This window comes from Mustela nigripes, chromosome 17, assembly GCF_022355385.1.
Source record: "Mustela nigripes isolate SB6536 chromosome 17, MUSNIG.SB6536, whole genome shotgun sequence".
NCBI lineage: Eukaryota > Metazoa > Chordata > Mammalia > Carnivora > Mustelidae > Mustela > Mustela nigripes.
Genome location: NC_081573.1, coordinates 4,347,853 through 4,410,834, shown reverse-complemented (window position 1 = coordinate 4,410,834; position 62,982 = coordinate 4,347,853). Strand labels below are relative to the sequence as shown.

Sequence of the window (62,982 nt, the reverse complement as noted above, 5' to 3'; positions counted from 1 at the left end):
CCCCCCCCCCCCCACCCCCCACCCCCCCGGAAACGGGGGACCCTCAGGCCATGCCCCACCGCCCCGGAGGGCGAGCGGGCCGGGGAGGGGGCGGGCGGGGGCCGGGGGGGAGGGCGGGGGGGCCGAGGACCTCACCCCCCCCGCGGGCCGGGCCTGGCCATCCGCAGAGCGCCCCCCCTTCTGCCGCGGCCGCCGCGCCCCTCCGGGCTAGCCCGCCCCCGACTCGGTCCGGCCGGCTCCGGGCGCGGCGTCTCCGCCGGCTCTTCCTCCTCCTCTTCCTCAGGCCGCCGCCGCCGCCGCCGCCGCCGCCCGCTCCGCGCCTCCTCTGCCTCCCTTCTCGCTCTCTAGCTCTCACTGTCTCTCCCTCGCCCTGTCTCTCTCTCCCTCCCTCCCTCTCTCCCGCCCTCCCCTCCCTCCGCCCCCCCCCCCCCCGCCCGTCCCCCCCCGCCGGCTCCGCCCCCTCCCCCTGCCCTCCCCCACCACGCCCCATCGCCACCAGATTACCCAACCTGGCTCTACCCTTGCTTGCCCCTCTACCCGGACCATGGGGCCCCGCCCCCCTTAAGGGTACCGATCCACAGACACACAGACAGACAGACAGACACACACACCCCAGGACCACCCCTTCCCACAGCGCTTCCAAACCCGGCTGCACACAGTAGGGCGCAATAAATATTTGTCGCTAGACTCTAAACCTCCAAACTGGATCGTGAGAGCTATAGAATCCCGTCGCCCCAAACACACACACACACACACACACCACACACACACACACACACGCCCCTTCCCCCAAGGCACAGGTGCTTAGAGTCACTAGCTGGCCCTGCATGGTCGCACGTTCCCCCCACATACACTCTGCTGGGCATGCATGACCTAACATACCTGAGTGTACATCACCACAAACACACCCAGCTACAACATGCACATATCACACCAGCGTGCCAGAGCACACGCGCCACACAGCATTCTCCCCCCACCCCCTCAGGGGCATGCAGGATGCTCTGATCTCCCACTCACGTGCAATCCAGAAATGGACACTCGCAATTGTGAGGGGTAGTGTGCATTAGGTCCCATCTCACCCCCCCACCATCCATCACACAGGTGTGCACGTGCCCATTTAGATGCACAGCCCTGTGCCTTAGCTCCCCTCCCTAGCTGACATTTCCTGAGCACTTCACATGTGCCAGGTTCTGCTCCTGACTATCAACTGACTGTCACCAGTCCTATGGACTGTGGGGACTTTCACCATCCCCATTTTCCAGAGGGAGAAACTGGGGCACAGAGAAGCTAAGTAACTTGGTGTCCAAGGTCACCTAGCTCTGAAGAGGTGACACCAAGGAGCAGGGATGGGCAGCTGGCTCAGTCTTTATACTGCTGCCGTTCATGCTCCCGTTCACGGCTAGGCACAACATCAAGGCATGTCCTCCTTCATTGTACACAGACGCTCCCAAGGTCCCCTCACAGCTCAGGTCTCTGGTGCTGGGAACATCTCAGAGAGACAGGGCAGGTCCCATAGGGCAATGGTAAGAGTGTCCCCAGAGCCCAAGCTCCTATCCTTCTTCCAGCTCCACCAGCGCCTCCAGAGCAGCCAGCTGGAGCACAGGCACCTGCAGAGGGCAGTTCAGAGACACCTCTGGCCAAGTCTCCAGCTGTGGGCTCCAGGGTACCAGGGATGAGCCAGCCCTGCCCCAGGAGGCCCCGCTCTGCATGCATACACCAGCCCAGGTGGCGAGCATCTGGGCCCAGGGAGAGAACAGCTGCCTACACTGGCACCAGCAGTGAGAGAGGCTGTGTGTTCCTCTACAGTTTACGAGGCCTTTCCTAGCCTGTGAGTTCTCTCGAGGGCTCTAGCTGCTAGCGAGGGGTCCCCAGGCCCCTAAGAGGCACCCGAAAGGCTCAGGGGGTGAGTAACCTGCCCTCATGCCACACTGCCTTCTGCTTTCTTGGAAAAGGGAAGGTTGGAGGAGTGGGTTTCCAAGCCCCCTCCAGGGGCTCCCAGCAGCTGAGGGCCCATGCCCTGCCCTTGCTTAGAGCTAAAAGCCTTGGCTAGTTGTTGCCATGCTGGTGACCTCCAGCAGGCTGCATCGTCCCTTCTCTGAGCCTCAGTTTCATCCCTTGAAGAGTGGGCCCTGCAGTCCCAGGCTGCTGAGCTCCATGGCGGCTGGCACAACCAGCCAGGCCTCAGCCGGGAAAGCCCTGCATGACTCACGGGTCTGGCAGAGAGTGGGCCTGGCCTGGCCTCCTGCTTCCCTTATGTCTGCAGCTTCTCTCTTATTGCCCTCACCACCTCCACCCTGGTGACCACCAGCCCCTCCCCAGCGTGCCCCTGTGCCCATGCCCCATGGAACTTGGGATGCCACCTAAACACAGTGGTCCAGCCTTCAGCCTTTGGCTGAGCTGTTACCCTACCAGGAATGGCTATTTCTTTCCTCATGGAGCAGACTGATTGAGCACCTACTGTGTGCTAGGTTGGCCTTGTCCTTGCTCTGGGGATGCAGCAATGAACAGGAATGCCTGCCTTGGTTGGCAGGAGACGGACAACAAACGAGGAAATGAACAAACAAGACAATCCAGTCTTGATTAGACCAACAAGATAAAATGGGCTGTTAAGTTGTAGAAGTGCAGCTTCCTTGGATATGATCGAGAAGGCCTCACTGAGCTGAGACCTTCATAATGAGAAGGAGCTGTGGGAAGAGGATCTAGAAGGAGCAAAAGGCTAGTGCAAAAGCTTGAGGTAGGAAGGAGCTTGGCATTCAGGAAACAGTGGAGAGGCGGTGTGGCTGGAGCCTGGGGGACAAAGGGAAGGGTGGGTGATGAGCTTGCCTAGGTGCCAAGGACCCATCCTTCCCAGCTTCCCACTGGACAATCCAGGCCCCTGCTGAGGACAGGGTTTGGCTTCCCTCCTGCATATGATGGGAAGCTGGGGGAGCAGGGGAGTGGGGAGTGACGTGATCTGATTTATGGTTTGGAAGCTTTGCTCTGGCTGCGGCAAGCAGTGTGGATTGGAGGGGCTCAGGAGAAAGGAGGGAGAGAGCCAGGAGGTGGTGACTGCAGTGGTCCAGGCTGGAGGCGAGGCACCGAGGCAGGCACCGCGAGGCAGCCACGGCTGAATGCTCAGAACTCCACACAGTGAGCCCTGCGACTGTCTACTCCACCTCCTGGAGGAAGCGTCCTTGATCACCACCCACCCCCCCTTCCCTGCTCCCTTTTGCCCTACTGTCTGCTGGTAGGTGGGGGCTGGAGTCCCCAGCATTGCCCCACCCAGGGCCTGCGCCTGCCAGAGGCTTCCAGGAGAGTACAGCCAATGAATCCCAGAACCCCACCTTCTAGAGTTGCCTGCACAGTGACATGCATACTCTCCATATGTGTCCCCACAGACAGGCACATACATTCATTTTCATCTTGGGGCAAGGGCTTGAGGCCAGGATGGGAGATCTGGGGGCAGGAGGCGCCCTAGAGCCTGTGAATCCTGGGAAAGCCTCCTCCAGCAGCGTGAGTGGGCAATGGTGGTCACAGGGTAATAAAAACCTTATGGAGACCCTGCAGTCTCCCTGCTCCGGAAGAGTGGCCAGGAGGAGGAGTGGGGAGCAGGGCCAAGCCCCAAGAACCCCCTGAGGGTGCTCCTGGGCACAGGTCATGTCCCCAAGATCCCTTGGAGAACCAGCTCCTTCCTCTTCGGGCCATCTGAGCTTTTGGCCATGGTGGAAGGAAAGGGCAGGGCGGAAGTGAGCTCTGGAAATCGGGAAGAGGGGGGTATGTGGGGAGACCCAAGGCGGGATCCAGGCTTTGGAACGTTGGAGGTTTCCGGCCACAGAGGCAGGGCCTCAAGGGAGCCAAGAGAGGCGGAGAGAGACACACACACAGAGGAGCAGAGACCAACGGACGAACAGACCCGTGGACAGAGACAGGAGCTGGGAGGAAGCGGACCAGAGAGAAGCTGGGAAAGGCAGAAACCAGGGGCTAGTGATTTGCACGCACTTCCCAACGCCCAGAGACATCCATCTGCCGCCTTGGGAGCTGCAGAGCTCAGCCTGATGCAGGCAGCCTGGCTGCTTGGGGCCCTGGTGGTCCCTCAGCTCCTGGGCTTTAGCCACGGGGCTCGAGGAGCGGACAGGGAGTGGGAGGGGGTCTGGGGAGGCGCCCAAGAGGAGGAGCGGGAAAGGGAAGCCCTGATGCTGAAGGTGAGTTGCTTGGGACTTTGATGGGGAACTGTGGGTGTTGGAGGGAGGGTATTGCGGAGTTAGGGAAATAGGCAAGGGAGAGTGATGGGGCAGGCTCAAAGGATGGGGATGATGGATTCCGACAAGGGACTCAGAGGCAAGGCTCACTGCTGGAAAGGGGTGGTTGGAGCGTGTGGGGCGTCTGAACGCAGCAGGGCTAGCCCTAACCATCCCTCCCCCGCCTCAGCATTTGCAGGAGGCCCTGGGATTGCCCGCTGGGAGGGGGGACGAAAATCCCGAGGGAACCCCTGAAGACAAAGAGACCTGGGGGACCGAGGAGGACGGTCAGGGGGAGGAAGAGGAGGAAACAACGCCAACGCCCTCCTCTAGCCCTAGCCCCTCTCCCACCCCTGAGGACACCGTCACTTATATCCGTGAGTAATCATTAGCTCCGCCCTGCCCCCAGGCCTCTGTGGTCCTTTTCTCAAAAAACGAACCGTCCTTTCACTGCTGAGGACCTTTCAATGGCCCACCGCCCAGCGCCCCACCCCTCACGTCCCTGGGGGCTCCGGGTGCCTGGTCTTGCACTCCCAAGAGCCCCTACCTTCCAGAAATCCCGAATGCCGCCCACCGCACCTCTACCCCCAGAAGCCCTAACTGCCCCCCAGGCCCTTTGGTCCGCCAGCTCCGCTTCCCCGGTCCCGTCCAACGTGCTCCTTGTCTCCCCGCAGTGGGCCGCCTGGCCGGCCTGGACGCAGGCCTGCACCAGCTGCACGTCCGTCTGCACGCGTTGGACACCCGCGTGGTCGAGTTGACTCGGGGGCTGCGGCAGCTGCGGGAGGCGGCAAGCGACACCCGCGACGCCGTGGAAGCCCTGCAGGAGACGCAGAGGCGCGCCGAGCGCGAGCATGGCCGCTTAGAGGGTGAGTCCGCGCCGCGCGGGGCAGGGAAAGTGGGACGATCCGGGTCAAGTGGAGGACCGGTGGGGGGAGGGGGCCCAGAAACATCTGAAGAGACGTGAGGACTCAGGGTGTTATGGGCGAGCGGTTTTCTAGACTTGTGCAGGGTGTTGGCTTATGGAGAGTTTAGAGTAGCCGGGAGGGTGAATGCGGAGAGCCGCCGAGGGGGAGGCCCGCTCCGACCGCGCGGTGCAGCTTACCAGACTCGGCCCGCGCCACGCCCCCTACAGTCCGGTTCCAGCCGTCTGGCTCCACCCCCATTGGGCCCAACTCTCCGCCTCCTTACTCTCGGTGGCTCTGACCCCGCCTCCTCCCAGCCCCGCCCCGGAGGCTCCGACCCCGCCTTCCACCACCACCCCGGGCCCCCTGACCCCGCCCCTCCTCGCCCCCAGGTTGCTTGAAGGGGCTGCGCCTTGGCCACAAGTGCTTCCTGCTGTCGCGCGACTTCGAGGCGCAGGCGGCGGCGCAGGCGCGGTGCGTGGCACGGGGCGGGAGCCTGGCACAGCCCGCCGACCGCCAGCAGATGGAGGCGCTGACTCGCTACTTGCGCGGGGCCCTCGCTCCCTACAACTGGCCCGTGTGGCTGGGCGTGCACGACCGGCGCTCCGAGGGACTATATCTCTTCGAGAACGGCCAGCGCGTGTCCTTCTTCGCTTGGCACCGCGCGCCCCGTCCGGAGCCCGGAGCTGGTCCTAGCCCCGCGCCGCACCCTCTCAGCCCCAACCAGCCCAACGGCGGCACGCTCGAGAACTGCGTGGCGCAAGCCTCTGATGACGGCTCCTGGTGGGACCACGACTGCGAACGCCGCCTCTACTATGTCTGCGAGTACCCCTTCTAGCGGGGCCTGTCTTCGCGTCTCCAGCCCATCCCACCACTCGCCCTTTGGCTGGGCGTTTCATCCTGCGAGTACGCCCTTCCTTCCTTTTCTCCCTACCCACGGATGGAAGCGTGTTCCCTCTGGCTGGGCGATCCCAGGGGGTCTTCTGTGGAGCCGAGAGCCCTTCCTCGCCTGTGTCTTTCTTGGGAGCTGCGGGCACCAGGCTAAGTCACACGCCAATAAAGCCTTGTGGAACCTGACTTGAGCGGGCGGTGGAGGCACTTTTGGTCTTTTATTCCATCTCCGGGCAAGCCTGGAAGGGCAAGACCCTGGCCTTTGGATGCCTGTCCTGTTCCGCATTTACAGGTATCGTTTGAACCCCAGAATCAGAGTGATGGATAACACATGTACAAATATACACACATCATCTGCTCCTGCACATAGATGCCCGGAGTGCACGTGTGCACGCGCTGCTGACGCGTCTACTCCTGTTGTGTCCCACTCACGGCTTTTGGGACACAGGGTCTGTCAGTCATTGTCCAGGCCTTTGCCTTGGTACTAGTTAAAGAGATCTGGGAAATACAAAGGAGCTAAAGGTTCTGACAAGTCCTGCAGGAAATAGCCCCTTTAATTTTCTTTAGTTGGTGTATCTCAAACTCTTTCCACCAGATGGTCCCTACCCCCAGGGCATGTGTTGAGAAGCAAGCTTAACCTATACAGAGGGAATTTAGGCTCCCTCCCAGTGTTTCCTTCTCTACTTCCTGCCTCTGAGGCCATAAGCCAGTCCCTCCTCTGTGAGCCTCAGTTTCCTCACCTGAACATGGTAATAATCATCCCGCCTTGTATTAGCTCTTGGAAAGTTTTGGGGAGCCCAGGAAAGTGAGCATTTTGAAAATGGTTGATCGTGAATCACATGCTACCTTTCTTTACCTTTTTCATACCTTCGTTCCCTGAGTCAGAAAACTCAGGAGTGAGCCAACCTGGGCCTCAGCACTGAGGACAGCACTCTTTGGAGGAGGAGCTCTTCTTTTGGAATTACCCAGCCCCCCTCTCACTACCCCCCCCCCCCATAGTGGCAACATGGGCCTGACCCTGACATCATCATGGAGCCCAGAAAATGTATTGTGACCTTGTCTGTCCTTATATCCCTGCCTCTCCTTCACCATGGTACCACCAGCCTAAATGTCACCACTGGATCCACCAGTGGGAGGAATGAGCCATCCCTGTCATCTCCACCCCTGTCATTTCTCAGCCCCACAGCCCCTATAGAAGTAACAGAATGGGGAATGGTGAGGGGGTGAGGGGGCGGGGGCTCTATTCAGGAAGGCTTCAATTGGGGGACTGAAGACCTAGCTCAAAATTATTCTTCCTCTGAACTTGTTTCCTGGGGTCGAGGAAGGCAGCAGGTTGTCTTCTAGGCGACCAGAGGGCATATTAGGTAGACATGGGTAACTGCTACTGCCTGGAAGGGGCCCACCATTACACACCTGACATTCTGGAAAGTGGGTGGGTAAATACGGAGTAGGTCAGTGGTTACCTGCCTGGACTCTGGAGCCAGACGTCCCGGGTTCTAATCCTATCTTGGCCACTTACCTACGAGGCACATAAAGTTAGATATAACCCCTGTGCCTCAGTGCCCCCATCTGTACAATGGGGGTAAGAGTGTCTACCTCTTATAAGAGTGCTGGACACAGAGGGGTCTTTACAACACTAGATCTGACTCTCACATGGCAATTTTAACCTCCCCCTCTGCATGCTCTATCCAAATGCTGCCTTTGCATATGTACAGCTTCTTTCAAGAATTGGCCAGTGTGTCACCCTGAACTACCTGCTTCCCCTTCCCCCAGTAGGGTATGGTGCCCCTGTGATGTTCATAAATGCTGAGTTCTCTTCAGAGCTAAGTAAGCCCCGATGAGCCAGACCAGGGAGCCTCGCTGGACAGGGCTGGGTATGACCAACTCTGTGCCCCCACCATCCCCAGGCATAGGGGAGCTCCTTATGGAAAGGAAGACGCCTATATGGTGCCATGTTTGGGACCTTGAGATGAGTTCGATCTCTGCTTCTCTATCTCCCTGCCCTCCCCCAGGCTGAGTCCGGAGCCTTCCCTGGGCTCCCACATACTTGGGGGCTTTCCTTATCACACCGTCCATTACTCTAGGTGTCACTGTTTGGCCATTGTCATACTAAGCCTGGACACAAAATTACATCCACACAGAGGTGGGAGCGTGGGATGGTGGTGAAGGGCGTTTTGCAAGGATTGTTTAAGCATCAGATCAGCTCCCCTGTACGATGCATTTTGGACTGATTCCTGACTCAGTTCTGTTCATAGGGACCCTGCCCCCCTCACCTCCTAGAAGCCCTCCTAGGCCTGCTAAAGACCAGCGTTTGCCAATGCCCTCCCCCGGACTCTCTGCGGAGCACCTGCGGTTAGAGAGCTCGGAGACGCGGACCAGAGAAGGTCTCAGCAGCTGCCTGGGATCGATGCATGAAGAGATTCCAGGGCGGTGGTGGAGGAAGGGCCCAATCCCTGAGATGACCCAGCGGAGGAAAAACCCGGTCGTCACCAGTTTGCCAAGACTACAAGTCCCAGGAGTCCGAGCGGCAGGCCTTTACATTCTTCCCAGAACCACGTTTCCCAGCAGCCATCGGGAGCCTCATGGAAGTCCTCTCGAAAAATCCCGCCCCCTCCTCCCAAGTGACAGGTAGGAACTTGACCGTCTCCAATCACAGCTCACACCCTTCCCCCGCCAACCTCGCCGGGCCTCGCCCCAAAGGTATTTTGGGAAATGTAGTCCCGTTACGCGTCAACGGGGAGGAAAAACCCAAAGTCAAAGCCTTGACATTCATTTAGGCTTAGATTGTAACCAGTGCTCAGACCTTTCCAAGAGTTTTTAAAAATACAGGTGAATTTCCACGGATAATTGTAAATTGGTAATAAGCGTCTTTTAAAACAGAAGTGCATAGAAAATATGAAAATGCGTAGAAAATGGGAAGAAAATTTCTCAAAATGTGAGTATCTTGAATATGTACTAAATTACAACATAAAATACGACACAAAAATTCTTCCTTGGCCTCGAAAAAAATGGCTAAATACTGGTCCAAACTAAACTTAGTTTCTCTAAAAAAAAAAAAAAAAACCACACACACACACACACACACACTTTTTGTTTGGAAATAATCTCAAGCTTACAGATAACCTGCCCAAACACAAATAGTTTCTACCCAGATTTATCTATTGTTAACAGCTTACCCCATTGCTTTGGATTTATCATTACTTATTCATTCATCCATCCATCCATCCATCCAACACCCACCCATCCGTCCTAAACCAATTAGCAGGAACAAATTAAAATCAGGTTTACTGACCAGTTGCAGGGAAGGAGACCACATCCCAAAAGAGAAGCTGTGATCAACTTACGGCATTCGGGGGAAGAGAAGAATTTGGTGAAATTTGAGTGAAACTGTGGTTTGGTAGCTTCAGAGCAAAGCAGGGATGTGTATAAATGAGTCAACAGTTATGGACTGCAAAGTGGACTCAGGATCCTGTTTCCTTGGAAACTACAAAGTTAAGATAAACGTGGCATGCTATGCCCAGAAACTCTATATAAAGCTCTTCATCGGGGCTGGAAATTGAGGCTTCTTGTCTGTGTCAAAGTGACGTAGATCTTCCGGGAAAAGTGGGCTAAGTTCCATTCCTACAGATAGACTTTCAAACAACAAAGTTTTGAAAAGCCTGTGATTTTAGAGAACAAACTTCCTCAGTGAGTAAGAGAGCAGTCCTTGCTCACAAAGCAGGTGGTAGGACCCTTCACAGGTGCCGCGTATCCCTGGGAAAAATGTTGCCCATTAACTCTGCCCCGAACCTTATCTGTGTGTGTAGATAAATGGTAGGCAGAGGTTTACAGTCCGAGCTGGTTTTAGTTTCTCAGTATGTGCATCTATTTTCTGAAGCATGTTTTAGTTACATACACTGTCGCCCTTTACCCCCGAATACTTCTGTGTGTATTTCCTAAAAACGGAGATACTCTCTTATTTATCCACAGTCCTCAACCTCAATAAACATAACATTTACTGATTCTTTTTATCTAATGTCTTGAGCTATCAGTTTCATCAGTTGACTCAAATGCTCTCTCACAGCACTTTCCCCTTCCAGTTCAGGATCTAGTCTGGGCTCAGGGATTGCATTTTGTTGCCACATCTCCTTGAATCTGGAACATTTCCATATTTATGATATCGACATTTTGGAAGAACAACCCAACCTTTTTTTTTTTTTTTTTTCTTTTTTAAATAGGAGTTCCTCCCTTGAGTTTGCCTAACGTTTCCTCATGGTGATCCGACTCAGCGTACTCATTCTCTGCCACAATATATGAGGTGAAGTATGTCCTTCCTCCTTATGGTCAGTTGAGGGAAGTATGACGAGCATGGAATGATTGCTTTTGTTTTAGGTCCTGTTTCTGTCCTCAGTGGTTCACTTTGAACATGGCCCCCTCCTGGCTTCTACAGGCTTTTCCATGCCAGCCCCATGTTCTTTATTCATTCATTTGAACAACCTCTTCTCTGCTCCAGCCCCAAGCTACCACCGCCTCTTAAAATGCCAGCCTCTGTCATTCCAGCAGCAAGTCGCTTTTTTTCCAAAGCACAGGTGGTTGTGTGAGCCAGGCCAGATGGCAGCATGAGCCTGGTTTTGGAAATTCTTGCAGGAGGCAAGTAACCTTCCCTTCTCAGTCTATTTCCACCTACTCCAAACGCAACTGGACTTCGGGTTCTAACCCTGAGCCGTGACAGCTCCTGGCAGCCTTCCGGGCAGGAAGCCAGAGCTGGGGTGGATTTGGAGGACAGAGGTGGCGGGAAGTAGAACACCAGCTCTGCCTTCAAAACAATCTTTTGGGCAATGGTGGGTACATGCAAAATAATCTGTGTGTAAGGACTGAGGTACAGGGAGACCACCCATTAATTTATAATTCGATTTAATACTAGGACATTATTATTTACTCCTCTTTCCTTCATGCCCACCTGTAACCACGATCCTGAATCACGTCTAAACTTCACTCAATTTCCATGATTACTTTGGCGCGTATATACGCGTCCCCAAGCAGCATATGATTTCTTTTTGCCTGTTTTTGAGCTTTGTAGCAACAATATCTGCATTAGTGTTCTAGAGCTGCTGTAACGAAGTACCAAAGACAGGGTAGCTCAAACAACAGCAATGGTATTTCTCACCATCCTGGAAGCTGGAAGTTGAAGATGCAGGTGTCAGCAGGCAGGTGGCTGCCTTTTCTTTGTGTCCTCACTCGGTCTTCTGTCTGTGCATTCTGGTGTCTCTCTCTGTGTCCAGATGTCCTCTTATGAAGGGTACCAATCAGCTTGGATTAGGGCCAACTCTAAGGGCTTCGTTTTAAAGCCCTTAATTTGGGGGACCTACCTTAAGTGTCTGCCTTTGGCTCAGGTCATGATCCCAGGGTCCTGGGATGGAGCCTGGCATCAGGCTTCCTACTCAGCCGGAAGCCTGCTTCTCCCTCTCCCACTCCCCTTGCTTGTGCTCTCTCTTTCTAATGACCTTATTTCAAAATACAGTCACATTCTAAGGTGCTGGGCTTCAACATAGGAATCTGTGGTGAGGGGCAAAAATCTAGCCCATTACCATATTTTACTATATGCAGCTATAGATGCAGCTAGCTTTTTTTTTTCTTTAAGATTTTATTCTTTAAGTAATCTCTAGGCTCAGCATGGGGTTCATACTTACAGTCCCCTAGATCAGGAGTAGAATGTTCCATGACTGAGCCAGCCAGGCACCCCAAGGTTTTTGTTTTTGTTTTTAAATAAGAGTCTTTTCTTTTTTTTTAAGATTTTATTTATTTATTTGACAGAGATCACAGGTAGGCAGAGAGGCAGACAGAGAGAGGAAGGGAAGCAGGCTCCCTCCTGAGCAGAGAACCCAGATGCAATGCAGGGCTCGGGCTCGATGCTGGGCTCCATCCCAGGACTGCAGGGGTTTGATCCCAAGACCCTGAGATCATGACCTGAGCCAAAAGCAGAGGCTTTAACCCACTGAGCCACCCAGGCGCCCCTAACTAAGAGTCTTACTTTCCTTCTTTCTTTCAGAGCAGTTTTAGGTTGACAACAAAATTGAGAGGAAGGTGAGGGCGGGGTGGGGGTGTGCACCTGGCTGGCTCAAGCGGTTAAGCTTCTGCCTTGGGCTCAGGTCATGATCTCAGCGTCCTGGGATCGAGCCCTGCCCGGGTGAGGAGTCTACTCTCCTCCCTCTGTGATCTCTCTTGCTCTCTCTCAAATAAATAAATAAATAAATAAATAAATAAATAAATATTTTTTAAAAAGGTTGAGAGGAAGGTATAACCTCCTCCCATCAACATCCTCCACTAGAATGGGTACATTTGCCACAATGGTTGAACCTACACATCAGTACCCCTCGAGGTTTAACTGAAGGAGTCACTCTCAGTGGTGTGCCTCCAGTGAGTGTGGACAAACGTATAATGGCATGTGTCCGTCATTATAGTATCATGCAGTCCCTTAAGAAAGCCTTCCCTGCCCTGAGGGGCGAACCAGATTCTCTTGCATTCTTTTTTTTTTTTTTTAAGATTTTATTTATTATTTATTTGACAGACAGAGATCACAAGTAGGCAGAGAGACAGGCAGAGAGAGAGGAAGGGAAGCAGGCTCCCTGCTGAGCATAGAGCCCGATGCGGGGCTCCATCCCAGGACCCTGGGATCATGACTTGAGCTGAAGGCAGAGACTTTAACCCACCCAGGCGCCCTTTCTCTTGCATTCTTAAAGTTTTCCCTTCCACACGAAAGTCTTCAGTCCACCTGAAGCTGATTTTTGTGAGGTGTGATGTAGAAATCCAATTTCACTTTCCCCCTAAGGATAAACAATGATTTCAACAGCCTTTGTTAAATAGTTAACCTTTTCCGATTCTCTGTGGTTCCTGCCTCATTATATTTAAGTACTTGTGGGTCTTTTATGGGGCTCTCTGTTCTGCACAAAGATTCACCTGTTTAAGCCAGCATCAAGACCATCCTGTCTCAGTAACCATTGCTTCATATGATGTTTCATGGAACAAGTCATTACAACTTTGCATAAACCCACCCAGCAATTAGGAAAAGAAGTAACACTCCCCAACTCATTTTATGAGGTTACTACAATATTAACACACACACACACACACAGTCAAAGACGGGGCACCCAGCTGGCTCAGTCCGCGGAGTGGGCAACTCTTGATCTCAGGGTTTTGGATTCAAGTCCCATGCTGAGTGTAGAGATTATTTAAAAAAATAGAATCTGAAAAAATGGTCAAGCACAGCATAAACAAGGAAAACCACAGTCTATTTCTCTTGTGAATCAAAAAAGTCCTAAATAAAATACTACTATCTGCTTTAATCAATTGATTGATTCTCCACATTCATGGGTTAACAGAGGAAAACCAGATGACTATCACCACAGATGGAAAAAAAAGCATTTGATAAAAACTTGATCCAATAAATAGTTTTTTCTATAATGAACAAACACTCTAAAGCAAACAGTGGGAAAATCAGCAATAAAGCAAATCCACAGGAACAAGAGCAAAACAAGTGACCAAAAAAAGGGGCGCAGAAATCAATGGAATGAAAGAGGGGAGAAAAGTCTAACAAAACAAGATGTTGATTTTAGAAAAAGTTACTGACATCGATTGACTTTTGGCAAAACTGAATAAGAAAAAGAGAGAGGGGCTCCAAATAAAATACAAACCATAAAAGTGGATAATTATAGCTAGGACTGAGATATAAAAAGTAATTAGGGGCACCTGGCTGGCTCAGTCATGGAACATGCAACTCTTAGTATTGGGGTCATCAGTTTGAGCCCCTTGGTGGGTGTAGAGTTTACTTAAAAATAAATTAATAAACTTTAAAAATTGTAATTAGAGGGGTGCCTGGGTGGCTCAACTCTGCCTTCGGCTCAGGTCATGATCTCAGGGTTCTGGGATTGAGCCCTGCATCGGGCTCTCTGCTCAGTAGGGAACCTGCTTCCTCCTCTCTCTCTGCCTGCCTCCCTGCCTACTTGTGATCTCTGTCTGTCAAATAAATAAATAAAATCTTTAAAAAATAAAAAATAAAAATGTAATTAGATAGTACTATAACCAACTATGGGCCAGCATTTAAAAATGTAGATAAAATGGTTAAATCATTAGAAAAATATAAAATGCCCCAAATTATGCAAAAATCAAAAACTTGAGTAAACCAGTAACTACTAAAATATACAAAGTTAGAGTCAAAGATTTCCATTCTCTCTCTCTCTCTCTCTCAAAAAATCTCCAGGGGCACAGATGGTCTTCTAGGTGACTGATATCAAATATTCAAGAAATGGCTAATTTTTATGTTATACACATTATTCCAGAAAATAGAAATGTAGAATCTGTCTAGTTCATTTTTGGAAGCTAATGCAACGCTGATTCTAAAACCAGATAAGGAACATGTACAAGAAAAGAAAATTATAGGTCCATTTAATTTGTGAATGTTGGTGCAAAAATCCTACATATCTCATAATAGCCTACGAAATCCAACACTGTATCGTAATTCATCACGATGGGGTAGGCTTTATCGCTAGTTAGCAAGGGTCGTTCAAAATTTAAAAAAAAATTCTTTTAGTGTAATTCACTAATAGACCAAGGAGGAAAATGTAATGATTTCAGTCAACATGGAGAAATAATTTGGTAAGGTTTTATATCTATTTATGAGTGAAAATTAAAACAGTAACTAGGGGGGGAAAGGATATTTTCTTAACCTTTTAAAGCTTCCAGCAAACACCATAAAAATTTTGGATGGCTTCCTTCCAAGAGCAAGAATGATATTAGGATATTCTCATCATGGCTGTTGCTTAACACAGTACTGTATATAAATCCTGATTAATGGTTTATTTAAAAAGCTGTAGGAACAACTAAGAGATATCAGCAAGGTCCTGAATTACAAGATTAACCTAGAGAGGTGTCTGGCTGGCTTAGTCGTGGATTGTGAAACTCTTGATCTCTCAGAACTGTGAGTTTGAGCCTCACATTGGGTATAGAGATTACTTAAAAAAAATAAAAAACCTTTAAAAAGTCAAACAAAAAACCCCCCAAGATTAACCTACAAAAATCAGTTCCATTTCTTTACACCGACAATAGACAACCATGAAATGTAATTAAAAATACCATTCATCGGGGCGCCTGGGTGGCTTAGTGGGTTAAAGCATCTGCCTTTGGCTCAGGTCATGATCCCAGGGTCCTGGAATCAAGCCCCACATCGGGCTTTCTGCTCAGCAGGGAGCCTGCTTCCCCCTCTCTCTGCCTGCTTCTCTGCCTGCTTGTGATCTCTGTCTGTCAAATAAATAAATAAAATCTTTAAAAAAAAATATTCACCATCCCTCTGAAATACCTTGAAATCATCTGGGAAATAACACATTAAAAAAATTAAGATTTGGGGAGAGAAAACTTAATTTTTTTAAAAGATTTTATTTATTTAAGAGAGAGAGAGTGAGAGAGAGTATGAACTGGGGGAGAGGCAGTTCAGAGTCCCCACTGAGCAAGGAGTCCAAAGCAGGGCTCCATCCCAGGACCCTGTCCCAGCGGAAGGCAGATGCTTAACTGACTGAGCCACTCAGGTGCCACAAACTCTAATTAAGGACACAAAGATGATTGGAATAAAAATAAAGACACTCTAGGGGCGCCTGGGTGGCTCAGCAGGTTAAAGCCTCTGCCTTCGGCTCAGGTCATGATCTCAGGGTCCTGGGTTCAAGTCCTGTATCAGGCTCTCTGCTCGGCAGGAGCCTGCTTCCTCCTCTCTCTCTCTGCCTGCCTCTCTGCCTACTTGTGATCTCTGTCAAATAAATAAATAAAATCTTTTATAAATAAAGACACTCTATGCTCTTGGTTGTGTGATTAAATATTATACAGATGTTAATACCTCACCAAAAAGTCATAGATCTAACATAGTTGTAAGCAAATTTCTACTTGGATTATTTTAAACTTTTATTGAGATTCACATACCATATAATCCATACAACTAAAGTGGACAATTCATCGGCTCTTGGTACATACAGATATGAGCAACCATCATCATGGTCAACTTGAGAGCATTTCACCATCACAAACAGACAAACAAACACCAAACCTGTAGCTTTTTTTTTTTAATAAAGAATTTATTTATTTATTTGATAGACAGAGATCACAAGTAGGCAGAGAGGCAGACAGAGAGAGAGGGAGAAGCAGGCTCCCTACTGAGCAGAGAGCCCAATGTGGGGCTCGATCCCAGGACCCTGAGAATGACCTGAGCCGAAGGCAGAGGCTTAACCCACTGAGACACCCAGGTGCCCCAAACCTGTAGCTTTAGCAATTATCTTCTCTCTCCATCCATTCCCAGTCCCAAGAAACCAAGAATCTGTTTTCTGATCTTACAGATTTTCCCTTTATGGATATTTCAGATGAACGGAATCGTGTAAATGTGTCGTCTTTTTGATTGGCTTCTTTAGCTTAGTGTGGTTTGTGGCATGGAGTAGCCCCTCATTCCTTCTTATGGCTGAATAACATTTCATTGTATGGATATCTTGCATTTTGTTTGTCATTGTCAGTTGATGGCGACTGTTAACACTTTTAATGCTGCTATAAATATTCATGTTCCAGTTTCTGTGTGGTTGTATGTTTTTATTTCTCCTGGAAATCTGTCTAGGAGGGGGAATTGTTGGATCTCAGGGTAACTCTATGTTTGACTTTTTTGAACTACCAGCCTGTTTCCCACAGTCTGCCCCATTTTATGCTCCCACCAGCAGTGTGTGAGGGTTTCAGTTTCTCCTCATCCTTGCCCAAACTTGCTATTATCTGACTTTTTAATTTTAGCCATCCTCATGGATGCGAAGTGGTACCTACCTCCTTGTGATTTTTATTTGCATTTCTCTGATGACTAATGATGCAGATATTTTCATGTGCTTTTTGGCCATTTGTGTATCTCCTTTGGGAAATGTCTATTCAGATCTCTAGCCCATTCAAAAATTGTGTGATTTGTATTTTTGATACTGACTTGGAAGAGTTCTTAATCTATTTGTTTTGTTTGTTTGTTTGTTTTAAAAGATTTTATTTATTTATTTGACAAAGAGAGAGAGAGAGATCACAAGTAGGCAGAGGCAGGTGGGTGGGGGGGGGAAGCAGAATGACCAGGATGTCACCATCTTCCACCTTCCCCTCCCACACACCCCAGGAGACTAGTGAGATCCCTGTGAAGTTTTAAATTTGTATTGATTTTCTAATGAATGCGGTTAAGTAGTCTTTCAGGAGACTCTGGTTTTAGAGGCATTTGAGGATCCTCCTCAGGGAGATGGTGGTCTTTGGTTGGGAAGAGCCCCGCATGGTTGGTAAGGTGGGATTGAGACCCAGAGGGAGCACTGCTTCTTGGCATGGCCAAGGGAAGGAAATAGCATTTCCTTGGGCAGCCTCCATGGGAGAGGCTTGTGGAGGATGCCCTAAGCCTTGGATTTTGGGGACTGAAAATCTCTCTTTAATAAAATTTCTATGAGAATCCAAGAAGGTGATCACAGCTTCATTCACCCAGATAAAGGCAGTTCATCGGCACTGATGGTGACCAGTGCTCCAGGCCCTGTCCAGCGCTCTATAAACATACAGACACCCAAAATTGGCATCTCGACCCTACCAGAGTGATAATGCAATTATGACTAGTCTACAGATGAGGAAGCTGGAGGGTCAGAGTGGTAAAGCCACTTACCAATGGTCACAGAGCGAGTAAGTGGTAGTTGGGCCTTGAAAAGACTGACCCTACTAATCCATTCAGTCATGATTGTTGAGAACCGGTGAGCTGAACGTTATGGTTCTAGGCTCTAGAGACAGAGAGGTGAAGGAGACAAGGATCCCTACTTTGGAGAGGGACATTCAAGGGAGAGGGCTTGACATTTGAAGGGGAGGAGCTAACATTCTAACAGGAGGAGCTGACATGCCAGTGGGAGGGGTTAACATTCTGGGGAAGGAGCTAACATCCCAGGGGGAGGGGCTGACATTTTTTTTTTTTTAAGATTTTATTTATTTATTTGACACAGAGATAGATCACAAGTAGGCAGAGAGGCAGGCAGAGAGGGAGGGGGAAGCAAGCTCCCCGCGGAGCAGAGACCCTGATGTGGGGCTGGATCCCAGGACCCTGAGATCATGACCCAAGCCCAAGGCAGAGGCCCAACCCGCTGAGCCACCCAGGCGACCCAGGGGCTGACATTTTGAGGGAGGGTTTACATAGTACAGGGAGGGGCTGACACCCCAGGAGGAGGGGTTGATATTCTGGGAAAGGGGTCAACAGTCCTGGGGAAGAGGTGAAATTCTGGGTGAAGAGCTAACATCCCAGGGGAGGGGTTGACATCTCAGGGGAGGGACTGATACCCCAAGGGGAGGGGCTGATACCCCAAGGGGAGGGGCTGACATTCTGGGGGAGGAGCTTATGTCCCAAGGGGAGGGGCCAACAACCCCTATCTTTCAGAGCCTACAGCCTCCTCCTCACAATAGTCTGTCCCTTCAAGTATTGATGGAGCCCACGGCACAAATCTCTGCTATCCTCTGAATCCCTGACCAGAACAGGGCCTCTGCCCTCACAGAGCTCACAGCCTAGGGAAGAAAGTCCTGAACAGCAAAATCCTGCAGAAAGATATTTACCTCCCCGGCAGGAGGGAAGCAATTACTCGCTCTTAATCACTACCTCTGTTTCTCTCAGCAGGGAGAGAGGGAAGGCGGCGCCCCCAATCTGGCCTGGTTTGAGATGTTCCTAGCCGTGGGAGACAGACAGACTGTCATCAAACGTCGGAAAATAGCTGTCATGAGACTCCTCACCCCCTGACACTTGACACCTTTCCCTTCCCAGCACCTGAAGCCCTCCTTCCTCGCTGGCAACAAAGCCGTAGTTTCTGTTCCTGTTGACTGAGCACAGAATGCTTCCTAATCCTCACACACCCCTGCTGGGGTAGAGAGACTGAACTGCTCAGGGTCCCAGTCAGGGTCAGGATGTCAGGGTCCGGGTTCAAACTCAGCACTGTGGCGGGAGTCCAGAGGCCATGCCCTTCCCAACACACACGACCAGCTGTGCTATGGGTCTCCTGGTTCCCATTCTTGTCCCTGCAGAATCAAATGAAGAAGGGGGGCAAGATGACAGCCTTACCCCTTTGTCTGTTTCATTCGCTTCTGTGTCCCTCGCTTCTGTGTCCCTCGCTCCTGAGATGCGGTCTATCATGAATGATGCCCCGCCCCACCCTCTGGGTCTTGTGCTGACCCAGACCTTGCCCAGTGTAATGAATTATTCATTTCTTTGAAAAATGGGGACTTCCCATGTGCCTCCTCCAGTGGTGGGTGATGCTGGGGACCCCAGAGTCATCATCCCAGGACTCTGATCTGAAAGAGGCTGCAGGCTGGCCACAGAGATGGATATGGTCAGTGAGCTATCAAATTGGTTATGGCTATGACAAAGCAGGGACCAGGTGTAAGGGGTGGAGGGGGTGGGCTTGAGAGATGGAGTTGAAGGCTTTGATGGGGTCTGTTGGAAGGCCAGGCTGAGGGGCACCGGGGAGCCATGGGAGGTGTGTGAGCAGAGAAGGGTTAGAGTCAACCCTGAATGTAGAGGAGTCCCTCTGGGGTCTCCTGGGGGACAGAAAGAGGCCAGGAGAAAGTGAGCATGAGGGTCCTGGGGAAGAGGAGAAGGCCTGAGTGGGGGCCAGGCCATAGAGATGGAGAAGAGAGTATGAAGGAGGGAGGGGCTAGTAGTGGGCTCTAATCCAGGACACCCTCCCTCGCCTCATCTCCTTCCAGTCTGGCAGAGCATGGGAGACTAACCTCTCCATTTCCCACAGCCTGCCACACCCTCCAGGCCTCCCCTGCCACCATCCTGGGTCCAGACCCCCTCTTCTGGCAGCCTGCCCTCAACTCCGTACTCCTGTCCTCAGAGGCAAACTTACTGACTTTCAAACTGTGTGACCTTCAGAGCACCTCCATTTGCTGGTCTATGAAATGGGTGTATTCATTTCTAATGGCTGCTGTAACCAATATCTATAAACTTAAAGGCTTAAAACCACATGAATCTATCCTGCAGTTCTGGGGGCCCTAAATTGGGGTGGGTCACTGGGTTCAAGAGGAGAGTCCATTTCCTTTCCTTCTCTAGTTTCTGAAATTGCCCTGTTTTGTGGCTCGTGGACCTTGGTCCATCTTCAGAACCAGCAGGATTGGTCTCTGGGTCCCTCGCTCTTCTGCCTCCCTCTCCTACTTCCTAGTGACTATATGCCCCCCCAAGATAATCCAGGATCCTCTCCCCATTTTGACAAATAGGCTTAATTTCATCTGTGTCTTTACTACCCTGCTGCTTCTGCTGGGGTTGGTGGGGATAGGGGATCCCAGGCCAGACATGGTGGAAGTGTGGGTGCTGCTCAGACCACTGGAGCTCACCCTGGGTGGGGGAGGGGAGGGTGAGTAGTGGGTGCTTCAACCCTATGCGTTACACACCTGGGGACCAGGCCTCCAGGCTATGCCAGACCCTTGGCAGAACGGAGGGAGAGTGTCTGAGGAGGACATGGGTGAGAGGTCCAGTCATCCTGGGAGGACTTGAAGGGAAATTCCTGGGGGTTGGAGACAGTATGGGGGAAGGCAGAGGGTGGGGGAGGTCCTGTCTCCTCCAAGCCTGGAAAATATGGGGTGTGCAGGTTCAGCAAGAGATGGATATAGGAGAATGGGGAGGCAGAGAGAGAGGAGGAGAGAGAGGGACAGAGATGCAGAGAGGACAGGGAGGAGGGAGACAGAGACGGGGTGGAGGGAGACACAGAAGACCCTGAGAAAGTGGGACAGAGACCCTGAGAGAGGGATAGAGACGCTGGTGGGGGGCGGAGATGATGCAGAAGCCCTGAGAAATGAGGTGAAATGGAAGAGGTGGAGGGGAGGGGATGCGTGCAGGTGCAAACGTGATGAGACTGCGTAGACATGGGCGTCAGATGGCAGCCAAAGTAGGGAGGGGAGGTGAGAGGCAGGTCAGGCTGCCAGGAGGGATCAAGTGGAAGAGGAGACAGAAAAAGATATGGAGACAAAGACCCAGTGAGAGACAGGAACACGAAGAGCTCTAGCGAAAGACCGAAATAGCACCAGCCTCAACCTGAAGAAGAGCGCTCGGGGGAGACAGACGGACAGGGAGACAGACCACGGGCTGTGGGCTTGCATGTAAAGGCAGGACTGTGGACATGGCTGAGGAATTTAGAATGAGTGTGACCCTCCACAAGCCTGATTATCCCAGGACTGAGCGCTTCCTGTGATCCAGGGCTCTGGGAGCTCAAACTGGAAAGTTCGATGCAGCCCAGGACGCCTTGGTCCCCCAGATGGAACAGAGCAACACTGGGACAGCCCTGGGCCACCGGCTTCTCTGGCTCAGCACTGCGTTGGTTATCATCATGCCTGTCTTCTCTCACTGCCCTGGGAAATGGGCCTCCCCATCGCCCTTCCGGTGCCCTGCTCTGGGAACAAACTACTTTGTCTTTCTCTTGTTTTCAAACTCCCAAATGTTGCTAAACTAAAGGTTAAATTTTGCTTCACGTTCTGAGTCTTTTGATGTATCCACGGAGCTGCCGTGGACTGAGCTCCAAGGCGGGCGGGGAAATTCCTCTCTTCTTGTCTTGGGAAAATGCATTACAGAGACGCCTCTGACCCTGGCTGCACATCACAATCTCCAGGGGGAGCTTTTAAAATCCAATCGATGTCCAGGCCCCATCCCCAGGCTTTGTGGTTTAAGTGGTCCAGGGTAGAGCTGGTCTCTGGGACTTTCAAAAGCTCCCCACGGGCAGCGGGCTGAGCCCCATCCCTCTGAAGTGCCTGTGGTTGTAGAAATGCAACCTTAATAGCTCCCAGGGGACCCAGAACCCCAGCACTAAGTGGTTGAAAACCCTAGGGGCGGGGAGCGGGGGCATGCACAGATCAACTGCTCTGTCTGTATTTGGTTGTTCTACAAGCATTAACAGCCAAGACCCAAGCTGGGGGTCCCTTAGGAGTCAGATCCTATTCTGTGCACCCCACTTTCAAGCTCCCTGGTCACGGCCACCAAGGATGGGAGGGGGGAGCAAGCAGCCACACTGGGAGCAGGAGGGGTTTTAGGAAGCCTTCTAGAGGAAGCAGACGCAGAGCAGAGGTGGGAAGGGGCACTCCAGGCGGGAAGCACAGCTTGTATGTGCAAAGACACAAGGGAATAACATTTTTTACTATCTCTGTTATATGTGGTTAAGGATATACTGGGGCGGGGTGCGGGGGAGCTGTGCGAAGGGTGTAGGTGAGATGGAAAGGAAAAGAAAAGAAAAAAGACTAGAGGGACGTCAGGTCCTACACAACTCCAAGGCCAAGCTGAAGGGCTGGGACTCTTGGGGGAGGGGGGCCATCTGAGATGGGGGACATGGGAAGGCTGCTAGCAGGGAGGGACAGAGTCAGCTCTGGATGTAAAGGACCTCTGTGAAAGCTAGAGGTTAGAGACAGGAAGTAAGGCGAAGGTCCGGGGAGAGAGAAACCCTGGTGGGAGCCCGCCAGGAAGGTCTCTGAATTCCGGTTTGCCCAAGCCAAGTTCCCTCCCGGAGCCGGGCGGACTACCTTCTGGCTGGGAAAATGGTCCAACACCTCCCTCGTGTGGTGGCTCCTAGTTTTGCAGCCAGGGTTTCCCGTAAGTAAAACTAACCTCTACATCAGGACGTTTTTGAAAAATAAAGAGGACGGGGGCACCTGGGTGGCTCAGTGGGTTAAGCCGCTGCCTTCAGCTCAGGTCATGATCTCAGGGTCCTGGGTTCAAGTCCTGTATCAGGCTCTCTGCTCGGCAGGAGCCTGCTTCCTCCTCTTTCTCTCTGCCTGCCTCTCTGCCTACTTGTGATCTCTCTCTGTCAAATAAATAAATAAAATCTTTAAAAAAGAAATAAAGAGGACGCTATTAACCAATGACGTTGCAACAACTGGCCCAAGGTGTCTGCAATCCGCGAGGCAAAATTGTAGTGAGGCTATAAGTCCGTTCCTAATCGAAATTTGCTAAGCCTTTCCTGCGAAAGTCGGGATGTTTGGTCACCCTCTTCAGGAGCTGCCCTTTTAGATATTGAGTCAAAATAAAATTGTTCATCATATAAGAAAGTGGAGGAAGCTCAGCCAAAGGCTGGGGTGTCCTCCAGGGCATTCCATCTGCTGGGGATGAAGGCAGGCAGTGGGGAGGAGGTGGTTAGTGAGGGAGCTAGTAACAGACTGTCTGGAGGTCTAGACACTTCTATAGGAAGGGGCATTAATAGTGGGTATTGAAGGTTGAGTAGAAGTTTTCTAAGAAAAGAGAAAGATGTGTTGCAAAATATAACAATGAAGATGATACCTGACAAACTCAGTTTGTGTCTTTGGTCTCAAGTTTTTCTGGCTGTGGCCTTCAGAGCCCACTGAACAAAAATTTTCACCTTTGTCTGACTGAGAAGAAAACCAGGGTTCAGAGAGAAGGAATGTAGCTGAAGTACGCAGCAGTTCTTGTTGATGCCAGGTGAGTCAGTCCTGCTCTCTCTCCTCTCTGTGCCTTCTATTTTTTTTTTTTTTAAGATTTTATTTGAGAGAGAGAGAGAGAGAGCATGAGCAGAGGGGAGGGGGACAGGGAGAGGGAGAAGCAGACTCCCCTGCTGAGCAGGCAGCCCATTGTGGGATTTGATCCCAATACCTTGGGATCATGACCTGAGCCAAAGGCAGACACTTAACTGAGCCACCCAGGTGCCCCTTCCCTCTGTGCCTTTGCACCCAGAGTACAAATGTCCTTCCTCCTAACTGCTCCCAAAAGACTCCTACTCATCTCTCAAAACTCAGCTCAAATTTTGGGTTCCCTGTCTCAAACCAGAGACTCCGGGCCTCTAGCCCCTCCTTTATCAGGCCCAGGAGACTGGCCCCCCTCCTGGCCCCCCTCCTCCTGCCCCTCCAACAGAGCCGGGGAGGCTGTGACCAGCCAGGATGAAACAGGTTGTGCTGATTCAGTCCATTTATTTGGTCTCAGAGGCCAGAGTCATGATCCAGGGCCGAATGCTCTTGGATTAGGCATCCTGTGTCTTCTCATTGCTGAGCCTAAGGGAGGAAGACACAGAAAATCACAGAGGCATGGGAGAGGAGAAGAGGCTAAGTGGTTAAAATTGGGGCCAAAGAAAAAAAATTAAAAAAAAAATTGGGGCCAAAGAGACAGAGATTCAGCTCACCACCCTTACCCTCTTCCCACTCACCTTGTTGAAGAAGTAGATGGAGGCAAGGATGGTGAATACAGCCATAGCCAGGGTTACGTTCTGGGGGGAGCAGTCAGAGGTCAGGGCTTATTCCCTTCCTTCCCTCCCTCTGACCTCCCTCCCCCTGCGAGACCCCTCCTCACTTCCTGAAAGTTCATGGCCATGGTCTTGAACTCCGTGCTTGCTTGACCTTCCTCTTCCTTTCCTGGACTCTGAGGCAAAGAGGACAGATCAGCCACTAGAACGTAAGAGGGGTTGCCTGGGAGACCAGAATGGTGGCCGTGGTGACGAGAGAAGGGCATTCTGGGTAGAGGGGACATGGGACAGATACTGGAGGGAGAGGGGACTTGGAGGCAGAATGTTACATGCAGTATGTGAATTTGGGATGGGGACGTTTGAAATCAGAGAATCCAGATCTTCAACACTACACTGAGAAATCTGTCCCCCTCGCCCCCCAACCCTAGAGTGCTGGGAGCCATGGGAGGCTGTGAACAGGGGAGGCACTGAGTCAGCTCTGACTGTCAGTGTCTTAGGAACAAGGAAGAGGCTGGAAGCTGGGAGGTGGCCCCTGGGAAAATTTTCTCCCGCAGTCTGCCAGACCCGAGGTTGTGAGGAGCAGCAGCTGAACTGAGCATTCCCATGAGTCTTGTCACTAGTGCTGGGGGGTACAGGGTGGCAACTTGCCCACCTGTGGACCACAGGCACAGGGACAGCGCCAGAGACTCCAACTGTGTCCCCCCCAACCCCGGGTTCCCTGACTTTCACCCCACCAACCTTCCCGCTGGCATTATAGGTGTCCAACTCTTTTTGTTTGTTACACCTTAGAACTAACTTCCCGGTTACCAGAAATATGGAGGCTAAAGAAAAAAGTACAGTCAAAGGTCATCACCCACAGGTCCCATCTCTGTGAATTCTCCTCGCTAAATTCTCTGTAATCCCAAAATGCCATGCCCTTTGCCTTCTCGTGGTCATTAGTGGACATGGGCAGAACGGCCAAAATTTTGAGTTGCTGGATACATACATGGTCCCAGGTACACACATGGTCCCAACGAGGTGACACTCTGCCCTTTGAACTCATTCATCCTCAAAGCAGCCCTGTGAGGCACAGATGGCACTCATTCCCATTGTATGGATTTGATGAATGAGGAGGCACAGAGAGGTACGTAACTTGCCCACAGTTGCACAGCTTGTAAAGGGGGTTTGAATGCAGCCAAGCCAAAGCTGGGGTCTGGGTGTTCAACCACTGGGCTGTGCTGGCTGTGGCCAGCTGTGGGTGGCACCGGAAGAAGGTAACATCTCCAAGAAGCCCAAGAGAGCTTCAAAGGGTGCCAACATTGAAGGGGTGAGAATAGGAAAAGACAGACTGACGTTGTGAGGAGGGAGGAGAAGGCAGAGAATGTGTCTAGAATGTCTCCTTTCGCACCCAGGTTAAGGGTCTCTGGTTCAAATCCCAGTTTTGCCACACACTGCCTGTGTTCCTCAGGCAAATTACTGACCCTGCTGTGCCTCGGTTTCCCCACCTGCACAATGGGGATGGTGAGAACAGAATCAGCCCCTGCCAGAGCTGCAGTGAAGATTAAACAGGCTGATCCACTGGCAAATCCAAGGCTGGCAAAGGCCCCAGGGGAGCCAGATCCCAGGAGGCCACCTCGGCTCCTGGGGGAGGCATGCCAGGACCTGCTTTCCGGGGGGTGCTGAGGCAGGGGTAATGAGCAGGTGGGGCTGCGGCGCAGACGGTGGGCTGAGCTCAGCGTCTGGGCTGTGCGGAGATGGCTGGGACAGGGTTTTGGGGCCTCCCCGCTGGACTTCTCCTGCTCCTGCCGCTGCTGCAGCCCCAGCCCCTGACCGAAGGACCCCTGGTGTTTGTGGCTGTGGTGAGGTTGTCCCCTGCCCTGGCCTGGCCTCTCCCCTCTCCTCAGCCAGCCCTGACCTGGTCCCGTCCCCAGGTGTTCCGCCATGGTGACCGGGCCCCGCTGGCCTCCTACCCCACGGACCCACACAAGGAGGCAATTGCAGCTGTGTGGCCAAGAGGCCTGGGACAGCTGACAGGGGTGAGAAGCCGGGGTGCGGGGGAGGAGTGGGTGGGGTAGGGAGGGGTCTGCTGAGGCTTCCTCTGTCCTCAGGAGGGGGTCCGCCAGCAGCTGGAGTTGGGACGGTTCCTGAGGAGCCGCTATGAGGCCTTTCTGAGCCCGGAGTACCGGCGGGAGGAGGTACTGCCAATGAGATGACCCTTGCTTGGCCTTCTGATCTCTCACCTCTGACCTCCACTGACTCCAAAAGTTGGGCCTCCACCTCTGGCCTTTGACCCCCAATAACCTGACCTGCACCCCATATCTGATCCCTGACCTCCAATCCATCAGCTAACTTGCACTGACCTCTGACCTCTGACCCCATCTCGACACGTGTCCCATGCTTCACCTCTGATCTCTGGGCTCCATCAACTGACTTTATTTCCTGGCCTTCCCCTCTGTCTTCAGACACCCACCAACTCTAACCAGACCTTCTGACCTCTGGTTTCTGATTCCAAAACTTGACTGATTCTGACTTTGACCCTCAGTGGTTCAATGTGCCCTCAAGAGTTCAGTGTTTGATCTCTGCCCTTCGTCAAATCTGATTTGTCTTTCCTATGTCCTCCTCTGTCTTTTGATATCTCTCAATTAGGATCATTCCTTCTGACCTCTGACCTCTGATCCCTGAGAGACATGTCCTGAATTCTGGTCCCATGTCCTTCCACCTCCCCTTTAAACCTTGAACTCCAACTTCCAGCCATCAGCAATTGTGATCTTCCTTTCTTTCACTGATGCAACTGACTCCTTTAATCCCACATGTTCGCCCAACTTCTGACCTCCAACCCCACTGCTCCTGACCTTGACCTCTGACTGTTGGTCCCATCTTCCAACATGGAAGACCAGACACTCCCGCTCACCCTCAGCTTTGACTTCCAACACCTGACCTTCGACCCTGAACTTAATCTGAAGCTTTTAGTTTGATGCTGCAGCCAACCTCTGACCCGACATTGAGCCCCTTGCCTGCCTTCTCCCCGCCACCGCAGGTGTATGTCCGCAGCACTGACTTTGACCGCACACTGGAGAGTGCTCAGGCCAACCTCGCAGGGCTGTTCCCTGAGGCTGCCCCGGGTCGCCCAGAGGCTGCCTGGAGGCCCATCCCGGTGCACACAGTGCCCATCACCGAGGACAAGGTCAGGGGGCTGGACAGGTGCAGGGGGGTGGGAGGGATGGAGTGAGACCTCGACCCCTAGGTGGGGGGAGCCAGTGATTGGGAGAGGCAGCCTGTGCTGGCTGGGAGCAGTGAGACCCGCCCTGCGACAGAGCTGTCTAGGTGGCTCATGGATGTCGTGAGCCGCCATCCCCATGATGTGCGGCCAGATTTGGGAGAGACCGCATATTTTGAAAAGAGAGATTTGGACGAGGGCTCCACAGCCCCAGATCCCGCACTGCGACTGTGGGGTCCCAGTCACGCTGTCCTCTCTGAGCCTCAGTTTCCCCCAGCTGCTGAGGTTCCCCATGCGCAGCTGTCCCCGATACCATGAGCTGCTAAGAGAGGCCACAGAGGCGGCGGAGTACCAGACTGCCCTGGAGGGCTGGACAGTGAGCTGGGCTGGCGGGGCGCGCTGGGAAGGGTGTGGGGCGGGGGCGGGGCCGGGGGCGGCCGGTTGGACTCACCCAGGTTCCGTGCACCCAGGACTTCCTGACTCACCTGGAGAACGTCACCGGGCTGTTGTTGGTTGGAGAGCCGCTCCGCAGGGCATGGAAGGTTCTAGACACACTGATATGCCAGGTGAGCCCCTGCCCCACCCAACCAGCTGAGTGATTAAGGGCACCTGGATTCAAATCCCAGTTTTGCTGCTCACTATCTGCGTTCCCTCAGGCAAGTCACTTAATTCTTGGTGCCTCAGTTTGCCCTTCTGCACAGTGGGGATACCAACAGCACTTGGGGTTTCTGGGAAGATCAAAACGGGTTAATCCACGCAATATGCTTAGAACAATGCCTGGCATGCAGGCCTGCAGGAATGGTTGAGGCTACATGTTTGCTGTTCCTCCTCTGTTAGATCTCTTGTGGGAAAGGCTCCCAAACCCAGAACTTGGGCAGCAGGGACCGACTGGCACCGGTGTGATGCTCTTTAGATAGATAGTCTTTGCTTAGCCCATTCCGTAAGAATTACCCTAGTTGCACGGTGGGAGTAACAACGTGTGTGATTAAGAGGGCTGCCTAGCCCCCACTGGATGTATTCTGAGGGAGATGGTATTGCCACCATGGGAACCTTCTAGATTCCAAAACGTCTGATGTTTGAAACACCCCTGGCTCCTTGCGTGGGGGCTCCTGGGCTGTGGGGTGATGGTCATTATTATTGTTAATTAATGATGGCTATTGGCCATGATTTCCTGACCAGCCAGCCCATGAGGGGTTTGGCGGAGGGGTGGGAGAGAGGACTGCAGCTCAGGGGGACAGCACAAGTACTCGAAGGGCCTGAGGAGAGCATAACAAGCTCAGAATGTCCCAGTCACTTTGTCTTCTCTCCATGTCTCTCTCCAGCAAGCCCATGGTCTTCCCCTCCCATCCTGGGCCTCCCCGAAAGTCCTACGGACCCTAGCCCAGATCTCGGCTTTGGATATTGGGGCCCATGTGGGTCCACCCCGGGCAGCGGAGAAGGCCCAGCTGACAGGGGGTGAGGTGTGGGGCTGGGAGGCTGGGAGGCCTAAGCGCCTTCCTTTGGGGGATTCTTAGCACTGTTCTTGTCCTCACAGGGATCCTGCTGGATGCCATCCTTGCCAACTTCTCTCGGGCCCAGCACCTCGGGCTGCCCCTCAAGATGGTTATGTACTCAGCTGTGAGTCTTTGGGGAGGGAGGCAGTGCCACGTGGGCACAGGGATGGGGGATGTCAGATGGCAATGTGGATGGTCAGGAAGAGCTGGTGGGGTGGTCTCAATGGAACTTCAGCCCACTGCCTTGGGTAACTCATATCTTCAAACCGTACTCTCAGACTGTATCACTAGAGGTATATAGTCTAGAAGGAGGGAGGTGTTGGTGTTATAAGAGAATCTGGCTCTTCTGCAAAGACAAGCTGTTTAACTGAGCTGCCCAATCATATTTTTGCATCTTTTTGACCAATTTTCATTAAATGATTTCCTGTATCTGGTGGGACTGCCTCCAGGGTGAGCTGATTTGGGGGGCAGGGTTGGTTCTAAGAGATCTGGGGGGCATCTGGGAGGAAGCCGGATGCATAAGTCTAGAGTTCAGGAGAGGGGAGACATCAAAAGAGGAGCGTGTCTCAGCCCTGGGATCCACCTGCAGCACGACAGCACCCTGCTGGCCCTCCAGGGAGCCCTGGGTCTCTATGATGGGCACACCCCACCGTATGCTGCCTGCCTCGGCTTTGAATTCCGGAGGCGCCTCGGGGACCCGGATGAAGATGCAGGGTAAGGAGAGGGCAGTGCCCGGGAATGGGCGGGACAGGACTGTCTCAAGAAGAGATGGGGTCCCAGGCAGAGGGGGATTTGTGTGGGATGGCTCAAGGAGGTTGATACGTAGGAATCAGGAATCCAGTGTCTCCACTCCAGATTTAAGTCAGTGACGGGGGAGGTAAGGAGGGATCTGGGTGCTATCACCTCCTGTCTTCCTCCAGGAATGTCACCATCTCCCTCTTCTACCGCAACGACTCCACTGGACTGCCCCTGACCCTTAGCCTCCCCGGGTGCCCTGGCGCCTGCCCGCTAGCCCGCTTCCGTCAGCTCACTGCTCCGGCCCGGCCTCCAGCTCACGGGGTCCCCTGTCACGGCTCCCATGAGCCTGCCACCCCTGCAGGTGATGGCCACTGGCGTTGGGGCGGGAGTGTGGGGGGGCCCAGGTCCCGAGACTCACACTCCCATGTTCTCCCCACAGCCACTGTGGTGCCCCTGCTGGCCGGGGCTGTGGCAGTGCTGGCGGCGCTCAGCGTGGGGCTGGGCCTGCTGGCCTGGAGACCCAGCTGCCTGCGGGCCTGGGGGCGCCCTGTGTGAGCTGGGAACCCGGGCACCCCCTCCTCCACAGCTGGCATTGCACCCCAACATGTCTGCTCACCCACTGCTTTGGCTTCCGTGACTTACTGTGCGCACCTGTTCCTGCAGGAGATGGGGGCGGCGGGGCTCTCTGGCCAGGAAGCTGCAGGCAGTTGTGCGTGTGATCCTGCGTGTGTCATGGATGTGTGCCCAGGGTGGTTTGTGTACGTGTTTGGCTCCTGTGTCTACACATTCACGTGTGCTTCTGCACTTCTACACAGGAGCAGAGACTCACATTGGTGCCTATGTGCATGTGTCCCTGTGACACATTTCTATGCATACACGTGTGTGCTGGTGCATGTGGGGCTGCTGTGTATGGGTGTGTTCCTGTTGTCTCCATACAAGCTGGGGAGTATATGCTACATCAGTACACGTGGGGCTACAGGTTTGTAGGTGTGCACCTGCTCTGGGCACCCCTGCACAGGTCACACGCCTTGTGGAGACAGGGCTCCTGGGACCCAATCTGGCTCTGGTGACCCTTGCAGGCTCTTGGGGCAGTAGGGACTGGTGTCACCTTTTCCCCCAACTTCTGGGCGGGGTGGGTCAGGCCTGCAGTGTAGCAGGAGAGCCTTCTGGCAGTGCCAGGTCCAGAGCCGTGGGCAAGCTTGAGGCAAGCTGAGTGACCAGCCTCTGCTCCCACCTCACTTGGCAGAGCCCAGAACCCCAATTCATCAGACCCCACAACCCTGGCCATTAACCTCCTGGGAACCAGCACAGCAGGTGGGGCTGGGAACATCACTCAGGGCTGCTGCGCAATGGTGGGGGGCAGGGGGTGAGTGGGGGTCTGCAGCAGTATCCATTGGCTGCCACGTGGCTAAATGAAATAAAGTGTAACGTTCCAGCCCCGGCTGCATTGGCTGCAGCTTGGGGTCTCTGGCCAGGCCTGGCTGGTCAGAGTAGGTAGGGCTCCCCTCATTGTAAGCACAGCTTGTGACGGCATTAAGACTCAAGCTGCCCTTCACACCTGCTAGTGAACAGCAGGCTCGTTCACGTGTTCCCACACCTAACCGCTCAACCTGCAAGGGGAGGTGCACACTCCCACCGCGTGCCAAGTGCCCCAAATGTGCAGCACCAGTCCCCCCAGCCATACCCCTAGCATGTGGCACTGATGGTCACACCTGAGTTGTCCGTGGAGAGCCCAGTGTACAGGTGCCCATCGGTTAGGGTAGCTAGAGGTGGTCAGAGATGGGGTGCCTACAGACAGAAGCTACTTCTAGCCATGAGGACCCCAAACTTCTACCTGGGGGGGAATAAGGCCCAGGGCCCTCAGACTGGGGCCAGCAGCCCTGGAGCCTGTACAATTTAGGAAAGCTTGAGATCTTCTTTCACACCCATCCCTGGGTGTGGGCTCAGCTCTACTGATGTCCATACCTCCCTGCCCATCACTGGCCCTGGAGGTATGGAGCCATCACAGGGCTGCAGAGTGTCTTCATGAGCTTCTGTGGGGAGAGCTGGTGGTGATGGCGGCGAGAAGCATCTTCTTGCTTAGAGATTTGGACCCAAAGTTCTAGCAGGTTCCCCTACCCTGTTCTAAGTGACTCCAGTAGGGGCCCAGACTTCTCAGCATACTGGGATGGCCCAAGGAGATGGCTGGGGGGCTTTCCTAGGGCCACAGTGCAAGACCTTACCCTCCCCCAGGAGAGTTCTAGATTCCCACCAGGACCATGCCACAACCCTGCTCAGACACCAAGGTCCACACACAGCAATGCTCACGCTATTTAATGAGTCCCATGTGCCCAGTGTGGCCTGCCAGGGTGGCTGGCTGTCGTCACAAAGCTGTGATTCTTGGCCCCAACATCTTTAATCCAGATGTGACCAACACTGGCCAGAGGTCATACATCTGCCTAATGGGACTGGCAGCTGCTTCTCCAGGTGAGCAAACAGCAGAGGTCCACTTTAAATGGGAAAGGAATTGCAAAACAGTAATAAAAAAGTCTTAAGGGGAAAAAACATTCCAAGAGAAAGGAGCATCCCTAAAATCAAAATGTACATGCTTTAAATCATTAGGTAAAAACACTGCATTTAAAAATACCTTAAAAAAGGTACAAACTTCAAGGTGCTTTCATATCAATGGGCCGTGGGGTCTCCCCACTTGGCCTGTAGTGCTTAGGGGGCCCATGTGGCCAAGGGGTGGGTGCCTGCCCACCCACTGTGCCAATCGGGCTGAAATGTAACGGATAAAAAGGAACAGGTCATGCCCCAGGGGAACGAGGCACCTAGGGCCACTGGCTGGCTCACCTGCCTCCACTGCTCTGGCTGGTGACACCTGTGGGGTGGCTGGGGGCAAGGACAGTCCCCTCTTCTGGGAACCTCAAATACAGTAACAGTGCGGCCTGCTGTGGGGAAGCTGGAGAACAGGCAGACGGGCCATCCCTCAGTCTATGACGTTGGGGGCGGGGGGGGGGGGGGGGGTTCTGGTGGGTAGGTGGAGCCAGAGTGTGTTTCCCCTGGAATCCAGCCTCCCTCTGCCACGGAGTCCCATTGAAAACCTGGCCGGGAGGCCTAGTCATGGTGCACAGGCACAGGCGGCTCCTCCCCACAGGCCTGGTCTGAGTAGGGGGGAGGTGGGGGCTGCTCGTCCCCCAGCATATAGGCTGGGTGGCTGCGGCTACGCTTGGCCTCTTTGATGTACAGCTCCAGGAGCACCTTGGTGGGCTGCTTGTCCACCCTCTCCTTGGGCACGCCATGGCTCAGCAGCCAGCCCATGAGGTCTTTGCGTGTCGGGTTGGGCCCCAACATGAGCTTGGCACGGCCTGGCTGGCTCTGACGCCAGAGCAGGCCCACGTCGGCGATGGTCTGGATCTCCATCACCGCTTCCAGCACCGTCATGCCCTTGACCAGCAGGCTGACGAGCGAGAGCCGCAGCTCCGACGGTGCGGCCGTTAGCAGGCGCCGCTGGAGGCCCTGCGTGAAGGGCACGTCCTCAGGTGCGGGCCTTAGCCCCTGCTCGCCTGCGGGAGGCGAGGATGGCTCGCGGTAGATCCAGTCCAGCATGCCCAGCTCACGTACCAGCTGGATGCCCTCCTCCATGGTGGTCCAGGGTCGAAAGGGCAGCTCGGTAGCCTCGAAGTGCAAGAAGGATTCCCAGCGCTGGCGCCAGGCCAGCAGCAGCCAGGTGAGCAGTGACTTGCAGCCACCCCGCAGGGTCTTACAGCGATAGTTGAAGATGGCATCGCTGGTCAGGTCGCCCAGCAGGGCCAGCTCTCCAGAATTCAGGGACAGGGCCGGGCCCCCCTGGTCATACACACGCAGGATCCAGGTGATCATGAGCTCATTAGGGTTCTGCTTGAAGCGCCGTGAGATGGCCAGGAGCTCGGTGTACGTGTAGTAACGGTCCCCCCGCCTTATCTGGGTGAGTGCCAGTGCTCTCTCAGCCATGGTCACAGCTGTCCCCTGCAGGTAACAGCAGGAAGCCCGGAGGGGTGCCGCCGCAGGACCTTTATGGAAGGACAGAGGTCATCAATGGGAAATTAGTCACACCCTCCAGCACCTCCCTGGAGTGGGACCCCTCAGATCCCCAGGTGTCAAAGGTCCCGGGGGGCACTGTGTCCTCAGGGGAGGTCAGAGCCCAGTGCTGAACATCATGGGGGTCCAAGCACAGTCCCTGCAAAAAGCCCTGGCAGTCAGCATCACTGCAACCTCTCCTGTACCCACCTCCTCCTGCCACCTCCCCCCATCGGCACACTGTGAGGATCAAGTGACTCCAGAACTCAGCATTTGCTTTTGCAGGATGAGCATCATCTACAGATCTTACAACAATAAGTTATCCTGGTATTAATAATAAGAGAGACCCTCTTCTGTTCTTACCAAGCACAGGGATGGTGTGGCTGTTTGATTCCTGGAGGAACCACCTGCAGACGGGAAGGGGTCAGGGAGGGAAGAGCGGGTCAGTGGGGCACAGGACAGCCATGGGCCTCCATCCCTCCCTCTCCAGAGTGGGGGCCCCTCAGATCCCGCCGGGTGTCAAAGGTCCCAGGGGGGCACCTTGTCCTCAGGGGAGGTCAGAGCCCAGTGCTGGGCATCATGGGGGCCCTGGTACCCTTTGTCACCTCCTCACTCAGGTCGCAGAGCCACCTCCCTCCAGTCCTAAGGTTGGGGGAGGGGGGATGACAGACAAGAGCTCATCCAGGTGGGACAAATGACTGATACGTGGCCATTGAGGCACCAAGGAGCAAGCCCCCATCACATGCCTTTTGATGCCATATTTCCCCCCACACAATCACCAATGCAACTGACTACAGCATGCCCCCACCCCACCCCACCCCACCCAGGGATGCTTCTCCTCCTGGAAAACAGAGATTTGTCTGACAGACCCATGGGGGGATGGGGGCCTCCCTCCTGTGTTCAACTCCAAGGAGCCCCTACTGGAAACACCCCATGTCTCCTCTGTCTGTACCTCACGTTCCTCCCACCCTGCCCTGCACCTCTTCCAAAGCCTCCAGTTCTGCTCTCATCTCCCCTCACCTGTCCTTGCTGAACAAATGGAAACTCCCTACTCCACTTTCTCAGAAATTCCCTCTCAGCGGCAATGAAATGCTCTGCAGAAGGACACCCTAGGCGAAGAGCCCTGGTCCTCAGATACTCGTGATCTGAAATCTGAGCTCACTTATCACAAAAAGTAGCTTCTTCTCCCTGAAGTGCTGTCAGAAGAGTGGAAACCTCCAAGGACACCAGAACATACTTGCAGTTCTGTTCCCAACAGAAAAGAGCGTCCTAGAGCCAAGAACACTGGTTTCTTTTCTGATAACAGGTCTCTACACCCATTTTAGGATTTAGCTTCTTGAAACACTTGAGCAACATTCTCCAGATAAAGGGTCCCTTTAGACAATGGTTACTGTGTAAATCAAGGGTAACTTTAATAACTGTAGCAGCTTATAGGTAAAGGATTCTGGGGAAGCTAAGCTCTGCTTCAAAGAAACCCTCAGTATTAACAGTGATAAATGTTGCCAGCTTGTTTCTTTTTTTCTGCTGACTTTGCAAATTAGATTTCTGGTTAGCCCCTTTCTTTGAAACCCATATATAGGTTTATGTTTTCTTCCATAATCCATGTATTCTCCATCTAATTCAACCCCTACCTTTGAAGATGGGAAACATCACTGCTACCCTCTCCCCCTGCCCTCTCCCCAACTGCACAGAGGACTCAAGCCCATATGTTCCTCAAGTGTGGTGCCTACTTGACAGACTTAGAAACTGAGGCTCAGGAGACCAATCACTTGTCTAGCTCTCCAAGCTCATGAAGAGCAGAGCTGGGATTTGAACCCAGGCCCATTCTGGCTACACTTCCACGGCTATAAATGAACAGGGATTTGCATGGGGATTTGCATCCCCAGCACAAACGCTGGCCCATAAATACATGTCCACACACCAGAGAGATGTGAAGTGAAGTCACTCCAAATGAAGGTATTTTAGATTTGGGGTTGGGGGGGAGCAGGTGGGCCAGGGAGTGGAAGCAAAGGTTCTCACCAAGATGAGGTCGTAGTGGGTGGTCCTTCAGCTTGAAGATACACCTGTAACACAGAAAGGACATAGGGAGGGTGGAGGAAGAAACAGTCTTGGGGCAGGGGTGGTGGTCCAGAGACATCCAAACCAGGGCCTCTCAGATCCCCAGGTGTCAAAGGTCCTGGGGGGCACTGCATCCTCACGGGTGATAGGAGCCCAGTGCTGGACATCATGGGAGCCCTGGTCCCCAAGGCAACCACATCCCAAGACCACTCACCTTCAGGAACAGAGGCCAGATTAATTGCACTCAAGAGACTGGAAACACAAAACCCATCAGGAAGGTCTGAAAGCCCTCAACTCTCCCTATGGAGACACGCCATACCCCACTTCCCCAGTGTCATAGGTCCACAGGGTACTGTCCTCAAACCCACTACATGGAGAAACCCCAGTGTCTATCAGCCCTTGCCCCGTTCTACAGATTTTCAGCATTGGCTCTACTTGCTAGTACCTGAAGCAATGAAAGCTGCTAGGGTACACATCCATCCCTTGGAAGAACCTATTGGGAGATAAAGGAGGGAGCTATTCTAGGAAAAAAACACAAAAAACAAAAAACAAAAAAACCCAAAAACCCCTAAGATATAAGCAGCATATGCAATGACCAGAGACCCTTTACTGCAACCATTCTGGAATAAATCCGCTGAGGAAGACATTTTGGAGACGACTTTGAAACCACAAATACAATATAAAGTGTTAACTATTTTCGATAAAATTAAAAACGTGCCTTCAAAACCCAAGGAAAGCAAACATGGCAAAACGTTACAACTTAAACTTTGGTGGCATTCCCACCAGCCTGAGGATTTTAATGATAAAAAGTGAAGCAGAAATACATCGGACAACAGCGACAGAGGGCGCACCAGTGAGTGAGGAGAAAAATCCTTTCACTTGTGGGGCGGCCACTGTTAGGATCAAGTCAATGATTTTCCAGGTGGTTGCCCAAAGGGAGAAAAAACTCAGAGAGGATTTTTGGTGGGTCCTGGTGGGGAGACAGATGATCAGCCACCTGCCACGGGGCTGGGTCTTCTCCGGAATCAGGAAACCAATGGATGTCCAAGACCCCAAGGACCAATGAGCCCAAAAGTTACGTCTCACGAGAATGATGCTTGGAGTGAACACAAAACTCCGGATACCTGGACGGGCCGTGTCAGAATGATTCGTGAGGGTAAACAAAGGCCCCACTTGCTTACTCCTAAAACCACACCTACATGGTTCTCAGAAACAACCCAGTAATTCATTTCGAGACTCTGCTCCGCCTCATTCCTTAGAAATCCTCCCCCAATAAACTTTGTGGTAGGCTGTACAAAATGCCAGCCATGTGCAATCGAAAAAACAGCGACGGCCTAAGGAAAACAAATGTAGCTAACACAGGGGTGGAAAACCTAAGAGAAACTCTAGAGTCACACGCGCTCCCCAGCCCTCCCAGCCCGCCCAAGATTAGTGGTTAAGATGGCGGAGCCCTGCAACGTGGGAAACAGAGATGGCGCAGCCAGACTGCGGTACAAAGGCACGCTAGCTCCGGGAGTCTTCATTCGCTCCGGCGGCAAGAGTCCTCCCCACCCTGACCGCCCTTGGCAAAGGTGCACCCCCCGCAAAGAACCCTAGGCTCGCCTCGGAATGCGCGCCGGGGTCTCACAAGGGCCCAGACCCCTTTCACGCGACGACCTGGCCGCCTCGCCGCAGCCCTGGGGCACCTCCTGACAGAAGCTACCCAGATCCCAAAGCCCAAACGCGCGAACGGAATGAAGCCATAAGAACAAGAACATCTTACCCGTCCCTCAGCCTCTCCAAAGCGTGCGCCGGTGGCCTCGCGTCCCGCTTTATAGTGCGCGCCGCTCGCCGGGTCCACCGCGCGCGCCAGCCCGGGCTCCGCCCCGAGGCGTCCAGCACACGCACCGGTGTCGGAAAACCAACTTTGGCGCTTGGGAAAGCGAATAATGCCTATTCTCGCAAAATCTTCCTGAACAGACAACAGAATGTTGTCCCTGGAGTCGGAGAAAAGGAGCAGTGGGATATCGGGCCCCGTTATCCTGTCAGGAGAGTCAGGCAATTCTGAAGACAGTAACAAAGGCGGGCTGAAAAGGGGCAGGACCCCGAATGCGGCCGGAGAAGGACCGCGAGGCAACTGGAATTGCCAGCGGGGCACCGGCGCCAGCCCTGGGCGCAAGGGGCGGGGCCTACCCCGACGAAGTCCGAGCGCAGGGCCGGGGCGGGGCCAGCGCGGAGATTGACAAGGACGTTCTGGGGCGGTGCTCGCGTGGCGCAGAATGAGAGGCTGGTCCTGAGCTGCGAAAGGAGGGGTTGGTCTCTGGACGCCCGGCTGGAAGCCTGGACGTCTGGATCAAAGGGAGGAGGATGCTGGGGGCCTGGAATCCTGGGCTGAGGTCCGGATTCCCTGCCCTCAACTCCCCACCCCCAGTCTAGATGATCTAAGACCTGGGGGCTTGGATTCTTCGTAGGGTTGGAGCTCTAGGGAGTGTCTTTCAACTGACAATGATTGTAAACATTTTCTTTTCAAAGATAAAAAATGAAACTTTCCGCTTCAAACCCAACCCACTCACTAGAGTCGCCACTGTCGATGTGGTGTAGACTTTTAACATTATGGCTGTACACACGCATACAAGTATTGTGGGTAATGATGTTTCCCGCCCCTCCTCCACTCTGTCCCATAAATAGTCCTCCTGCCCATCAGTACATATAGAGTGACCTCATTCCTTAAACAGAGGCAAAGTATTCCCTTCTGGAGTGGAACACACATTGTCTCCCTTGTCATTTGGATTGTTTTTTTCCCATGAAGTTTATGGTCTGAAGTAAAAGAGACTTACACCCTCCTGTTAAGAAAATGAGACATTCCCTTCACTGGATTTTGCCTCACTCAGAATAGAGCAAAGCCCTCACTGTGGCTCACAAAGGCCAGAGTGAACTGTCTCCTGTTCCCCCTCTGTCCCTGCCCCCCCTACCTTGCTCAGGGCTTCCCTAGTCTTCTTGGAGCCTGCCAAGGATGGACATTTGTACCTCAGGACCTTTGCACTTGTTGTTCCCTCTGTCGGGAATCATTTCCCTCAGTCTATCCCTATGGCTCCCCTCTCTTCAGTCATGTGTCTGTTCAGATGTCACCTTGGCAAGGAGACCCCACCCCTTCCCAGACCTGTCTCTCTTCCCCTCTTTTATTTTTCCTCATAACACTTATCCCTAACATATCTCTTTGTGGGCATATATTTTTGCCTCTCTGCCAAAATGTCAAGCCATAAAAATAAGGATTTGTGGCTAGTTTGATCACTGCTATCGATCCAGTGTCTGCCACATAGTTGAAGCTCAATTTACATTAAAGATGAAGATAATTTGAGAACCTTTTGTGGGAGAGAAGTGGCAGGATTATTTTAGTAACCCTTAAAGAACACAAACTATGGACTAGGTGTTATGTTAAATTCTATCTAAGTTGAAGTACTATCATTACCCCCATTTTACAGATGAGGAAACAGACCCAGATGGTTCAATACCTGGGCACAGGTCACAGAGCTAATAAGTGGCAGAGCCTACCCTCAACCCTTCTAGCTTAACCACTGTGTGAAAGGGAAGTAGAGGGGTCCCCCTGGTTGAGACCCTGCAGAGGGACCCAGGCAATGTAATAAAATCTGTACTTGAGTTTCAACCCTGCCTCTGCTCAGCAAATGACTCTGAGAGCAAAAATATGTCACATCGAACAACCTTAAAGATAGGTATACAGGTAAATAGACAATTTTTTTTTTTTTAAAACAGCTCTGTGTTGGGGGACGATTAAGGAAGAAGAGGAGGTCGCAATGGGGGATGCTGGGAAAAGCAGGAGACAAAGTGTGGGTGCAGAGAGAATTGGCTTCAGAAGGGGCACATTACTGGCGTTCATGAAAGTAAAAGATAAAGCCTTGAGAGCCTGTAGAGACTCAGCTATCCAACAAATATTGATCGGCATCATCTGTATGTATGCCAGGAACTGTTGGCTCAGTCTCTTTGTTGACCTTGTGCCTTGCATCTCTTTCTCCTGAGTTCCTTCCCTTACCTGTCCCTCTACCCCAGAGGGCCCAAGGAGAGGGGCATTTCTACAGGACACTTAACAATATTCTCCTGAGCTAGGAGAATATTCTGGGCAAGAATACAGATTATTTAGATATACTAATTATTAATCTGAGTGGGGGGATTCAGAGAGGACTGAAAAGGGCAAAAACTCTCAGAGGGGTGGAGGGCTTGAGAGCCGGTTGTCAGGTACTTGGCAGAGAGCCATGGAGACAGGCCTGGAGAGGTGGAGTCATTCCCACGTCCTAAGTCCAGATGGCCTGGAGCGCCAGGATGGACCAGAAATTCATGTAGTTGAGATAGGAAAAGAAGCCTGGAGAAAGAAGAGAGCAGAGAGGGTGAGAAGCAGAGTTCACAGCCCACCCCTGACCCCAACTCCCTCCCCAAGCCCAGTCATACCCCTACCCTGTCCCAAATCCATTCCCAAATCCAAACCCAACCCCATCCCCACATCCAGCCCTATGCCCACACATTCCCACCCTCATCTCTCCAATCCTGTCTCCCACCACAGTCCCATCTTATCTAGCCCTATCCACAATCCATCCTCACCCCAAGCTCTATCCCACTCAGCCCCTGTCTGTCTTCCTGAAAACCCATGCCCAAACCCAACCCCACTGGAACCCAGACCAGTCATCAGGAAGACAAAGACGCCGATCCATGCCAGGTAGAAGCTGAGCCCCAGCTTGTAAGTCATGCCTTCCTGCAAGTATTCCCTGGCCTGCAGCAGGTAGAACAGGACACCCAAGATGATGCTGGTCCCTGCATGAGTAGAGGTGTTAGGAAGCTGGGCATCAGGTGTGTGCAGAACCCTGCCCATAGTTGTGCAGCTGCCTAGCACTTGATCAGTATTGTCCCACTTTCTGCTGCCTCCCTGTACCTCTGTGCACAGGTGGGAAACCAGGCTCCTGACCTTGTCATGGTAGAGAACATTGGAAGCGCAAGTCTTCAACCAGGCCATGGTGGTGTCTAAAACCACAGACTTTGGAGCCAACAGACCAGAGCTCTTGCCCTGCGTCTCCCTCCCACCTCATCTCTCCCACCACTTCATCTCTCTGAGCCTCATTTCCCTCCTCTGTAAAGCAGGCATAATCATAGGACTCATCTCCTTGGACTATCATGAGTTGTTGAGATTGGCACATTTCCTGATACACAGTGAGCCCAGAATTGAGCTCAATTATTATCATTGTATTGTGTCTTTAATTTTGGGCTTCTGAAGGAGGGGACAAGAAACCCATTCATTCTGAATATTTCAACTTTTAAAATTTGGGTAGTGAAGGCTTGGGTAATTTTTTCCTTTATGTTATTGAAAGATAATATAGGAGGTGTTTTCCATTTAATTAAAAGGAATGGGCAGAATTTTTTTGTAGAAAAATGTCTTCTATAAATGACACAAAACTAAGGTGTTTTATACCCTTTGTACCTTATATTTCAACAATTGGGAAGAGCTGCTGAACAAATTGGATAAATACTTCTTGCACACAAGGCAACAGGAAGTTCGAGTGTTGCTTATTCTTGACTTTGCTATCCCTCTCCAAGAATGTTTTCCTGATACAAATAAAAGTTGTGGTCAATTACTACAAATAACAGGAACGTAATATCCTTCATTTCCAAATTGAAGTGCCGCCCCACCTCCTTTTAAAAAGTGTATTTGGCATGCAAGTGGGAAACTAGACCCTTCTCCTCCTTTTATCTTCTTTTTAAACTAGACTAATCAGAGTATCAATTTTGAGTTATTTGTGTCAGGTGGGAGGATTGTCATGGTTAAGGACTTGGGCAAAGTTAAATATCTACCATCAAGTAGCAACATATTCTAATTCAGTCCTCAGTATACCTCCATGTGGTGGGAAATTTTATCCCCATCCTACAGATGAGAAAATTGTGGCTCAGAAAGATTAAGTAGCTTGAACACAATTACAGAGCAGGCGGTGGTGGGGAGATAGGATTTGGGATGCGAGTTGGAACTATAAATGGCTAATTGGGTAGAGGTTGACGTTTGCGTGATAAGGATGGAGGATGAGGTTGGGGATGGGTTGTGGTTGAGTTTGAAAGTGAGGGTCACAGGTGATAGGGTTGGGTTGAATTTGGAATGAGTGTCGAGGAGGGTTAGGTATGGGGTTGAGTTGGGTGTTGAGATTTGGAAAGGGATTGGGGATGGGAATGGGGATGGTTTAGAGATTGAAAAGTAGATAGGATTGGAATGCAGTTTGGGATGGGGATCGGTACCCCCAAGGGGGAAATGGGTGAGTTTGAGATTTGTTGGTGATAGAGATGGGAGGCAAAGTGGAAGCTGGTATTGGGGCTAGAGATGGGGTTGTATTGGAAGTTCATATTTTTTTATGGGCATGGATTGGAGATTTGGAGGCACATAGGACTGGGATTGGTGATGAAAGGGAAGATGGGGATGGGATTGAAATGTGGTGGGGAGGGGGTTGGATATCATGATGGGCACCAGACAAGGTACTTCTCGCCTTGGTTCCTGAGGGAAAAATCTTAGTGCCATGCCTGCCAGGAGGCTGATGATGACGTTGGAGAAGTCCAGCACGGGCAAGTTGGAGCTGGTGAAGAAGATGATGTTTATGAGTAAAATGCAGAGGCAGAAGCTGGCGATGCTGGCGAGGAGGAGAAAGGCCCAGGCAAAGTCCAGCAAATCTGGGGAAGGAAGAAAACCAGGAACACTGAAAGAGGCACTCGGTCCCTGAGCATGGTGCAGAGGGTCCCCAGTGAAGTTGGGAATATTCATGAACCCTCTCCCTTGCAGATTCTTCATCTTCATTTTAACAAAATTGAAATTGGTCTCTAGAGAAAAGATACTAAGGCAGATGCCTGTAGCACAGAGGGCACACCTCTGAGTCAATGAGAATAGGTTCTTGGGCAGGGAGAGGGGAGATGAACATTGAGGAACCAGCTCTGTGATGAGGGCAGATTCCATGGGGTGCAAAGCCTCAGGATAATGTGTAAGATCCTAGGGTTATAAGGACTGTGAGGTTGGGCATCATGGAGGTGAAGATGAGCACAGGGCAATGGGGATGGTCCTGAGGCAGTGGGGACCATTGGGGGAGGAGAAGGGATGACTATCCAAGGGGTAATGAGAACTATTAAGAGAAGGGAAGACTAACCCAGGGCAGTGAGGACCATCCCAGGGAAGGCAGAGAAGGATCCCTGGGACAAAGAGGAGAGATAAGTCCCAAGAATGGTGAGTATAGAACAGGCCTTACAAGCATTCTGGTCGTACTCATGTAGGCAGGAGATGTCAGGGCACTGCACAAAGAGGACAGTGTTGATGGGGATGGTCAAGAAGCCATCAGGGTGCTCAGGAGGTCTGAGTGGCACCTGGAAGTGGATCCAGGGCTGGCCCAGAGAGATGAGACCGATGATCATCATGCCAACCAGGCTTAGTGCCAGACTCAGTTGACGGCTGATCTTCTTGGCTCCGTGCAGCAGCCGCCAGCCCATGGGCAGCTGTGAATGGCTGTGTCTACCCCTGTTCTGAAACCTGTAGCAGATTGCCCACCACCAGTGTCAGCACTGAGTCCAGCCACCCAGCCCAGCCCAGCCACCCCAGGTCCAGCTGCCAGACCCCGTCCCAACCAGTCTACCCTTCAGACTTTCTTTTCTCTATGTCCATCCTCCATGCCCTGTATCCCCCAGGTCCTGCCTTTAGAACCTGCTCACCCACGTTCAGCCTCTAGGCTTCCTTACCTCCAGATCTAGCTTCCAAACCGTGCCACCCCCACACTCCATTCCTAGGTTGAATCAATCACAGGTCCAGCCTTTATGCCAAGCCCCACCCACAGCCAACCTTCTGATTCAGCCTCCTGCCACACCTGGGTCCATGCTCCAGCCTCCAGTATACTAGTTTTAGTTCTGCTTCCTCTCCTTTGCATGCTGTCCCTTCCCCAGAATTCTAGTCCAGAACCTGGCCCCCTGCCTGGACCACTGCCTCTCACCTGTCAGCATTGATCTCTTTGGATCTGCTTGCCTGTGTGCTCTGGATATTATTTTCTAGAGTACTCTGGTTGGATTGGGTATTGTCCACAGAGCCTTTGAAACTCTCCTGGGAGGGCCAGATGACTGATTCAACGCTTTTGATACTGACTGTGGGGCTGTGAGTAATTGAAGGGGGGACATCGACTTTAGCCCTAACTGGCGGTGTGAGGCCTTGAATACTTGAGTGAGAACTCCAGTGTCTTGGCCAGTGGCTATTGCTACTAGCTTGACTTCTGCTGTGGGTATCTGACTCTATATTAGTCAGGGAGTTGTTAGTCATTAACAGAGAATTTTGAACGTTGAAGTAGTGAGTTTGGAAATTGGGTGGAACATCTTGGGTGCTGAAGTGATGACTGTAGCTAACTGATGGTGCATCTTGGACACTGACCCGGTGACTGCTAAGAGTGGCTGGTGTGTCCTCAGTACTGACACGACGACTGTGGGTGACAGATGGTGTGTCTTGGGTACCGGCCCAGAGACTGTTGACTAATGGAGGTTCTTGGGTGCTGACCCGGCGATTGTGGATAATGGGCAAGGGTTCTTGGATGCTGACCTGATGCCTGTAGGAAATGGGCTGAGAGTCTTGTGTGTTGGCCTGGCGACTGTGGAGAATGGATGGAGAGGTTGGGGTCTCCTTTTGGGTATTGCTGGGAGCTGCTGGAAGGACATCTGGATGCGTGCTCTTGTCGTGAGGTTGGGGCCTCTGGGACATGTGGAAATGGAAGGCAAAGCCAGTCCCCCAGGTGAATTAAACAGCCTGCCAACTGCTTCAGCCCCTCCTTCCAGGCACCTTCATGTCCACCTAGGAGTCTCTTGGTCTCTTTTCTAGATTCAGGCTCTGTCCTTTGTGGTTTGGATCTCTCTGACCCTCCTTCTGTGTTCTCTGGTCTCTCCTGCTATTTAGGGGTTAGGCCTCAGGCCTTCAATCTGGCCTACAGCTGGGGGGAGGGGGAGGTTCCATGACAGTTGGAGAGATTCCAGGAAGTTAGGACGTTGGCCATGGATTCACACTCTAACCTGTGTGAGTGACAGGGGGACTGGACTGGGGCTGGGTCAGGGTGGGGTCCATGTGGGGTATGGGCAGAGTCAGGGTTGGGTCGAGAAGAGGTCATGCCTGAGTTTGAGAGATGTCAGGACTGGGCAGGGGTGGAGTGGCAGTGGGGAGGGAGCGACCAGTCAGAGCAGAATCAGAGAGGGGCCAGAGTAGGGTTAGGGCTGGGCAGGGCTGAGCCAGCCCTGGTGCCCCTGAGGTCAGTTCTTAAGTTTCTGGAGGGTGTGAGATCTGAATTTGTAAGCCCCTTCCTATCTGCCCCTACTCCACCCCACTCCCAGGGGGTCTGAACCAATTTCCTCCTTGTATTCCCTTTTCCAGTTCAGTGTCCCTCCTAGCTCTCTTTCTCTTCTGTCTCTGTCTCTCTTCATCTTTTCCTGAGGCCTTGGGGACCAAGAGAAGGTTGGACCCATTCCCTGCCCTCAGAGACCTGCAGCCCAGGCTTGGGAGGGGAGGCAGAACAGCCACAGCTTGAGAAGGGCTCAAAAGTGGACAGTGGAAATGTAGGAACTCCAAGTATGTGCAACCTTTCCAGTCAGGAGTGGTGATATTGCAAACTTCCGTTTCCCTTATCCTTCCTTTAGGCTTTTGTGGTAGCCTTTTGGAAAAAAGAAAGAGGAAGGAAGGAAGGAAAAAAAAATGCACAGACTTTTATGTCTTTAATTACATGAATATCAAACTCCTCTGTGTCTTGTTTTCCTCATTTGTCCAAGGAGATAATGGTATTTCAGAGAGTTGTCTTAAGGATAAAATGGGTTGGGGCGCCTGGGTGGCTCAGTCGTTAAGCGTCTGCCTTCTACTGAGGTCCTGATGATTGAACCCCATATTAGGCTCCCCAGGGAGCCTGCTTCTCCTTCTCCAGCTTCCCCATGCTTGTGTTCCCTCTCTCACTATCTCTCTGTCATAAATAAATAAAATATTTTTAAAAAGAAAAGGATGAAGTGGATTAAGAACATGTAAAAGTGCCTAGAACCAATCGTAATAAAAACCTGTTGGATTTTTTACACTTCGCAAATACTGATTTCGACTCACCAAGTTATGTTCTCCATTCCCCAAGCTCCTTCCCAAGTCCTAAACCCGTATACCCAACTTCCTCTGAAATCCACACTGAGAGGTGCCACAGAAGGACAGGAAGGAATTACTAGAACTAGATACCATGAATGTCCCCACGAGCTCATTTATTCTCACATTCCATCATTACCTTTTTCATTAAACAAATAGCAAAGGGTCTATACCAGCTGATGAGGGGTCAGTGGGAAACAGAAGATCTTTGTTGCTGACCCTCAATGAGGTCCACTGGAGAAGACTGGTAGGGAAAAAAAGTAGTGGGATAAGGGGAATCACAAGTCTGTGACAGCAGTGAAGAAAAGTTGCATGTTGCACGGTGGGAGCATTTGGTGTGTGGCTTTGTCCAAGAATTGAGGCTTGGCTAGGCTGGACAGCTCAGGAAAGGAGATGCGGAAGGAGTGGCATGGTTAGGGCATTTTGGGCACAGGTGGAAGTAGAGTACAACAGGCAGAAGGAGCAGCCTGAACTGTGTGTGGAGGTGCTGAGGTAGGGAAGCTCTCAGTGTGAAAGGGACCCTGTGAAATCTAGTGTGGCTGGACATAAGTGAGCAAGAGAGGTGGGGCAGGAGTCCCTGCCAGTCGGGAAGGTTGACAGGATCACAGGGGCTTGGTGGATGTAGGGTATAGATGACACCATGGATCTCGGCCTTGTGAACATGCTTTGGAGCCTGTGTTGTAGCTGTGTGTGTCCTGGATTGAGATCTGTGACAGGGTCTAGATAAGGGGATGAGGTTGAGAGCAGAGATGGAGCTGGGGTTTGGGGAACAGGAACTGGAGGAGGGGGTTGGAGACAAAACAAGTATGTTTGGGCTTCAAACAGGGTTGTGGATGGGGGCCAAGTTGGGTATTAGGGTTAGAGATGAGAATGAGGATGCATTTAGAATCAGAGACCGGGCTGAGGTGGGAATTGGGGTTTGGGTGGGGGTGGGGAGATGGCTGTGGGAGGAAGGGGATTGATAATGAGGTAAAAGGCAAGGTCTGGGTGGGGGTGGAGATGTGGCCATGGTCAGAAATGGAGACTAGCATGCCGCAGTGGTTTGCAGGTGGATCCTAGCCCCCAGAACTCTCTTCTTTCCCAGCCGACGTGGTCTCTTCCTGGGACAAGGACCGCAAATTCATCCTGCGGGGCTGGTCTCTTGTCTTCAGTGTCCTTGCAACCCTGATGGTGCTCAGTGTGGCGGATGGACGTCTGGTCTACTTGCAGGGCTCTTTTACAGGCTACCTGGGCATCTGGACAGACTGCAGGAGGTACAAGTGTGCCAACCTGGGCCAAGTCACCGGTCAGTAGGCGCCTGGGCAGGCTATGGGATATTTGAGGGAGGGGGTGGATCAGGACGTTATTTTGGGGCAGGAATCTCTGAGGAATCTCTTTGGATGTTCTTGGGAATGTTTAGAATTCTTGGGAGGGTCTCCGGAGATTCCCTAAAGGCATTGTGAAGGAGTCTTCTGGAGTTGTATATGACTTTTGAGGAAACAGGGAAACAAGACTGTCCTAGTGGATAGGAAGAGCATCACAATTGACAGAAAATCAATCTGTCTCATGATTAGATGGCTAAAGACACCATCATTTTCTCCCTCACTTAAAAAAAAATTATTTATTTGAGAGAGAGAGAGTGCAGGGGGTAGGGGCAGAGGGAGATGGGGAAGGAGAGAGAGTCCCAAGCAGACTCTGCATTGAGCCTGTGGTAGGGCTTGATCTCAGGACCTGGAGATACTGACCTGAGCCAAAACCGAGAGTCAGATGTTCAATAGCTACCCCCTTCCCTCATTTTTAAAAATAGTGTTTTTTAATTTTTAATTATTTATTTATTTATTATTTTTAAAAAAGATTTTATTTATTTGACAGACAGAGATCACAAGCAGGCAGACAGGCAGGCAGAGAGAGGGAGAGGAGGAAGCAGGCTCCCTGCAGAGCAGAGAGACCAATGCGGGACTCGATCCCAGGACCCTGAGATCATGACCTGAGCCGAAGGCAGCGGCTTAACCCACTGAGCCCCCCAGGCGCCCCTAAAATAGTGTTTTTTTAAAAAGATGGTTAAAGAGGGGTGCCTGGGTGACTCAGTGGGTTAAAGCCTCTGCCTTCGGCTCAGGTCGTGATACCGGGAACCTGGGATCGAGCCCCACATCAGGCTCTCTGCTCAGTAGGGAGCCTACTTCCCTTCCTCTCTCTCTGCCTGCTTGTGATCTCTGTCTGTCAAATAAATAAATAAAATCTTAAAAAAAAAAAAAGATGGTTAAAGAAAGATGATTTCCAGCTCCTTCAGAAACATCTTGCTTCCTTGTAGGTCTCTGTGTGTTTCCGGCACTTATGAGCACTGCAACAGGAGGCAGCCCAGAACCTGGAGCCAGAGTGCCTGGGTTTGGATCCTGGCTCAACCATTTGTGGGCTGGGTGATCTTCGGCAACTTCTTTGGCCTCTCTGTGGCTCAGTTTCCTCATTTCTAAAATGGTAGTGGTAGTAGTCCCTATTAATGCATTGTTAGAAGAATTAGGAAGTTAAAACAGTGCCTGGTACTTATTAAGTGCTACACCAGCATTAGCTATTTTTATTATAAGGGATTTTTTTTTCAGCCAATGCACCTACCTTCATTTCAGGTCTCAAATAAGTTTATGAAACTTCCAGAACATTGTGCGATATTAATCTTATTTATTTTGGATATCTATTTTTTGTATACCTCCCAAACTCAAGTTGGTGTAAGTAAGACAAACATGGTTTCAAGTTATAGAAAAGTACAGAGGCCTAGATCTATCCCAGGTTCAGGTACTGCTGGATCCAGGCGCTTAACGGGTGTCATTAGGGAATCCGTCTCTTGCCACCCCTCTGTGAAGGCTTCCTCTGTGTTGGGCCTCAGGCAAGCACTGCCTGGACAGTGGCAGTGGGGACCATGAATAGCACCCAGATTCTCTCCTTTCTGTGAGCAACCATGGGGGAAAGAGAATAAGTTATCTTCCATATCCCTCAAGCAAAGATCTCAGGATTAGCACTGAGGGGATCATATTTACTTCTCTGGGATTTCTCACTCCTCTCTGCACCAGTTGCTGTGGTCAGGAAGAAGTCATGCTGTGAATGGCTGGGTCTAGATCAGATGCTTTTCTTACGAGTCAATAGAGGGGCCATTTCTGTCAGAGGCACAAGGGCCAAAGGTGGACAGAGAGTTCCTTAAAACAAAGTCAAGTTGCTGTTGCCAGAAGAATAGGAATGGATGCTGGTCAAGCAAAAAAAAAAAAAAAAAAAAAAAAAGTTCACAAATTTCTCCCATATTAATAATACTTTATTGGAACTTAATTACCTTGGGGGTAAATTCCCAAGAGCGGAATAGCAGTCCTTCAGAAGAGCTGAGAAGACTTTGTAAGACTTTGATACACATTCCCTAAAATTTAAGTTACTTTTATTTGAACAGGCAATATATTTACATAGATTAACATTTTAACAAGTTCAAGAGTCTCCCTCACATTTCTGTCCCCCATTCCACCCATTCCCCTTCCTGGGGGCAACCTGTGCTACTAAGCCATTTTTAAGATCCTGTGTGTTCTTCTAGTCTTGTTTTCTGCACACATGAGAATATAGTTATGTTTATATACAGTATGTATAAACAAACATCTACACGTACACACATAAACACCCACACATATGTCTCTCTATATATTGCATATATTTATCACTTAAAAACACACAAGGTGGTATTACAGATCTCTTTTTATTTTTTAAAAAAAATTTAAAAAGATTTTATTTATTTATCAGATAGAGATCACAAGTAGGCAGAGAGGCAGGCAGAGGAGACGGGTGCAGGGGGAAGCGAGCTCCCTGCTGAGCACAGAGCCCAATGTGGGGCTCAATCCCAGGACCCTGGGATCATGACCTGAGCCTAAGGCAGAAGCTTTACCCCACTGAGCCAACCAGGTGCCTCTACAGATCTCTTTTTAAAAGTAAATCATCATTTATTGAATGCTAAGAATGTATAATCCTTTATGGTTGGTATAAAGACATAACATATAGGTTATGAGGGCCTTTTTTTTTTAAGATTTTATTGTTTATTTGACAGAGAGAGAAATCACAAGCAGGCAGGGAAGCAGGCAGAGAGAGGAGGAAGCAGGCTCTCCATAGAGCGGAGAGCCTGATGCAGGGCTTGATCCCAGGACCCTGAGATCATGACCTGAGCTGAAGGCAGCGGCTTAACCCACTGAGCCACCTAGGCGCCCTGAGGGCCTTTTTAAAGGTATAGAAACTTGGAATTTTTTAAAAGATTATTTATTTATTTGACAGAGAGAGAGAGATCACAAGTAGGTAGACAGGCAGGCAGAGAGAGAGAGGAGGAAGCAGGCTCCCTGCTGAGCAGAGAACCTGATGTGGGGCTTGATTCCAGAACGCTTGGATCATGACCTGACCCTGTCGCTTCCTGTTGGTGAATGGAAGAAGAATGAGGCACAAACAAGTCAGCTGCAAGAGAAAGGGAGCAGGGGGCAACAGTAGAAAAGACTGTTGCCCCGAACAATTCCTCAGTCTCGCTTTTATTAGATAGAAACAGTAACCAACAGAAGGGCCGAAGAAGGCCAAACGTTAGTCATATGCCTTGTAGATAAACAAGAAGGAGGGCAAAATAGGTTTGTACAAGCAGTATAAAGTTTATAGTTGAACAAGCACATTCAAAGGACTTATCTAAGTAGCCACAGGTGCTCTCCGGGAGGAAAGGGGAGATAACGGAAAAATGAAGCAGGTGGCGTTCCACCCTGAGCGAGCCAGGGCATCCCCAGCCGCTCAGCTTCAAGGCCGTATATCGTCCTCTCCCCCAGAGGCCTGTTGCCAGTATGTGTTTTTCTTAAGGCTATATCTAAATGTGCTTGGTAACTAGTAAAATTTCCCATGGGTTATATTTTAAGTAATACATTGTTCTGAGGGGCAGTTGCATGACCCAAAGGCAGAGGCTTTAACCCACTGAGCCACCCAGGCACTCCAGAAACTCAGAATTTTTATGTTCTAATTTCCCTACCTTTGCCTCTGAAATTTTACCAATTACTTCTCAGCTTTGGGGAGTTCTTCTCTCTCTAGATTTTTGGCGAAAATTCAATAGTGGTTGTGTGTGTGTGTGTGTGTCTGTGATTTTAATATGGGGTTTGCAGAGAGAATTGAATCCTGTGCTCCTTGCCAACCTATGGAAATAATCTGAATTAGTCAGGAGTCTTTGAGATCATAAGTAACAGAAACTCTAACTTGAAATAGCTTGAGTGAAGGAATTTATGGTCTCATTTAAGTGAAAAAGAGTGGGAGTAGGAATGCTTTTGGGCATGGCTGAATTCAAGTGTCCAAGTGATAGCATTAGACATTACTACCTGTCTGTTCCTTGGCTACTTGAATTGGCTTCACTATCAAGGCTCCACATGGTGGTAAGTCAGGATCTAGTTAGAAAAATAGATAATTCTAGATGCTTCAGAGGGTAGTTAATATAGGGACAGAAGAAAGGGAGGTGGTAGTATTACCAGAGCCTGGAAGCTGGAGCCATATGGAAGGCATAGACTCATGGTAGGATTTGCTTAGAGGTGACTAGAATCATAGGGGGGGAAATGCAGTTACTGCTAAAGACACCAGCTGAGGGGGTGGGGTGGGGAGAGGGAAATAAATACACTGGCCTGTCCTCTTCTTCCAGAGCCAGTCTTCCACTGTGCTGCGCATTAGCCAAACATACTAAGCCAGTGAGCAAAGGAAGCTCAGAAATGCACTCCTTGCAGTAAAGAACAGGGAAGGGTGGGGAGTGGATCTGAGAGCAGACAGACAAACTGGCAGAACTACTAACAATGTGGCCTCAAGTCTGGCAGGAAAAAAAAAAAAACCCACAAAAAGTTTCTGCAAAAGTCTTGTGTGATGGGTCACATGAGCACCCCAAATCAAATACAGCAGCCAGAGCAATGCAATGCATTGATCAGCTTATAAGTGGGGCTGAGAGTGGTGAATGGAAGCTTACACCACAAACGTCTACTTCTGACCAAAACACAGGTGCTCCATTCTCTGGGATGACAAGAGCCAGGGACTTGAATGTCATCTCAACTCTCTTTCTCCTGTCCTCCTGTCTGGTTCCCTTTCTTAGTTTTACTCTATCATATCTCAAGCACCCAGGAGACTGGGTCTAAGGCTCAGGCAGCCCCAGGCTTATAATCCTCTTGACTAAAAGAAAGAGTTTTTGACAGCTTCAATTAGAAAAAGTGCCAGGGGATAACTGTGTGGCTCAGTCGGTTAAGGGTCTGCCTTTGGCTCAGGTCATGATCCTAAGGTCCTGGGATCAAGCCCAGCATTGAGCTCCTTGCTCAGTGGGGAGTCTGCTTCTCCCTCTGCCTGCCATTCCCCCTGGTTGTGCTCTTTCTCTCTCTCTTTCTCAAATAAATAAACAAGATCTTTAAAAAAAACAAAGAAAAAAAAAACCCAGAGCAGAGCTTGGTTGGTTGGCTTTGGTCATGTGCCCATCTTTAGGCCAATCACCATGGCCTGAGGTATAGGGCACTGTGATTGGCTCGGCCAGGGTCATGAGTATCTCTGTGGCCTGGGGAAGGCAAGGTATGTCATGAGAAGTCCTCAACCAGGATTTTGTGATTGACCCCCAGAGCACTCTTGCTATTCTGTATATATGACCAAGCTTTTACTTTCTGGTTAGGTTTCTGGTTATGTGATATTCAGTTTGCCAGAAGCAAAGCAGATGGAGTCTTAGCTTATTTGGCTGTAAGAGTCTTGCACTGTTCATAAGTAGGCAAAGTAGGGAAGAGTGAAAAGGAGATGCAATTCTCAGAAGGGGCAAAATTTTTGTTCTGAAACGTATATTGGATAAATAGCAACTTAAACTGAGTGAGATTATGTTTTAGGGTATTTGGAAGTTTTTCTTGTGTGTACATATCTGTGTATGCTCTAATGGTCAAGGTAGGTGATTTGGAGAATATCTGTGGGGGACTCTGGGATGTGAATGGGGATAATATTTGGGAGGTTCTGGGAGTGTAAATGGGATCCCTAGGGGATGTAAGTGGGAGAGACTATAGCAGTAGTAGGATCCCTAGGGGATGTAAGTGGGAGAGACTATAGCAGTAGTAGGGGGACTTTGGAGACTAGGGATGACTAAAGTGTTTTGAATAATTTTGAGGGTGCTACTGGGGATGTCAGGGTACAATACTGAGGGTATTAATGTGAGTTGCTGTGGGATGCCTTTGGGGGTGTCTGTGGGGATGACTCTAGAAATGACTGAGATGATTCTGTGGGGTGACTTTGAGGCTGTGAGTGGGAGTGACTTAGGAGTCATCTGTGGGGTCACCTTGGAAGTATTGGTGGAGTTGATTATGAAGGTTCTGGGGTTGACTTTGGGGTCGGTGGGGGGTGATTTGTGACAATTTTGAGGGTGTAATTGGGGCTGATTTTGACTACACAGGTGCCTAGGGTGACTTTATGAGAGTCATTTTGGGGTTTCTAGGAAGGTACATAGGTGATGGGATTGTGGGTAAAGCTGAGGAGGTCTGTTGCCAAACTTTGGGGGTGTTCATTGGGCCGCTGCTGGGGATGGCAGTGGGATGAGATTGGAAGGTGACCTTGAAGAGTGTCTGGGGATGACTCTGGAGCATTTCCTCTTCTCTCTCTAGTTCTCATCCATATGAGCATGGGCTTCATGATGCTGGCCCTGACCCTGTGCCTCATCCTCCTCCCCACCATGGGCCTCTCCTTCCGGCCAGTGTTCCGACGCCTTACTAAGGTCGACCTTGTCTTCAGTTTTCTCAGCTTCAGCATTGGTAAGTGTCGGCTTGGGGAAAGAGGTGCCTTTCCCACCACCAGTATTTCTCCCCACAACTCTCTTTTTGGCTTTGGGAAGGTGTACCTCTAAAGTTCTGTCCTGCTACCTTCTGGGTCTGTCTTTGAATGTCATTTAGGGTTCTCTGCCACACTCTTTCTGTGTGCATCTCAGTTCCACTTTACCTTTTGCAGTTGGGGTGAGTGTTGGGGGTTATGTCTCTCTCCCCTTCCTATTTCCCCTCTTTCTGTCCACTTCTGTCTGGGTATCTTTCTGTCTGTCGCGGGAGTGTGTGTGCATATGTGTGCGCGCGTGCGTGCGCATGCACGCACAATGGCTGGTCACAAAGTGGCGGGGGAGAGGAGAGGCTGTCTCTTTTCTCTTTCTGGGGGGGGTCCTGGGGTCCCTGCCCAGCTATGTGTCCATCTCTGGCCTCACCCCAGTGCAGGGTTCCTGATTGTTCTCAGTCTGACACTCTTTGTAGTCAGCTGCGAGACGTTGCACCCGAGGCCACAGATTTCCTACCTGGTAACCACTTACCTGTGCTGGACTGCAGGCGCCTTGATGCTGTGGACCGGTGAGGGCGGTGCCTCGGGAGGAAGGGGCGGTGCCTCGGGAGGGCAGGGGCCCGGAGCCCGGGGGAGAACTGGAGGCAGGGCCCGGGGCTGGATAGGGGTGGACCCGAGGGGAGACGGCCACGAGGCATTGGACAGGCCCTAGGGCGGGACTCGGAGTGCAACCGCTCACTCGGCCTCCCCGCACCGCTCCTCCCCCACCCCCTTCCCCGGTCCGCAGGAACTCTGAGCTACTTAAACCATGTGGGCATGTGGAGCAAAAGGACGTCCTCTAAGGAGCCGCAGATGAGTTATCGTCGGTGGGCTTTGAAGAACACCCTGAGAAGCGTGTCCCAACAGCAGCCTGACTCGGACCACAAGCACACCGTGGACCTGCCCGAGGCACTCACCCCCTCAAGCCTCCCGAATCAGTCGCACGGAGCTTCTCAGGATACTGACCGATGACCACGGTCAGATACCGGGCCCATCCCCTTAATCGTGGCCACGTGCCCGAAGAATGTGCCCCCATTCCTTGAGCTACCCTTTCCAGCTCTTTTCCCGCCCACTGAATCTCTGCTCCTACCCCTACAATGCGACACGGCCCCCTTCGATTCCTAAATTGTCTTCTGCGCAACTTCCAGGTGTGCCCCCCACCCCCAACCTAGCTAGGGCCGGCCCCTGGGTGACAAGCCCCCTCAGGCCACGCCCCGAAGCTGCACTACAACGTGGGAACTCCTCCCCTTCCAGGGCGAGTCACGTTCCCAGTGGGAACACTACATTGCCCCCCATTTGATGTAGCTGCACCCTTCTGGGGAACCAGCTTCTCCCCCAGAACGGCATGGCTTGTGATAACACTTCCTACACCCCCCCCCCCCCCCCCCCCCCCCCCCTTACTGACTTTTCCGACACGATAAAACGTGGGAGCCTCATAACCTTTAAGTCCGACCCTCTATTGCGTTCTCTCCCCCAGGGCAGGGTCCAGGGTTCAACGTGTGTGAACCTGTATCGAGTCCCTTGCCCTTGCTTGCCCTTTGGGGTCTGAGCCTCTCTCTGCGGGTTTGTCTACACCTGTCTTGGCTCATTCGTGCACACCTCCTGCCGAGAGCCTGGGAGGGCTTGAGACTGGGCTGCTGGGATCCCCAATTTCCAGGTTCCCAGCGTCTGGGAGGCCAGAGGACAGCAAACGTGATGCGAATTTGATGCTTATGCGATTTTACTGGGGTAGAGAACATATGGGGGCATTCAGGAATTGGCTGTCATGGTCTCCTTGATCCAGTCCAGGTGCGAGATCACTTTGGTGTAGATGGCGGGCATACTGGGGCTGCCACATGGAACGTGGCCCCAGGATGTGATACCTTGAAGCACACCATCGCAGATCAGTGGGCCCCCTGAGTCACCCTGCAGCACAAGGCGGAGAGGAAGAGGAAGGTCAGCAAGGCCCCGGGGTCTGTGTGTGAACCACCAGTTCTAACACCCGGGCTCACAGAGTGCAGACAGCGACTCCCCAGCTCCGGGAAAGACCCAGTTCTCTCCAGAGTCCACTGCCAGAGGGCCGGTGGGATGCTAACAGAGGTGAACTCTGATATGGAGGAGGGAGATCCATGGGACACCAGGATGAGGGTGTGGGAAGGAAGGGGGGCAGTGGGGAGGGCACAGAGGCTGGTTGGGGAAGCTGGAGTTGATGCCTGATTAGCTCTCAAGTCCAGAACCTGAGTCCCCTCCCCCAGCACCAAGAGGCCTGGGGACAGGGGGTGGGGCAGGCTGACTCACCGCACAGGTGTCCTTGCCGCCCTCCAGCTGTCCAGCGCACAGCATGAACTCTGTCACCTTCTGGGTGTGGGCCTTGGCACATACATCATTGGACAGGAGTTTGAGGTCCACACACTGGAGATAGTCTGGGTATGTGACTACAGACCAGACAGAAAAAGGGCTGTGACCAGACCCCAGGTGGCTCCTCAGACCCTGAGTCTAGTCCCCAGCTCCCTCCTCCCTATACCCAAGTGCCTGGACCGGCTCTAGCGTACACTCATCTGGTTCAGTGCTACCCCAGCCAGAGGCATAGCAGGTGCTCCCCAGTTTGGGTTCCTGAGTGGGCAGGTCCAGGACCCTCACGGCGTCTGTAATCTGGACAGGCGCTGCCAGGCGGAGCAGCATGAGGTCATGGCTGTAGTCCTCTCCCGGGAGGCGGGTGTGGTTCTTGAGGAGACTCAGGTTGAATTCAGGGTGTGGAAAGCTCTCACTGACCTGGACAAACTGGGCTGTGTCTTCATGCTCAAACAGATTGTGGCGACCCAGCCAAAGCTGGTAATTGCTGGGGAGAGAGGGGGCCCCAGGGAATGAGGAGAGAGGAGGGAGAAAGGGAGATGGGGCCAGGGAAGGTCCTGAAGACAGAGAAACAAGGAGTAACCTTGGAGAGAGAGAGAGACAGTTGGGAAGATAAAGGGCTATGAAGAAAAGACAGTGAGTGAGAGACAGAAGGATGTGACAAGGTCAAAGCCAGAGACAAAGACAGGAAGAGAGAAAAAGAGAGAGCACAAAGGGAGAGAGGGGATGAGAGGCAGAGGGGGAACAGTGAGAGACAGAGCACAAAGGAGGCAGAGACAGTAGAAGGAGGGAAGGAGCAGGAGGGAAGGAGCAGGGGTGAAGGACCACACAGGGAGGAGAAGGAGCAGCAGGCTCAGTGCCACAGGGACAGGAAGCAAAGGGAGAGAGTGAGGAACACAGGTGGTGGGGGTGGAGGGCAGGCTGAGAGAGACAGGGAGGGAGGTCAGGGAGGCAGAACAGGAGGGGCAGGGAGCGGGCCTGGGACAGGCTCAGCTGCAGCAGGGACTGTGGGGCTGGCTCCCCAGCAGCGGGTGGGCTGGCCGCCAGCCCAAGGTCTGCTCCACCTCCCTCCCCAGACTTTCTCCCCCTTTCTCCTCCTCTTTTTTCTCCTCCTCCAACCTTACAGGGCCCCCACCGGGCTCCAGCTGAAACCAGCCCTTCCCTGTGTCCCCTGGAGGACATCACTGTCCTGGAGGGAGGGTCTGGGTACATGAGAAGCGCTCCCCCCCACCCCCAACCCCATGCACACGTCAAGAGAATCCCTTCCTTTTCTCTGGGGATCCCCCTCATTCCCATTCTGGGGGTGCTCAGCAGCGATGCAGGAGAGGGAGTGAGGTCTGCAGCAGAGGGACCCAGAGGTGGACAGATGCAGGGAGACACAGACAGACAGACACAGGACAAAGCCAGTTACTAAGAGACACAAAGACACAGGGCAGGGAAACACAGGAAGACAGTTATAGGGAGAGCACAGAGACATAGGCTGCCATGGGAGGGCTTCCTGGGTGGTCCCTGCCACTCTCCATGGGCCCCAGACCAGTACCATCTTTGTTTCCCTCAGCCCCCCAGCTTCCCCTTAGGTGAACCCGGGGTCTGTGCCCAGTTGCTTATTCCTGTGGGAGCACAGACATCCACCCTCCCCACATGCCCTGTCTCCACTCACTCGTTTATGCAGTGGGCAGCTGTGAGCACCCACTGTGGGTGCACCAGGACACCCCCGCACTGGAACTTGCTGAAATGGTACAGAGCTGCCTGCCAGGGTTGGGAGTTCAGCTCACAGTCCCAGCCTCCTATGATCCGGGACTGGACTGGGGGCGCGGCACCTGTGGAAGGGGTGCTGGGTCAGGGAAGGTGGGAGGTGGCCCTTGGGCTGGGGATACTGGGCTAGGAGAGGGAGCTGTGATGTGGGGTTGGAGGGACATGAGGGCAGAGGAGCAGGGTTGGAGGCCTGGGGAGATGAGCAAGGGGTGTGGGGGATTTCTGGAATTCTAGAGCCATCCCTGGGATTATGGATTGGTGACGGGTCCTGTGTGGAGAGACTATGCTGAGAACAGAGCCAACCACAGGGATCAGGCAGGAGATAAGAAGGCAGTGTGTAGAGTAGCATGTGTGGGGACCGGGTGATATGTGGGTGATTTGGGATCTTGGCCTGGGGAACAGAAAATTGTAAGTTCCGAGAGGGGAAAAAAAAAAGATTCTAGAAATAGAGGATATATGCCCCAAGAGTGTGGTTCAAAAGCTGGGGAGGAAGGATTTGGGGGGTTACAGAGATCCCAGGCTGAGCAATTGGTTAGGGCCCAGGTTGGGCTTTTGGGGGTCTGGAAAGATTCAGGGGAACTTTCAGGGAAACTAGGTCTGAGAGGCCAAGTATATAGCACCTGGGCTGAGGAGTCTTGGTGTGATTTGAGGTCCCTTGATTGGGGCTGGGAGAGGGTCCCCTGGGCGTCTAATGTTTTTGTAAATGGTTTTGTAAAAGGGGTGAAGCCGTGGAACTGGGGTTGGGGTCAGGACTGGGAGGGGGCTTAGGGGATACAGAGCTCCATGAGATTTCCTCTGGGATTGGGTGATTCTCATGGAGATGGGGTTCATCGTCTGCAGGTACAGGAGGGATCTGGGGGTCTCTCGGGGGTGGTGCCAGATAGGAATGAAGATGGAGACTTACTAGGGCCAAACAGCTATGGGAATGCAGGGAGGACCCACTCGATGTGGCGTTTTAGAAATATAAGCTGGAGTACTTGGTGGGTGGTAGGGCAGGATAGCTGGCCTGTGAAGGTATTTGGGGATCCTGGAGGGAAGTCAGGAAAACCAGAGCCATACAGGAGGGATTCACTTGGGGAGGGCTGGAGCATGGGGAGGAAGGACATTCCAGAAAGGAAGGAGCCTGTAGCTGGGGGTTCTGGGTGTTCTTCCTCAGGGAGAAGAGGGGGTGGTGCTGGAGCAGGGTTCACAGACAAGGAGTTGGGGAAGGAGGAGATATTTGTAGAATTCTTATACCATGATGGGCCCCCCCCAGAGTCACGAGCCAGAAAGTCTGTTTGGGGAGAAATATAGGTGTCTGATGGAATTTGAGGGTCCTGGGAAGATTTAAAGGGAGCCAGATGCCAGGGACAGGAGGACGTAGTTGAGAGCGGACAGCCAGATGGGAAAAATCACCAGCGTATAGAAGAATTTGGGGACTCAGGAGCCAAAGCCATAGAGAACTAGGGGGTGGGTGGGGGTGATTAGGATCCCAGGGCCTGCTGGATTGGGGGTCCTCCTTGGAAGAGTTGGAGTCCCCCAAAGAAAGAGACAGAGATGGCCCAGGCTCTGCCCCTTTGGTAAGGGGCAGGAGTCTGAGCGGGAAGAGGAGAAAGTTCTGGGGGTCCTGGGAGGGGGCAGGGACCTATTGCAAGAATGAGGACTGCAACCAGGAAGAGGGGCTGGAACTTTAGGGGCCTGGGTCTGGGGTGGAGTGTGGGAGAGAAAGAAGTTATGGGGGGTGAGGGCAGCATGAAAGTCGGACCCACTCCCCCACCCCACATCTTCCCCGCTGTCTCACCAGTCCCCGCCACGGACAGGGCAAGGCAGAGAACCAGGAACCACATGGTGACCACAGGCAGGCTGGTGGTGAGCTTGGAGCTTGGAAGCCTCCCCAGGAGTGTTTTAAAGCCCTCGTCCCCCCTCCCACCCTAGCCCCACCCCTGCCCTGCTGGCAACAGATACTGGCCAAGGCCCTGCCCCTGCTGCCTGGGGGCTGGACACCTCCTTCCACCCCAGAGCTGTGGAAGGGGCGGGAGACCGAGCACCTGTTACACGCTGGCTCTGACTGTGCTAGAACGGTTCCTGGGGCCTGAGGTCAGAGAGGGCAGGGCTTGGAGCTCCTGGGCCCCTGCTTTTGGAGACAAGAGCCGGTGAGGAGAGGTGTGGGGGGTGACTGGGACAAGAAAGAGGAGAGTGGAGGAATCAGTGACCACCAATACAAAGCCCCATACATTGGAACCCCAAGGAAAGTCACACACCTGAAGAACCAGTGTAACCTCAAACACCAGCGGTGGGGCTCTGATTCCCTTCTTCCTGCACCACCTGAAGCCAAGATGCCAGTTTCTCAGCTTCAGCTGTCTCTGAAACGTAAGCTTTGGCTTTCAGAACACCCTGATTCTGGGGCACCTGGGTGGCTCAGTGGGTTAAGCCTCCGCCTTTGGCCCAGGTCATGATCCCAGGGTTCTGGGATGGAGCCCCACATGGGGCTCTCTGCTCAGCGGGGAGCCTGCTTCCCCCTCTCTCTCTGCGTGCCCCTCTGCCTACTTGTGAGCTCTATCTGTCAAATAAATAAATAAAATCTTAAAAAAAAAAAAAAAAGAACACCCTGATTCTTACACTCCCCGACTCAGGATCTAGGCCCTACCCTACTGTTTCTCTCCAAATAAAGTCTTGGATCTACCACCAAGGTGGTATCTACCACCATCACCCTAGTACCCCCAGATCGAGAAGTATGAAGTTTCAGTGGTCTCCCCGATTATGTTCCCTAGCATTTCAAAACCCAGTGTCCCCCTGCCCTTCAACAATGTTGGGATCCCATTACACCTCACCCCTACTCCTTGTTCCCCTGGATGCTCAAGGTTATGTCCCCCAAAGTCCCACAAATTCCAAACTCTCTGCCTTCCACAGTCAAGTGCATCTTCACAAATTCTAACCCCCCTTCCCCCAGTAAAATATTTAGGTCTCAGGAGCCAGGTTCATGTAGTTCAACATTGGGTGACCTTGAAGATCACACTTCGGGGGGATCTCTGTTGAGAACTGGGAACCAGATTCCTGCAGCCTCAGTGTTAAATTCATAGGCCCCTGACACCTTCCCTTGGCTCTTCAGTAAAATCAAAGTACATCGCAGGGTAACCCAGTCTCCACTATGTGTCAGGAAGCCCGCCCAAGGAAAGGAGAGCGTTGGCCATTTTGCCTGGCTACCAAGAAGTCCACAATGAAGTCTCGAAGAAAATGAGGTCATTCTTGATCATCTAGTGTGCTGGGTCCTCTCACTGGGTCCTCTCACTGGGGTCCGGAGATATATTTGCCCAGTGCCAGGCACTATTTGAATCAGTTCATATGAGCTTCCTCATCTAATCCTTACAGCCCTGTGAGGGAAGCAATACAGTAAGTTCTGTTTTACAGATGGGAAAACCGAAGCTGAGGGGCACTGGGTCTTTACCTCAAGATTACACAGGTGGGGGTGCCTGGGTGGCTCAGTGGGTTAAAGCCTCTGCCTTCGGCTCAGGTCACGATCCCAGGGTCCTGGGATCGAGTCCTTCATTGGGCTCTCTGCTCAGCAGGGAAGCCTGCTTCTCTTCCTCTCTCTCTTTGCCTGCCTCTCTACCTACTTGTGATCTCTGGCTGTCAAGTAAATAAATAAAATCTTAAAAAAAAAAAGAATACACAGGTGATCCTATGTGTATGGAAATGAAGAGAGCCCTACCTCATGCAGTTTCTCTTCACCTAGGCATTGGGGTGTGGGTGAAAAGGAACAGTGCACAGGGCTCTGGGTCTCCTTACAGTCTCTGGCTCCCACTTCCTTTCATCCCCAGGAAAAAGTCACAGAAACTTGCATCAGCACTCTTGTTATCTCAGTGTTTAAAATGGGTGAACTTGGACGCCTGGGTGGCTCAGTGGGTTAAGCCGCTGCCTTTGGCTCAGGTCATGATCTCAGGGTCCTGGGATCGAGTCCCGCGTCGGGCTCTCTGCTCAGCAGGGAGCCTGCTTCCTCCTCTCTCTCTCTCTGCCTGCCTCTCTGCCTATTTGTGATCGCTGTCTGTCAAATAAATAAATAAAATCTTAAAAAAAAATGGGTGAACTTGAGCACCGGCCCTGGCAAGGGACAAGTCCTTGGATAACATCTGTCCCTTGGACAAATGAGGTCTTGAGGGTTGGCTCAGTTCTGTCCCCAGTCAGGATGGGGCTGCTGGTCAGCTCTGGGAGCTTCTTCTCAGAGACACGAGATAGGAGACCAAAACTGTCAGTTCCTCTTCATGTTTTCCTTAATCCACTCCAAGTAGCTACAGACTTTGGAATAGACACCAGGCTTGGTAGTAGTGTCACAGGGGACATCACCCCAGGACACAATGCCCTGCAAGACTCTGCCACAGACCAGGGGTCCCCCAGAGTCACCCTGTGGGGATAAGGGAAAGTGTGAATGGGAAACTTCTGGATCCAGGGCCCCCATTCCTATCCCAATCACCCTTCACAATCTCAATCAAAATCTAATCCAACCCCACCCCATGCAATCCCACCCCACCTCAACTCAATATAACCCAATTTAGCCCAAACCAGTCCAACCCAACTGCAGCCTAACACAAGTCAATACAACTCAGCCAACCCATGTTCTATCCTTTTCATGTAACCCCACCCAACCCAATTAAACCCCTACATCTTCCCCATTCAGAATCAAACCAGACCTACGCCCATCCTCTTTGCCAACACAACCAATCCTAGTCATCATCATGTCTTTCACACCCTAGACAAAGTTTTCCCTATCCCCCAGTTCAACCTTAAATATTTTCCATCTAAATCAAACCAGGGGCACTGGGGTGGCTTGGTCGGTTAAGCATCTTACTCTTGCTTTCAGCTCAGGGTCCTGAGATGGAGCCCAGCATAGGGCTCCAGGCTGCAGTCTCCATGCTCAGTAGGGATTCTGCTTGAGATTGTCCCTCTGGCCCCTCCCTACCTTGTGCTCTCTCTCACTCCCTAAAATAAATAAATATTTCTGAAAAAAAAATAAAATCAAGCCCATTCATATTCCTTTTTTAAAGATTTTATTTGTCTTTTAGACAGAGCATGAGCAGAGGGGCAGAGGGAGGAGAAGCAGACTTCCCGCTGAAAAGGGAGCTGGATGCGGGGCTCCATCCCAGGACCCTGAGATCATGACCTGAGCCACGCTTAACCGGCTGAGCCACCCAGGTGTCCCAAACCCATTCCTATTCTTAACTCAAACCCAGGCCACT

The 62,982-nt window shown here is 52.0% G+C and overlaps 6 protein-coding genes and 3 non-coding genes across 10 annotated transcripts in view; 2 read left to right on the top strand and 7 right to left on the bottom strand.

Moving 5' to 3' along the window:
* The first annotated feature begins 3,795 nt into the window (after positions 1-3,795).
* On the top strand, positions 3,796-6,196 carry CLEC11A (C-type lectin domain containing 11A). The gene is made up of 4 exons (XM_059382089.1): positions 3,796-4,181; positions 4,408-4,594; positions 4,892-5,083; positions 5,512-6,196. The coding sequence occupies exons 1-4, from the start codon at positions 4,035-4,037 to the stop codon at positions 5,955-5,957; spliced, it is 972 nt and encodes a 323-aa protein (XP_059238072.1). The 5' UTR covers positions 3,796-4,034; the 3' UTR covers positions 5,958-6,196.
* A 19,753-nt stretch (positions 6,197-25,949) lies between these two features.
* On the top strand, positions 25,950-30,198 carry ACP4 (acid phosphatase 4). Its single transcript, XM_059382814.1, has 11 exons — positions 25,950-26,054; positions 26,127-26,231; positions 26,304-26,390; positions 27,233-27,379; positions 27,690-27,788; positions 27,883-27,978; positions 28,735-28,867; positions 28,947-29,029; positions 29,495-29,619; positions 29,826-30,004; positions 30,083-30,198. Exons 1-11 carry the CDS (start codon positions 25,950-25,952, stop codon positions 30,196-30,198), a joined length of 1,275 nt encoding a protein of 424 aa, XP_059238797.1.
* A 1,743-nt stretch (positions 30,199-31,941) lies between these two features.
* Positions 31,942-37,853, bottom strand: LOC132005338 (Friend virus susceptibility protein 1-like). Of its 2 annotated transcripts, none has more exons than XM_059382341.1 (4): positions 37,502-37,853; positions 35,701-35,744; positions 34,045-34,088; positions 31,942-33,674 (listed from the first exon to the last, which is right to left on the bottom strand). In XM_059382341.1, the coding sequence occupies exon 4, from the start codon at positions 33,613-33,615 to the stop codon at positions 32,740-32,742; it is 876 nt and encodes a 291-aa protein (XP_059238324.1). In that variant the 5' UTR covers positions 33,616-33,674; positions 34,045-34,088; positions 35,701-35,744; positions 37,502-37,853; the 3' UTR covers positions 31,942-32,739. The 2 variants fall into 2 exon arrangements, with proteins under 2 accessions (XP_059238324.1, XP_059238325.1); XM_059382342.1 differs by lacking the exon at positions 37,502-37,853 and adding an exon at positions 36,185-36,226.
* On the bottom strand, positions 33,740-33,830 carry LOC132006245 (small nucleolar RNA SNORD88). Its single transcript, XR_009401028.1, has one exon. It is a non-coding gene; the product is annotated as a small nucleolar RNA SNORD88 (small nucleolar RNA).
* On the bottom strand, positions 34,177-34,270 carry LOC132006246 (small nucleolar RNA SNORD88). The gene has a single exon (XR_009401029.1). It is a non-coding gene; the product is annotated as a small nucleolar RNA SNORD88 (small nucleolar RNA).
* On the bottom strand, positions 35,827-35,917 carry LOC132006247 (small nucleolar RNA SNORD88). Its single transcript, XR_009401030.1, has one exon. It is a non-coding gene; the product is annotated as a small nucleolar RNA SNORD88 (small nucleolar RNA).
* Positions 37,854-40,025: 2,172 nt separating the features above from the next.
* On the bottom strand, positions 40,026-43,233 carry LOC132005866 (outer dense fiber protein 4-like). Its single transcript, XM_059383377.1, has 4 exons — positions 42,996-43,233; positions 42,283-42,429; positions 40,408-40,539; positions 40,026-40,093 (listed from the first exon to the last, which is right to left on the bottom strand). Exons 1-4 carry the CDS (start codon positions 43,231-43,233, stop codon positions 40,026-40,028), a joined length of 585 nt encoding a protein of 194 aa, XP_059239360.1.
* A 12,155-nt stretch (positions 43,234-55,388) lies between these two features.
* Positions 55,389-59,658, bottom strand: KLK1 (kallikrein 1). The gene is made up of 5 exons (XM_059382224.1): positions 59,553-59,658; positions 57,678-57,837; positions 56,218-56,504; positions 55,964-56,100; positions 55,389-55,591 (listed from the first exon to the last, which is right to left on the bottom strand). The coding sequence occupies exons 1-5, from the start codon at positions 59,596-59,598 to the stop codon at positions 55,436-55,438; spliced, it is 786 nt and encodes a 261-aa protein (XP_059238207.1). The 5' UTR covers positions 59,599-59,658; the 3' UTR covers positions 55,389-55,435.
* Positions 59,659-61,997: 2,339 nt separating this feature from the next.
* KLK15 (kallikrein related peptidase 15) overlaps positions 61,998-62,982 on the bottom strand; it is a 9,148-nt gene continuing 8,163 nt past the window's right edge. The window contains 1 exon segment of the mRNA XM_059382225.1: positions 61,998-62,150. Within this exon segment, the coding sequence (XP_059238208.1) occupies positions 61,998-62,150 (153 nt within the window).

What these genes read in the sequence shown, in the direction of transcription:
- CLEC11A (XM_059382089.1), top strand. Translation starts at nt 4,035, where the DNA reads ATGCAGGCAGCCTGGCTGCTTGGGGCCCTGGTGGTCCCTCAGCTCCTG. An exon ending in GGGAAGCCCTGATGCTGAAG is followed by an intron (nt 4,182 to 4,407) that starts GTGAGTTGCTTG and finishes CCCCCGCCTCAG; the next exon opens with CATTTGCAGGAGGCCCTGGG. An exon ending in GGACACCGTCACTTATATCC is followed by an intron (nt 4,595 to 4,891) that starts GTGAGTAATCAT and finishes GTCTCCCCGCAG; the next exon opens with TGGGCCGCCTGGCCGGCCTG.
- ACP4 (XM_059382814.1), top strand. Translation starts at nt 25,950, where the DNA reads ATGGCTGGGACAGGGTTTTGGGGCCTCCCCGCTGGACTTCTCCTGCTC. An exon ending in CCCTGGTGTTTGTGGCTGTG is followed by an intron (nt 26,055 to 26,126) that starts GTGAGGTTGTCC and finishes TCCCGTCCCCAG; the next exon opens with GTGTTCCGCCATGGTGACCG. An exon ending in TGCCCATCACCGAGGACAAG is followed by an intron (nt 27,380 to 27,689) that starts GTCAGGGGGCTG and finishes AGTTTCCCCCAG; the next exon opens with CTGCTGAGGTTCCCCATGCG.
- LOC132005338 (XM_059382341.1), bottom strand. Translation starts at nt 33,615, where the DNA reads ATGGCTGAGAGAGCACTGGCACTCACCCAGATAAGGCGGGGGGACCGT.
- LOC132005866 (XM_059383377.1), bottom strand. Translation starts at nt 43,233, where the DNA reads ATGGGCTGGCGGCTGCTGCACGGAGCCAAGAAGATCAGCCGTCAACTG. An exon ending in TGAGTACGACCAGAATGCTT is followed by an intron (nt 42,430 to 42,995) that starts GTAAGGCCTGTT and finishes TTCCTTCCCCAG; the next exon opens with ATTTGCTGGACTTTGCCTGG. An exon ending in CATCATCAGCCTCCTGGCAG is followed by an intron (nt 40,540 to 42,282) that starts GCATGGCACTAA and finishes CTACTCATGCAG; the next exon opens with GGACCAGCATCATCTTGGGT.
- KLK1 (XM_059382224.1), bottom strand. Translation starts at nt 59,598, where the DNA reads ATGTGGTTCCTGGTTCTCTGCCTTGCCCTGTCCGTGGCGGGGACTG. An exon ending in CCTGTCCGTGGCGGGGACTG is followed by an intron (nt 57,838 to 59,552) that starts GTGAGACAGCGG and finishes CCCCTTCCACAG; the next exon opens with GTGCCGCGCCCCCAGTCCAG. An exon ending in GCTGCCCACTGCATAAACGA is followed by an intron (nt 56,505 to 57,677) that starts GTGAGTGGAGAC and finishes CTCTCTCCCCAG; the next exon opens with CAATTACCAGCTTTGGCTGG.